The 72,089-nt window shown below is 34.3% G+C and overlaps 2 protein-coding genes across 2 annotated transcripts; both read right to left on the bottom strand.

Moving 5' to 3' along the window:
• Positions 1-30,832: 30,832 nt before the first annotated feature.
• LOC139848939 (uncharacterized) lies at positions 30,833-32,152 on the bottom strand. The gene is made up of 2 exons (XM_071838619.1): positions 31,388-32,152; positions 30,833-31,084 (listed from the first exon to the last, which is right to left on the bottom strand). The coding sequence occupies exons 1-2, from the start codon at positions 32,150-32,152 to the stop codon at positions 30,833-30,835; spliced, it is 1,017 nt and encodes a 338-aa protein (XP_071694720.1).
• A 12,214-nt stretch (positions 32,153-44,366) lies between these two features.
• LOC139848938 (uncharacterized) lies at positions 44,367-45,485 on the bottom strand. Its single transcript, XM_071838618.1, has 2 exons — positions 45,009-45,485; positions 44,367-44,810 (listed from the first exon to the last, which is right to left on the bottom strand). Exons 1-2 carry the CDS (start codon positions 45,483-45,485, stop codon positions 44,367-44,369), a joined length of 921 nt encoding a protein of 306 aa, XP_071694719.1.
• Between the last annotated feature and the right edge of the window lie 26,604 nt (positions 45,486-72,089).

Raw genomic sequence — 72,089 nt, 5'->3', positions numbered from 1 at the left:
AGGTGTTGAAAAAGTAAAGAAGAGGAGTAAGGGAGGTTATGGGCCTACGTGCTTTAGGTGTAGAGGACGAGGTCATTTGGCACGGGATTGTACGAGTGTACCTTTAAGCACGATTAAGTGCTTTATTTGCCAAAAGAAGGGACACTGAAAGTCGGAGTGTTCCAAATCGTTTGTCGATCGGGTTAGGAGGTTAGAGCATGACTACCTGATGATCAGTGAAGAGCAAGGGTCCAACGATGATGTTTCAGGTATTTTCGTCTTTGGTACAAATATTCCTTATTATTGTTTATTGTGTGCCGATGGATTCGTGTATGTATTAGAGACTTAGACTTTGTTTCGAGATCTAATTAGTCTCAAGTGAACGTATTTTTCGAAGGTACTCACAAGTGTGCGGGGTTAGTGAACTCGGTGGAGATTCGGTTTGTTGGTGGTTTTGATGATAGTGCACCGGGGTAGCGCTTGAGTCGTTGACTCGTGGAAATGCGCCCTGGGGACGAATGCATGCCGGTAATACGTAGTATTAATATGGGTGACATTCCTAATGGAAACACCCTATGATGACGTTGTATTTATGGACGAGGGCGTAGGACTTGGTGCAACCAAGCATTTCTTAGCGATGGGGTAAATGATTCTACTAAGCCATGAGAACGGACTTTGGTGTTAGGTTGGGAGCGCGTGTTCGCTTTTGTGTTGAAGTTGATGAGCCATGAGGTTCGTCGGGTGGATGAAACCCTTAAGATCAAGCATTTGGCCTAGATGAATGCTGGTAATGGAGTCTACGGGACGCAACGTTAGGTACCTCTTTCATACCTACTAGCGTGGTATTCGACTCCGATGGTGTTGCGGTTACATTGTTGTGACACCGCTGAATTTTTTTTTTTTAATACGTGGCGGAAGCATAATATTAATTTAACACGATATCCACATTAACTATTGTTAATACAACCTGTGTCACGTGTCATTACAAAATACTTGTTTATACAGAGAAGACATATTTACAAAAAGATTATTGTTTTCATAAAGCAAGACAACATCAGAGTTGACTCCTGTCAAACATAACATCATCATGCCCGTCTTCTCCCAAAAGCACTATCTACAAAAGCTAACAACCTGCAGGGAGGAGATGGAGGGGAATTAGCACGAAGCTAAGTGAGTACGACTAACTACAGGCCATAGTATACATAAGTGTTATACTAATTATGTCACTTAGTCTAACACACAAACATCACCCAAGTGCCGTCTACAGAGACTCTGGCGGCTCGGCCAAACCATTAACCACCAGCTGATCGGACTGGGGCTTACCAGAAGTTCCTCCACCACCGTATGTATATACATAATCCACACGCGACGGACGCGTCATTCACATATATATACACCACGGCTGTCTAGGCCACCACATGAGGAACCCAACCCGCAGGTTGATCTCTCCTACCGAGGCCACCACACAATAGGGGCTCCAGCAGACAAGCATCAACCAACATGCAGTCATCACAATGTACCAACTATCCACAACAATAAGTATATCTAACAAGCATGGCAGTCATAATATAACATGCTACTATATACTATATACTCCAGTTAGTCCCACTCACCGATTACCAGCAAACGAGAAGGTATTCAGCTATCTAATCACTGAACCTTCTCTTTCTCCTTTTCTCCTGAGAAAACATATACACAAGTTAGTTTCTGTCCGTTAACACCAAATAACACAATATAAAAATTTTTGTCAGAAAAACTGTCCGCTAAAATTTTTCTCCTTAACACTTGTGCACTTTCAAAATTTACATCAAAATCATCAAAATACAAACGGGCAGCATAACGGCTAAAACTCAACACTTTGGTAAAATATTCTGCCCTGGACACTCAGTCGGTCGACTGACTCTTACAGTCGGTCGACTGTCGACACAGTCGGTCGACTGTCGACACAACCGGTCGACTGACATTCCCAGTCGGTCGATTCATTTGGTATATCCACAATCGGCCGAAAGTCAATACTCAGTCGGTCGGTTGTCTGTCAATCGGTCGGTTCACTACGTCGGTCGGTCGACTGTCGACTGACAGTCGGCCGACTGTGTTCATCTTCTTCAGAAACTGAACATAGGCTACGGACTTCAAGCTAAATTCACCAAAACTCGATCTAGAGCTCGTTTTCAACATCAAAACTTACCACAACTCAATTACTACATGTTATAGACTATAAACCCACAACAATTTGACCAGAACAACACTTAAATCACTTGTTTTGACACAAATTCAAGCTTTTGAACAAATACACTTAAAAACACCATTTTAACACCAAATTGATCATGAAAGCTCATGATTCATACCTTAAAAGAATCAGTAGAGTGTAAAGAACGTGATTCCAAGACCAATTCGAGCTCAAGATCAACAATGGGGAATTAGGGTTTTGGTAGTTGGAGAAGATGAAGAACGGGGTGGTTTGGGAAAATTCTGGAAAATGCAAGAAAGGGATAGACACAAGTCTATTATTTGGGATTAAATCCCATACTGTGTGACACACGGGTGTTTATCAGTTATCTGATATCTTTCGTACATCATTTGGTAACCCAAACGAAGTCCAAATTAAATAAACAAACCTGTTCTGTGACCCTTGTCACAAACTGGTCCTAACCACATTATTATTTAATAATAAATATTAAATAAAAATAAAAGCACATAGTAACACAATACTAACTTAAGGGCACATTAGTAATCTTACAACTAGGCCCGATTGAAGATGTTACAATTGTACTTAGGGTACCGGGGAGAAACCCTTATGTACATGAGTGACTAGATGAAATTTGACAAGCTAGAGCAATCGAAGAATTGCAAGTTTTAAGTTTGTGTAATCGTGGTAAACTCTTCGTTCGAAGTGTTTAAGTATAGGTTAAAATCCTTAGTATGAACAAGGTTGGGTGACGTGCATATTAAGAAATGTAAGACGGGTGAACCTCGTCCCTCTTGTAGGAGTTAGGATAATGCGACTTAGCGCATTAGTTGTTGATTTAGTTGTCACTCTTTCGTGAGAGTGAGCATGTGTTTATCGTCGGGATTTATTGTTGAAGACGAATTCGTAAGAATTCGAGGACTATGATCAATGAGGATATTGGTTGTGTATGTTGATAAGTGGTCATTCCACGGGATGCTAGTATTCGACGACGTGTTACGGAACAGAGTTCTAAGTGGGGGAGTTGTACTCTCGCACGAAGGTGTTCTAGTGTGATGATATTTGGACGATGCTCGTATGGATTTGAAGCTAGTGTTGAGACCTACGTTGGTCGATTTTGGTAAAAGTACGGTTTGGAATAAATTGTACTTGTGGTTTTTGGATTTAAATTATCACCGAGGTGGTAATGTGGTAAGTCTCATTGTGAGATAATGGACGTGTTCGATGAGCGAAGTAAGATCCCTCGGTTAAGGGATGTGCATGCCAGATTCTCTTCTAGGGAATTATTGTTGTGTCTATGCGCAAAATGGGTGGTTCTTGGCTCGATTGTGGTAGCCGTTTGGTTACCTTTGGGAATAGAGTAATGGGACTTTGAGGAAGGGTATGATGCCTCATTGTCGTATACTTTGGGTGGTAGTTACACAATAGCCATTTTGTGTACTACGAGGTGATTACGTGTGTGTTTATTTGGGGTTATCTCTAGGTTGACTGCATTTGACTAGTGATAGGTGATGAGTGATATCCGGAAGGAATAGCTCTTCGATTAACCACTCTTGGTTGTGATTGATGGTGAGCGGTTTTCGGAAAGAACCGTTACTTGTAGGATTATGATGTAAATTGCCCTTTTGAATTGTGCACATAGCCGTTTTGTGCACATGGTGGTGAGTAATAGCCGATTTTTTTTATTTATTTACTCACAAATTGGTAATAGTGTTGCAATAGCCTTTTTTGCACACTAAGGATATATCACGATAGCCATTTTTCGTGTACTCGAGGGTGTGACAATAGCCATTTTTGTACACCTTAAGTTTTGTGTGAAATAACCCTCATGCGTTTAGTATTGAGAACTATCGGTTGTTTTATACGCCAATGGTGGGTTCGGTGGTGATTAGTGATGCGTTAGCCGTGTTTCGCTCACATGATTTTGAAAGTATGACAATAGCCATTTTGTACACCTTGGGTTTAGCGTCGTCATAGTCGATTTGGACGTTAGCGGTTTTAGGTCGCTTGCTTACGATGTTACGATGGTTGCATACTAGCCGTGGTTGCGCACTACTAAGGATGTTAGGTAATAAGTGTTATCCGTAAGGATTCGATTTTGTCCAGTCTTCATCGTTTGGGTTGTTGACTTTAGTTTAAGACTTGGTTGTTTTTAGCATTGTATTTGGTAAGGGTACGCTAAGGGATTGATATCTCGGTGCGAGATCGGTTGAGTTTTTCCCGATGTAAGGGATTGAGCAAGTTCTTGTGCTCGGATTTGGGGATTTTAATAAATCACGGGTGACGATTTGGTTATTAATGGTGACTCTTAGAGCAGGATTGCCTAGAGGAGTTGGAAGAGTACGTGGCGGTCTCGCCTATTCTGAGTGATCGTTATAGACTTCGGATGTTGTGTGTATTGCACATTTCGGAATGCGTGCAAATGTGTATTTAGTTTTTGGAATAATCTTCGGGTTAATGTGTAATGTGGTGGAAATCGGATCGTAACGTTTGTTGAGGACCATAGAGTGCGGTTCCGGGTGGTTAAGTGACGAGGATCACGAGGTTCGAATATCTTATAGCGAGTCCTTGGAAGGACTATTGAGTATGACCAACGCCAGAAGGGTAATGTGCGTTGTGGAAAGTCGAAATTCTGCGGGGTGTTATTATCTCGACGGTGAAAGTAAGGGGTTAAAACCCTAAATGGGGGAGTTAAGTACCGGAGAATGTGGGAAAAGTTCCTATTTAATAGACGTGATGAGCGAACGGGTGTCGCTTATTTAGGAAAGGAAAGTTTTGGTGGTCTTCGAAAAAGTCCCAAGTTGGACTTTGGAATGAATTGCGAAGGTAGTTAGCGACGTGAGTCGGAATGGCGAGGTTCCCGATAGAGGTATACGAGAGATTCTCGGAAAGTGTCGGGATGATTCCCGAATATTCCACGATTGAAAGGCGTAAGGACGATGATTGTCGGTGAATTGTGCTACTTTTAGGACGATTGTGGGGTGTATGGTACGAGTTTGGATACTCGGCGTAGGAGCAAACGGTTGTGGTTATTTTGTCTCGTGGGTTGATTACCCGATATCGTTGAAATGATGGAATGATGGAATGATATGGCTTTTGGAAAAATATTATGAAGTTTTCACGGTATACTTCCGTGTGAGTAGTGGAAATTTTGATCGAATGGAAGCGTGAACTACGGATGTTGTAATATGATGCGTTAGTGTTCGAAGTGAGAACCCGGACGGGTGATTGCTACATGTGTAATTCCGCATTGGAGACGGAAATGTTTAAGGCAGAAGTGCTTAACTTCTAGTATTTGGTGCGGATCACGAGGACGTGATCCAATCTAAGTGGGGGGAGAGTTGTAAGACCCGATTATTTATTGTACATGGAGTATATATGATGTACATAAGGTGTGTGAACTGTGGTATAAAAGAAAAGCTTGGAAACTGATCAGACCTGTGTGCGCGCCGCGCACGGTCTCGTGTGCGCGCCGCGCACTTGACCTGGCGACAGATTTCTGCTTTTTTCTAATTTGAGTTAAATGAAGGGTATTTTGGTCTTTTCACTTGAGGCCGGATGTGTGGCCATATTATCAGGTTAGGATCCAATTTTGGATCATATTTCAAGTCCACAAACTCTCTCATTTCATTCCTAGAGAGAGAGAGAGATTTCTAGTGAGAGATTTGGTGATTTGGGGAAGAAGGAGCTTGAATTGATCAAAAGCTCGAGTGTTAAAGTTGTTCATTTCGCTCCTAGCTACTTTTTGGTAGTATTGGTAAGTTCAAACTCCGAATTTCAATTGTTAGATTTGATATTCAAGTTAGGGTTTGAGTTTGATTTAATTGTAAAACCCACTAGTTGATAAATGGGTAAATAAGCTAGTAAATGGTGTTGATGACCATTGTTGGTGGGTTTTGGGTTTGATTAGTTGATAATCATGTTCGGGTGTTAAAATCACTAGTTAACTTAGGTTATAAGTGATTAGAGGTGTAAACTTGCAAATGGGTGTTTTGACTTGAGATTAGGTCAAAATTGGGTTTTGTGTCAAATGAAGCAAGTAATGTGTTTTGATGATGATACTTTGAGTAAAATGTGGTGTTAGAACATAATCACTAGTTGATTGCGATTATGGGTGTTTTGGGCGAGATTTGACTTAGTCAAATTGGAAGTAAGTGCTAATGGGTCGAAATGGCACTAAGTGTTAAATTGGGTTGGTTTGTAAATCCACCCTAATTGTATTGTTGTTGTGGGATTTATGGAATAGGTACTTTCCATTGACGATTGCGGATTTTGGTATTTCATTGTTCAAGGCACCAAGGTGAGTGGAATAATTATATATGTATGTATATGATTTATTTACTTGTGGGGTATGGATTAAAGTTCGATGTTGGCGATACCATAACCTAGAGTATATTGTTGGTTCGTTTTGATGAGGGATTAAGTTCGATGTTGACGATACCTCATGTATGGATTTAAAGTTCGATGTTGACGAAGCCATACCACTATTGTAGTGAAATTCGATGAGGGTTTAAGTTCGATGTTGATGATACCTCATATGTGGGTTTAAGTTCGATGTTGACGATACCACATTTATTGGGACGAATGGGAATTAAGTTCGATGTTGACGATACCATTCGTTGGGCTAGCCTTGGGATTCGAATACTAATGGATGTTGTGAACATCAATGCTTATGTATTGTGTTGTAACATATTGTATTGTTTCGTTATATGATATTGTTATACTAGCTTATGTTATCGAGGATTTAGCGTTATACATTATAAAGGTATGCTAATTATGTTGCTAGTATGTATGCAAATTTGTTGTAAGTGTTTGCAAGTAAGTAAGTTATATAAGTATATGTATAATTATTGCATTCACTAAGCTTTAGCTTACCCTCTCGTTGTTTATCTTTTTATAGGCTCGGGCGTTGACAAGGGTAAGGGCGTACGGTTGGATTAGAGATTCCCGCTTGTTTGATAGGGGACGCTTTTGGATGTGATAGCTTTTGGAGTTTGACCGAGATTTGGGTAGTTTAACCCCAAACACCATGCTCTTAGTGTCGTTTGGAATTTAAACTAATGTGGTCGAAACTCGTGTTTTGTATGAAACTCGTAAAACGGCCGATGTGGGCCCCGTTTTGTAAAACTCATTTTATTATTGAATCGTGTGAGTTTTAACTATTATGACATGTTGTGAAAAGCATTTCGTCTAAATATGTCGGGAAGTGGGAGATCTTTATTTGAAAAATTGCAAAACCGGACAGAACTGAAAAACCGAATTGTGCACGCCGCGCACCCTGAGGTGGTGCGCGTGGCGCACTCCACTGTTATAAAAAAAAAAAAAAAAAACTTTGTTTCCCGTATTCGGTTGGTTATTGGTTTGGGTTGTTACACTTCTTCATCTTCGAACGTTCCTGGACATAGTAGGCACAACTCTGTGAATCGTCGTTCATATGTGGTAATGTCGCGCCCTTGTGTTTGTAACTCTCTAAGCTATACCATGAGCTTATTAACTTCGTTTCTAGGACAGTACTGCTCGTTCATCAATTGCTTGAATGCCGACCACGGTAGTGCGTAAGCAGCATTTTGTCCTACATGTTCAAGATAGGTGTTCTACCACGTTAACGCAGTACCTGTGAAGGTATGCGTAGCGTAATTAACTTTGTCCTCTTCAGTACACTTACTTATAGAAAACACCGATTAGACTTTCTCGGTCCACCGTTTCAATCCAATTGGTCCTTTCAGTTCCATCAAATTCCAAAGGTTTGCAAGTAATAAATTCTTTGTAAGAGCATCCTACACGATTTCTTGTGGAATTAGTTCCACTGCTAGATCCAGAGTTATTGTTATTTTGCATCGCAGCCTGTACTACGGCTATGTTTGCTGCAAGGAAAACACGGAAGTCTTCCTCGCTCATGTTCAAATTCTGACGCGTCGCCGGTGCCATTTCCTTCAAAAATAGCCAAAAGAATTGAGTTAATCATTTAGAATTTAAGAGTAGTCAATAGTATCTCGTAGGATTATATGAACTTATTTATAAAAGCTTTTTCTTCATATTAGTATTTTATAGTTTTAATTCGGGTAGTACCTACCCGTTAAGTTCATATTTACTAGCTACTATACAACTCAACTACTACGCTTCTATATGAAAAACTTATTACAATAATATTTCACGTTCAAACCTTTATACAATATTTTACAAACTTACAATACCACTATTATACATATAGGATGAAATATAGTACATAATATCTTTGCTATTCAGCAGCTATAAAGGCAATTCTAGTTAATATGCAAGTTGTTCAGCAAAAGAAATAAAGATACGTAATTCATAAGTCCATAAACAAGTCATGCATTCAGGTTTTACTAAGACGACTTCCCATCCTTGGTCTTGTGAAAAATAACCGTTATGACCATTGGCTAGGCAGCATGTTGTAATGTCGTCAAAAGGACGAGGGTTTCGTAATGTCCTACAGCCTCGCAATAATCTAAAAACCTTATTTCTCACCCCAACTACTGAATCCGTCACTTGTGGGAAGGTTTTATTTAAAAGTTGTAACCCGATATTCTTTTTCTCACTTTGGTAAGAAGCAAACATCACTAACCCGTAAGTATAACATGCTTCTATATGTTGCATGTTAGAAGCTCTTTCTAACTCACGAAATCCTATGTTGGGATATGTTGAGTCAAAATATGTTCTTAACCCGTAGCGTAAAATTGCATTTGGGTTCCCCGCATTTAACGCTTTAAAGAAAACACGGCATAACTTACAGTCTCCCCAATGTGATATACCCCACATATCAAAGGAAAGCCTTTTATAAACTAAGGCATTTCTGGAAAGTCTTTCAAATGTTTGACAAGTTAATTTCGCCAAAACTAAATGTGCTGATGAATTCCGACCTACTCTAGACAAGATTTCCTCAATCATATCCTCTGGTAGGTCTTCTAAAATATTCGGTTGTCTACCCTTAACGTCCATTTTGTGTTTTTATACTATAAAATAGACAAGGATTAGATTCGTAAAAGATAATTAACAAACAATACAAGCAATTTTTACATAGAACATAAAATTACAAGCACATTACAATACATATAATACACATCATGATTACAACCCTCTAATCTGAATCACTGGTTTCTTCTTCTTCGGACTTGGTTCGTTTTTCTAATTTTCTAGGGATATATGGTGCTCCTCTAATACGAGCCATCGTTTTTCACAATGGTTTAGAAAAACCTGGTGGTTTAGAGGTTCCCGGGTTATTGTTACAATTTAGGAAATGCGGACGTTGCCGATACATATAAAGTTCATCGGGGTTGGAATCAGGTTTCTCTATTTTTATACATTTTCCATTATTATTTTCTTTTGCCATATAAAATTGGGTCGAGGTAATTTCTATAACATCATCGAAATCCTCATCGGGATCCGATTCATCGGAAAATTGGTAATCTTCTCAATATTTTGCTTCCTCGGCGGAAACACCATTGACCATTTTTAACTTTGGTCCGTTGGTTGATGATTTTCTTTTATTTAATCGATTTACTGTAGGTATCAATATTTCTTCCTCCAGAACCTCTTCTTCTTCCAGTTCCTCCTCTTCCGATTCCTCTTCTTCCGGTTCCTCTTCTTCCGGTTCCTCTTCTTTCGGTTCCTCTTCTTCTGGTTCCTCTTCTTCCGAATCCTCTTCGGGAATTTGTGAATCTTCCCAAATTATATTCGACTCTTCATTATTATTAGGTGAGTCGATGGGATTTGTACTAGTGGTAGACATCTATTACACAATATCAAACACATTAAGGGGTTAATATATCACATAATATTTACATGTTAATAATATATAATTTCCAACAGAAGTGTTAAGCAATCGTTTTTAAAGAAAACACGGTCGAAGTCCAGACTCACTAATGTATCCTAACAAACTCGATAAGACACACTAATGCAAATTTCTGGTTCTCTAAGACCAACGCTCGGATACCAACTGAAATGTCCCGTTCATATTGATTATAAACGTTCCATATTAATTGATTTCGTCGCGAGGTTTTGACCTCTATATGAGACGTTTTTCAAAGACTGCATTCATTTTTAAAACAACCATAATCTTTATTTTATCGATAAATGTTTAAAAAGCATTACGTAGATTATCAAATAATGATATTCTAAAATATACCATTTACACACGACCATTACATAATGGTTTACAATAAGAATATATTACATCAAAAATAAGTTTCTTGAATGCAGTTTTTACACAATATCATACAAGCATGGACTCCAAATCTTGTCCTTATTTTAGTATGCAACAGCGGAAGCTCTTAATAATCACCTGAGAATAAATATGCTTAAAACGTCAACAAAAATGTTGGTGAGTTATAGGTTTAATGTATATAGTATCAAATTATAATAATAGACCACAAGATTTCATATTTCAATATACATCCCATACATAGAGATAAAATTCATTCATATGGTGAACACCTGGTAACCGACATTAACAAGATGCATATAGAATATCCCCATCATTCCGGGACACCCATCGGACATGATAATTTCAAAGTACTAAAGCATTCCAAATTCCAGAATGGGGCTTGTTGGGCCCGATAGATCTATCTTTAGGATTCACGTCAATTTTGGGGTCTGTTCCCAAATTCTTAGGCTACCAAGCTAAAAAGGGACATATTCGGCTTCGATCATTCACCCATATAATGTAGTTTCATTTACTTGTGTCTCTTTCGTAAAATATTTATAAAATTGCATGTATTCTCATCCCAAAATATTATATTTTAAAAGTGGGACTATAACTCACTTTCACAGATTTTTACTTCAACGGGAAGTAAGACTTGGCCACTGGTCGATTCACGAACCTATAACAAAAATGTACATATATATCAAAGTATGTTCAAAATATATTTACAACATTTTTAATACGTTTTGCTGTTTTAAGTTTATTAAGTCAGCAGTCCTCGTTAGTAACCTACAACTGAAAGGACCCGTTCATATACGTTATAAACGATTCACAATAGTTGATTACATTGCGAGGTATTTGACCTCTATATGATACATTTTACAAACATTGCATTCGTTTTTAAAAGACAAACTTTCTTTACATCGAAATTGACAGGCATGCATACCATTTCATAATATCCACTATCCAACTATAAATTGATTTAATAATAATCTTTGATGAACTTAATGACTCGAATGCAACGTTCTTCGAAATATGCTATGAAAGACTCCAAGTAATATCTTTAAAATGAGCAAATGCACAGCGGAAGATTTCTTTAACACCTGAGAATAAACATGCTTTAAAGTGTCAACCAAAAGGTTGGTGAGTTCATTAGTTTATCATAATCATTTATTTCCATCATTTTAAAAGACCACAAGAATTTCATTTCCAGTTCTCATAAATATACGTCCCATGCATAGAGACAAAAATAATCATTCATATGGTGAACACCTGGTAATCGACATTAACTAGATACATATAAGAATATCCCCTATCATTCCGGGATCCTCCTTCGGACATGATATAAATTTCGAAGTACTAAAGCATCCGGTACTTTGGATGGGGTTTGTTAGGCCCAATAGATCTATCTGTAGGATTCGCGTCAATTAGGGTGTCTGTTCCCTAATTCTTAGATTACCAGACTTTAATAAAAAGGGGCATATTCGATTTCGATAATTCAACCATAGAATGTAGTTTCAATTACTTGTGTCTATTTCGTTAAACATTTATAAAAGCGCTTGTATTCTCAGTCCCAAAAATATAAAGGGTAAAAAGGCAAATGAAGCTCACCATACTCTATTTCGTAGTAAAAATACATATAACGTCATTGAGCAAGTGCAAGGTTGGCCTCGGATTCACGAACCTAAATTAATTATATATATTTATGTGTTGGTCAATATTTGTCTAACAAATTAGGTCAAGTCATAGTGTACCACAATCCTAATGCTCGAGACTAGTATGCAAAAGTGAACAAAAGTAAATTTGACTCAAAATAATTTCCTAAAATCTATACATGATTAATATATAGTTTAAATATCATCATTTTATATTTTTAAATATTTTTAAAAGATTTATTAGAGTAACTAATATAATTTATTTATTAATAAATAAAATTTTATATTAAATTTATATAATAAAATATACTTTTATATATATTAAGTAATAAAATTTATAGGGTTCATTTAATATCATAAAGATAATATGATATGTATTATTAAAGTAAGTTATTACACGTAGTAAAATATGTTTGTATTACATATTTATTTGATTAAATAATATCTATAATGATAGTAAGTAAAAGTTGTATTATTTTGTAATAATAATTATTATTATAAAAATATCAATATTTATAATTACTAAGATGACATTATGATAAAACGATAATTCTAATTATGATAACTTTAATATTTACGATAATTTTTAATATTATCTTTAAAATAATAATTCTATTTAAAATAATAATAATAATGATATTTTATAGTAACAATGACATTTCTATTAAAATAACAATTTTTGTTAAAATGATAGTTTTAATACTAACGATACTTTTAATAATAATAGTAATGATAAAAATAATAAGAACGATAATTTTATCTAAATCAATATCTTATAATATTTTAATTTCATCTTGATACTCCTACTCATTATTTCCTAATCATTTCGTTTAATAGCTTTTAATCGTCTTTTATATCGTGTTCATAATAATGATAATAATAGTAATCAAAATAATTAGGTGTTACTAATATTAGTTTTAATTACAATAATACTAATAATGATAATTACTATGACATTATTAACGATAATGATAATATAATAATAATAATAACAATAACTATTTTTAAATAATGATATATATATTAATAATGATAATAATAATAATGATAATAATAATAATAATAATAATAATAATAATAATTAGATAATAATAATAATAATACTAATTATAACTTTAATGATAATAACGATAGTAATAATAATAAAAATAACAATTTTAATGATAAATCCTTTTATTGATAAAGATAAAGATAATAATAATAATAATAATAATAATAATAATAATAATAATAATAATAATAATAATAATAATAATAATAATAATAATAATAATAAGATAAAACTAGAACGACGATAATAACGACGATAATAATAATCATTTTTAATAATAATACAAAAATTTGATGGACTATAACTTCAAATCCGTTCATCGAAATCATTCGATATGTAAATGAAAAGTTCTTAATTTTTCGCTAGTTTTCCAACGACATGCATATTTTATACCTTATCTCAGTCGCATATATAACTAATTCAGGATTTAACATAACCTAACTAAAGGCAATATTAAAAGTACAAACATGCATAATCCTATATACTCGAGCACTAGTCAGGGATACACTATTAGTATGTAAAAGTTAAATTATGAGTACTCACGTATCAATATTGAGATTCAATATTGCAGGAAAGGTACGTAGACGCACCGAAGATGATAAACACTAGTTTGACTCACGAGCAATACTCCTGAACCATACCCATAACCTTCATAGCTATAACCCATAATTTCCTTAGCTCTATCCCGCTCGAAAAACAATTTCGAAATAACTCGGACATCACTCCGTCGCAATATTTTATGTATACTAATAATATCTTGAAACAATACGGAGTAAATATATATATGTAAATCGATTGAGAGAGTTTAGAGAAAAATATTTTCAAGTTTCTATGAAATAATGAAACCTATTGAATTCTATTTATAATAGATTTTTGAATTATTAAAGTGAATTATTAAAGTATGAATTATTAAAGTGAATTATTAAAGTATGAATTATTAAACTGAATTATTAAAGTATTAATTATTAAAGTGAATTATTAAAGTATGAATTATTAAAGTGAATTATTAAAGTTAAAGTAAAGTAAAAATAAAGTAAAGGTAAAGTTTAAGTATAGTAAAAGTATAAAACTATGTACGTATAATACGCGTATAAATATATATAATATTAATTTAAATCGTTATATATATTTAATATAAATATCGTTATCTTTATCATACTGGTTAAGTAATGAGTTGTCAAAAGTGGTTCTAGATATTTATAAAAGTTATATATGTTTTAATAATAATGTTCTTTTTAAACTGAAAAACATTTTTGTACGTTTGAAACTAAATCAAATAAATATGATAATTTTGTTTTCCAAAACTAAATATATTTAAGAATCATTTTGTTTAAAGGTTAAAATAATGGAAATCGTTATATAATAAAACGTTTTAGAAAAGTAGAATCATATATATTCATAATAGATTTCAAGTTTTTAAATTACAGTCTGTTGGTGAAGCATGCGATAAAGTTCAAAGGTTAAATAAATGTATGAAATTATTTTAATAAAAAATGTCGAGTTACTTAACTTGTCGATATCCAACATCTAAGTTATTTACACTCCACGTTCTTACTTATAAATCACTTTACTATTTTCCGAATGTTGTCAAAAAGAATAGATTTCTTAAATCACAGTGGACCTCATAACATAGACCCGTAATCATATCACAATGTATCTGATAAATCAATCATTTGATATTATCTTCTAATTCCATCGATAAACATATTGAAACAAATACGTTCATGTAAAGTATTATACGTTTAATACTTTATTAATATTCTCAAGTAATAATATATATATATACATATATATACATATTTATTTATATATAACGGTTCGTGAATCGTCAGAATTTGGTCGAGGTTATAATGAATGTATGAACACAATTTAAAATTCTTGAGATTTAACTTAATAAACTTTTCTTATCGTGTCGGAATAATATAAAGATAAAGTTTAAATTTGGTTGAAAATTTTCGGGTTGTCACAGTACCTACCCGTTAAAGAAATTTCGTCCCGAAATTTGAATGGGATGGTCATGGCTGACAATAAGTATGTTTTTATGACGTATACGAGTTGGAATTTAGAGTTTTATTATCATCAAGTAATATAGATAAAGCAATTTGATTTTTGTGAAGAGTACGAGTGAAGTTATCACAAAAGAATGAAATGAGTAAATGCACGTTCTTTTTAACCATTGACATAGTCACGGTTGATTTCCGAAATTCAAGGAATTTAGAGAAAATCTTCGTAATAAGATTTGGTTCTTCGGTAATTAAGGAAGTTAGGATCCGCTTTGATTAAATGCGATAATCTATTTTGATTTCTCTGTCGGATATTTTACTATATATCCACCCCCTTCGTTTCCTTATTTCCATAACTCACACCTTTTATTCTTTCTCCCTCAATTCATACTTTATAGCACTCGCTAATATGCTCCATCCAGTTCTGATTCTTGATATACTCCTAACTTTCATATCTGTCATTCTTCTTTTTCATCTACCGCCAGAAGAATCTATTTACTTCTACTATACTCTTGGTTTTATTGTGTTTTTAGTTCTCCCGTGTCTTTATATTGCTATATGCATCGATATATATATGGTTTGTGATTTCTGGGTTGTTGTTGGGTTTTATATCTTCCCTTATACTTCAAAGTCCCTGCTTCTGTCTTCTATAATCATTGTCATCCACAGTTAATACTCCCTCCTATTTGCTGTGATTTATACTCCGATTTCTATTTTGGAGCTTTGTCCTTTCGTTTCTTCTTTTTGCGATTAAGCATCGCTTGTAATGGTCCATAATTCGTAGATATAAATTTCAGAATGAACATTGTTAATGTTCTAAGAAGGAAATGGTAATGGCACGGTCTTGATTTGTTAAATTACCAGAATATCCTGGAAAAGACCGAATCATCAAGAAATATTTTCTTAATATTTTAGAGGTTAAATAGAATACAAGAGTCGTGTAACATGGCACAAGATGATGTTATGATCTGTGAATCATCACGTTCCATTTAAAAACTCAGCATGACTTACTGTAATATAATCACGTTGATCAAGTGTCATTATATTATACTAACTCATGCTTCAGTTCCCAACACTACTTCAATAGTATACATATTTTAAATTCGAATTTTTCAGAATTTAGAAACTAAAATAGTTTCTTTTATGATGTAACACAGATAGCGCAAAGAGATAAATGATTTCGAATAACAATAGTTATGAAGATATCTTCAGAAACATTGAAGATATTTATAATGAAAGATATGATGATATCTTAGAATATCTAAGATCAGAAAATTATGAAGAATATTATTCACAAGAGTTTAGAATCAGGAGTAAGGTATTTGATAATAATTTCAGCAGACACTGAATCATTTGGATTCTTTGAAGGCAGGTTTAGTCTTTGTGATTTGTCCATAGCCTCCTTCATGGTTTGCTTAATCCGTTTTCCAGTTCCAAACCTTCTCTTTTTCTGAGCTTTTCCAACACACTATCCTTTATTATCAAACTTTTGACTGTTAAGGTCGTTTACAGTTTTTGCTGCTTCATCAGCATTTTCCAAACTTCGGAGAACTAGTTCGCAGTTTAGGGTGTTTTTCAGAAACTTCACATTCAAAGTATATAAGTCTAGGAGATAGACGTTATATATACACCTATAACTGTTGGCGGAGACATGCTGCAAGATTTCAAAATACTGATTGCTGATTTCCAGTAATTGGCATGACAATTCTTGTTACAAGATGCGGATGAGTAAATGATGGGGTTTCGATAAATATAATGACTCGGAAAGTCAAAGATCAGTGAAGTTGTTGGTAAGTTCATTTCTAATGTGGTGAGACATAAAAGGTTCTCCGGTCACGATGACAAAAGGGCAACGTCTATATCAAGATTATAATAAGACTGTTTCAACTAAAAAGTCGAAGTTGACTTGTTGGAGCTGTGACAAAACTGACTAATTTGAAAAGGAATCGCAAAGTTATTTTTGCTAATAAATGCCAAAGGGTCTGACATGAATACGTGTTAAATTATGACTCTGGTTTCGAGAGCTTTTCAGATGCAAGACTGTGGTTAATATGTGGTTGGATCATCATCTCAATTTTTCATTATTTGAAGTGTCTTCAGGAATTTCGAAGGGTTTTGAACACAGATTGTAATCGTTAATATACATATGATGTTCTAACACAGTTTTGAAGTCAAAGTATAGCTTGTGAAAGATGTAACGATCTAAGAGTGATGATTTTGGTCATATCTCGAGTTGAATTCTGAGATTTCAAAATCAAAATATGTAATTAAATTTTGAATGAGTATGGTTGTTTTGATTTCTATAAAAGAATGTATATTGTTGTGAAAGTAGGGAGTATAATGGATGATTTGCTGAATCAGATTCGAAGAATGTAACATATTAATTGTGAATTTATATATCTCTCGGGTATTACCTACCCATTAAAAAAAAATTCACAATTAATATTTTGTACAAAAGAATTTTATTACAGTCTTTATGAAAATATATATATGTATATTTTCTTTAGATGTAACATAGATTTAATGAGTTAATGTTAAATTAAACTCATTTGATTTACGGTTGAAACTACAATTGAATAATCCCTAAAGGCTTTAAAAAATTACATAACTTTTACGGAGTATTTCTTTAATGATATTGAAATTATTAATCAATACTTCGTTATTTGTTGATGTATGATGTTCGGTTAGTGGAATTCTTGTGAATTTTGCAAAGTACGAATGATGTTATTTGAAAAGTTTCGAGTACATCGATGATGAAAGTGTAAAATCAAACATATATTTGAATAATATACTTGATTTATTATGAGATGGAATTTATTGAATTAAAATAGAGATTGTAGTTAACGATGGTTAAGTTGCGGGCGAAGGACGTACATTATTACATATTTGTAATATGAATTAACCGAGTAGTTAAGATTCACACACAATAGCTTAGCATGGAAAGATTTATTTTTATTTCAAAATATATATATATAAAATATACATATAATTTCTTCAGAGGGAATGAGTTAACTCTTCGTAACTCGTTGATGCAATATACGCGTTATTGATTCGTAGTGATGTCCATAGTGATTCTTGAACTGACGGAGTTTGTGATGTTATAGGTGTTCTTGATTCTTATGTTGACTGTACTGACGATGCTAATGACGCTGACGATACTGTTGATGCTGTTGGTAAAACAAGTTTAGCTTATTAATCACACACCATTTTTGTCAGGGTTTCTACTCTTCCTTCTATCATTTTGGTTTGCTTAACTGATTTATGGTTAAGGCTAGATTAGATAATCTCTAAAACTTTAGAGATTACATAATCGCTGCGGAATGTTTCTCCAATGAAGTTATGAATTAATACTTCGCCAGTTATTGTTGTTGGTACTCCTTGGTATCCATGGTGCGTATGACGTTGATGCTCGTAGGACAGATTGTGAAGTTGAGGTTTACGACGTGGTTGTGGTTGGAGGTGGTAATGGTACTGTTGGCGTTGATGATGGTGGTACTGGTTATGCTGCTGGTGCTGCTGCTGGTGTTTGTAATCTCTGCACCATATTCTCCAAAGCCACTACCCGAGCGCGAAGCTCGTTGACTTCTTCTATTACACCGGGGTGGTTGTCGGTTCGGACGAGCGGATAAATAAAATCTAGAATTTGATGTAATATATAATCATGACGAGATACTCTGGAAATGAGCAAGAAAATGGTGTTTCGGACAGGTTCGCTGGTAAGTGCTTCAGGTTCTTCGTCAAGAGGGCAATGTGGTGGATGGAAGGGATCACCTTCTTCTTGTCTCCAATGATTAAGGAGGCTACGAACCCATCCCCAATTCATCCAGAATAGGTGATGACTGATTGGTTGATCTATTCTGGTCACACTGCTTTCGGAGCTTGAATGGGATTCCATTTCGGAATCTGAGTGACTTGAACTGATGACGAATTCCATTTCGTACGATTGGATAAAGGATTTTTTTTTCCGATATGAAATGATTTTGGCTAACGGATGGTATTCTAATTACATAAAATATATATATATATATATATATATATATATATATATATATATATATATATATATATAGATCAAAAGATTTCGTAGATTACGGAGGACTTTGCGGGATATGTCAGGCAAAGTTTAAAGTAACAGATACGACAAGATATGATTTAGCAGATATGCTAAGATAAGAATTTTTGTCTATACACTATTCATGCAATCAATGCAGCAAGACGTGTCTTAGACTAAAAATGATAAGCAGGTAATTTCCTGAGGATGATAAGTAGTTAATTTTCGACACAAAATGATAAGCAAAACTTTTGACATGCAAACACGATCGAAGTCCAGACTCACTAATGCATCCTATCGACTTATCAGTTAGACACACTAATGCAGACCTGGTTCGCTAAGACCACCGCTCTAATACCAACTGAAAGGACCCGTTCATATACATTATAAACGATTCACAATAGTTGATTACATTGCGAGGTATTTGACCTCTATATGATACATTTTACAAACATTGCATTCGTTTTTAAAAGACAAACTTTCTTTACATCGAAAATTGACAGGCATGCATACCATTTCATAATATCCACTATCCAACTATAAATTGATTTAATAATAATCTTTGATGAACTCAATGACTCGAATGCAACGTTCTTCGAAATATGCTATGAAAGACTCCAAGTAATATCTTTAAAATGAGCAAATGCACAGCTGAAGATTTCTTTAACACCTGAGAATAAACATGCTTTAAAGTGTCAACCAAAAGGTTGGTGAGTTCATTAGTTTATCATAATCATTTATTTCCATCATTTTAATAGACCACAAGAATTTCATTTCCAGTTCTCATAAATATACGTCCCATGCATAGAGACAAAAAAAATCATTCATATGGTGAACACCTGGTAATCGACATTAACTAGATACATATAAGAATATCCCCTATCATTCCGGGATCCTCCTTCGGACATGATATAAATTTCGAAGTACTAAAGCATCCGGTACTTTGGATGGGGTTTGTTAGGCCCAATAGATCTATCTTTAGGATTCGTGTCAATTAGGGTGTCTGTTCCCTAATTCTTAGATTACCAGACTTTAATAAAAAGGGGCATATTCGATTTCGATAATTCAACCGTAGAATGTAGTTTCAATTACTTGTGTCTATTTCGTTAAACATTTATAAAAGCGCATGTATTCTCAGTCCCAAAAATATAAAGGGTAAAAAGGCAAATGAAACTCACCATACTGTATTTCGTAGTAAAAATACATATAACATCATTGAGCAAGTGCAAGGTTGGCCTCGGATTCACGAACCTAAATTAATTATATATATTTATGTGTTGGTCAATATTTGTCTAACAAATTAGGTCAAGTCATATTGTACCACAATCCTAATGCTCGAGACTAGTATGCAAAAGTGAACAAAAGTAAATTTGACTCAAAATAATTTCCAAAAATCTATACATGATTAATATATAGTTTAAATATCGTCATTTTATATTTTTAAATATTTTTAAAAGATTTATTAGAGTAACTAATATAATTTATTTATTAATAAATAAAATTTTATATTAAATTTATATAATAAAATATACTTTTATATATATTAAGTAATAAAATTTATAGGGTTCATTTAATATCATAAAGATAATATGATATGTATTATTAAAGTAAGTTATTACACGTAGTAAAATATGTTTGTATTACATATTTATTTGATTAAATAATATCTATAATGATAGTAAGTAAAAGTTGTATTATTTTGTAATAATAATTATTATTATAAAAATATCAATATTTATAATTACTAAGATGACATTATGATAAAACGATAATTCTAATTATGATAACTTTAATATTTACGATAATTTTTAATATTATCTTTAAAATAATAATTCTATTTAAAATAATAATAATAATGATATTTTATAGTAACAATGACATTTCTATTAAAATAACAATTTTTGTTAAAATGATAGTTTTAATACTAACGATACTTTTAATAATAATAGTAATGATAAAAATAATAAGAACGATAATTTTATCTAAATCAATATCTTATAATATTTTAATTTCATCATGATACTCTTACTCATTATTTCCTAATCATTTTGTTTAATAGCTTTTAATCGTCTTTTATATCGTGTTCATAATAATGATAATAATAGTAATCAAAATAATTAGGTGTTACTAATATTAGTTTTAATTACAATAATACTAATAATGATAATTACTATGACATTATTAACGATAATGATAATATAATAATAATAATAACAATAACTATTTTTAAATAATGATATATATATATTAATAATGATAATAATAATAATGATAATAATAATAATAATAATAATAATAATAATAATAATAATTATTAGATAATAATAATAATAACACTAATTATAACTTTAATGATAATAACGATAGTAATAATAATAAAAATAACAATTTTTAATGATAAATCCTTTTATTGATAAAGATAAAGATGATAATAATAATAATAATAATAATAATAATAATAATAATAATAATAATAATAATAATAATAATAATAATAATAATAATAATAATAATAATAATAATAATAATAATAATAATAATAATAATAATAATAATAAGATAAAACTAGAACGACGATAATAACGATGATAATAATAATCATTTTTAATAATAATACAAAAATTCGATGGACTATAACTTCAAATCCGTTCATCGAAATCATTCGATATGTAAATGAAAAGTTCTTAATTTTTCGCTAGCTTTCCAACGACATGCATATCTTATACCTTATCTCAGTCGCATAAATAACTAATTCAGGATTTAACATAACCTAACTAAAGGCAATATTAAAAGTACAAACATGCATAATCCTATATACTCGAGCACTAGTCAGGGATACACTATTAGTATGTAAAAGTTAAATTATGAGTACTCACGTATCAATATTGAGATTCAATATTGCAGGAAAGGTACGTAGACGCAACGGAGATGATAAACACTAGTTTGACTCACGAGCAATACTCCCGAACCATACCCATAACCTTCATAGCTATAACCCATAATTTCCTTAGCTCTATCCCGCTCGAAAAACAATTTCGAAATCACTCGGACATCACTCCGTCGCAATATTTTATGTATACTAATAATATCTTGAAACAATACGGAGTAAATATATATATGTAAATCGATTGAGAGAGTTTAGAGAAAAATATTTTCAAGTTTCTATGAAATAATGAAACCTATTGAATTCTATTTATAATAGATTTTTGAATTATTAAAGTGAATTATTAAAGTATGAATTATTAAAGTGAATTATTAAAGTATGAATTATTAAAGTGAATTATTAAAGTATGAATTATTAAAGTGAATTATTAAAGTTAAAGTAAAGTAAAAATAAAGTAAAGATAAAGTTTAAGTATAGTAAAAGTATAAAACTATGTACGTATAATACGCATATAAATATATATAATATTAATTTAAATCGTTATATATATTTAATATAAATATCGTTATCTTTATCATACTGGTTAAGTAATGAGTTGTCAAAAGTGGTTCTAGATATTTATAAAAGTTATATATGTTTTAATAATAATGTTCTTTTTAAACTGAAAACATTTTTGTACGTTTGAAACTAAATCAAATAAATATGATAATTTTGTTTTCCAAAACTAAATATATTTAAGAATCATTTTGTTTAAAGGTTAAAATAATGGAAATCGTTATATCATAAAACGTTTTAGAAAAGTAGAATCATATATATTCATAATAGATTTCAAGTTTTTAAATTACAGTCTGTTGGTGAAGCATGCGATAAAGTTCAAAGGTTAAATAAATGTATGAAATTATTTTAATAAAAAATGTCGAGTTACTTAACTTGTTGATATCCAACATCTAAGTTATTTACACTCCACGTTCTTACTTATAAATCACTTTACCATTTTCCGAATGTTGTCAAAAAGAATAGATTTCTTAAATCACAGTGGACCTCATAACATAGACCCGTAATCATATCACAATGTATCTGATAAATCAATCATTTGATATTATCTTCTAATTCCATCGATAAACATATTGAAACAAATACGTTCATGTAAAGTATTATACGTTTAATACTTTATTAATATTCTCAAGTAATAATATATATATATATACATATATATACATATTTATTTATATATAACGGTTCGTGAATCGTCGGAATTTGGTCGAGGTTATAATGAATGCATGAACACAATTTAAAATTCTTGAGATTTAACTTAACAAACTTTGCTTATCGTGTCGGAATAATATAAAGATAAAGTTTAAATTTGGTTGAAAATTTCCGGGTTGTCACAACAACTAGTTGTCCACAGTTAGATGTACAGAAAATAAAGCAATATATATTATCTCGAATCAATCCATGACCCAGTGTATACACGTCTCAGGCTAGATCATAACTCAAAGTATATATATTTGTAGAATCAACCTCACCCATGTATAGCTAACTCCAACATTACTGCATATAGAGTGTCTATGGTTGTTCCAAATAGTATATATACATGGGTCGATATGATATGTCAAAACATTTGCATACGTGTCTATGGTATCCCAAGATTACATAATATATTAGAATAAATGTATAATACAATATGAGTTAGCTAGGATATGATTAATATAGATTTGTTACCAATTTTCACGTAGTTACAACAAGCAAAAATATCCAATCTTGTTTTACCCATAACTTCTTCGTTTTAAATCCGTTTTGAGTGATTCAAGTTGCTATGGTTTCATATTGAACTTAAGTTTATGAATCTAAATAGAAAAAGTATAAGTTTATAGTCATAAATATAGATTACAAGTCATTTTTGTAAAGGTAGTCATTTCAGTCGAAAGAACGACGTCTAGATGACCATTTTGGAAAACATACTTCCACTTTGAGTTTAACCATGATTTTTGGATATAGTTTCATGTTCATAAGAAAAATCATTTTCCCAGAAGAACAACTTTTAAATCAAAGTTTATCATAGTTTTTAATTAACTAACCCAAAACAGCCCGCGGTGTTACTACGACGGCGTATATCCGGTTTTACGGTGTTTTTCGTGTTTTCAGGTTGTAAATCATTAAGTTAGCATATCATATAGATATAGAACATGTGTCTAGTTGATTTTAAAAGTCAAGTTAGAAGGATTAACTTTTGTTCGCGAACAAGTTTAGAATTAACTAAACTATGTTCTAGTTATTACAAGTTTAAACATTCGAATAAGGTAGTTTTATATATATGAATCGAATTATGTTATAAACATCATTACTATCTCAGGTTTTGTGGATAAACCTACTGGAAATGAGAAAAATAGATCTAGCTTCAAAGGATCCTTGGATGGCTTGAAAGTTCTTGAAGTAAAATCATGACACAAAAACAAGTTCAAGTAAGATTATTTCTATAACTATAACTATAACTTGAAAGTTCTTTGATTCAATTTCTATAACTATAACTATCTTAATAATCTTACTTGAACTTGTTTTTGTGTCATGATTCTATTTCAAGAACTTCCAAGTCATCAAAGATCCTTTGAAGCTCAAGTTATTTTTTTTATCATTTCCAGTAGGTTTACCTACTAAACTTGAGATAGTAATGATGTTCATAACATCATTCAATTCATATATATAAAACTACCTTATTCGAAGGTTTAAACTTGTAATCACTAGAACATAGTTTAGTTAATTCTAAACTTGTTCGCAAACAAAAGTTAATCCTTCTAACTTGACTTTTAAAATCAACTAAACACATGTTCTATATCTATATGATATGCTAACTTAATGATTTAAAACCTGAAAACACGAAAAACACCGTAAAACCGGATATACGCCGTCGTAGTAACACCGCGGGCTGTTTTGGGTTAATTAATTAAAAACTATGATAAACTTTGATTTAAAAGTTGTTATTCTGTGAAAATTATTTTTCTTATGAACATAAAACTATATCCAAAAATCATGGTTAAACTCAAAGTGGAAGTATGTTTTCCAAAATGGTCATCTAGATGTCGTTCTTTCGACTGAAATGACTACCTTTACAAAAACGACTTGTAACCTATATTTCCGACTATAAACTTATACTTTTTCTGTTTAGATTCATAAACTTAAGTTCAATATCAAACCATAGCAACTTGAATCACTCAAAACGGATTTAAAATGAAGAAGTTATGGGTAAAACAAGATTGGATATTTTTGCTTGTTGTAACTACGTGAAAATTGGTAACAAATCTATATTAATCATATCCTAGCTAACTCATATTGTATTATAAATGTATTCTAATATATTATGTAATCTTGGGATACCATAGACACGTATGCAAATGTTTTGACATATCATATCGACCCATGTATATATACTATTTGGAACAACCATAGACACTCTATATGCAGTAATGTTGGAGTTAGCTATACAGGGTTGAGGTTGATTCTAAAAAAATATATACGTTGAGTTTTGATCTAGCCTGAGACGTATATACACTGGGTCGTGGATTGATTCAAGATAATATATATCGATTTATTTCTGTACATCTAACTAGGGACAACTAGTTGTAGGTTACTAACGAGGACATCTGACTTAATAAACTTAAAACAGTAAAACGTATTAAAAATGTTGTAAATATATTTTGAACATACTTTGATATATATGTACATATTTGTTATAGGTTCGTGAATCGACCAGTGGTCAAGCCTTACTTCCCGACGAAGTAAAAATCTGTGAAAGTGAGTTATAGTCCCACTTTTAAAATCTAATATTTTGGGATGAGAATACATGCAGTTTTATAAATGTTTTACGAAATAGACACAAGTAAATAAAACTACATTATATGGGTGAATGATCGAAGCCGAATATGCCCCTTTTTTCTTGGTAACCTAAGAATTAGTAAACCGATCTACTAATTAACGCGAATCCTAAAGATAGATCTATTGGGCCTAACGAATCCCATCCATGGTTGCGGATGCTTTAGTACTTCGATGTTGTTTTATCATGTCCGATGAATTTCCCGGAATGATAGGGGATATTCTTATATGCATCTTGTTAATGTCGGTAACCAGGTGTTCACCATATGAATGATTTTTATCTCTATGTATGGGATGTATATTGAAATATGAAATCTTGTGGTCTATTATTACAATTTGATAAATATATAGGTTAAACCTATAACTCACCAACATTTTTGTTGATGTTTAAAGCATGTTTATTCCCAGGTGATTATTAGGAGCTTCCGCTGTTGCATGCTAATATACGGACAAGATTTGGTGTCAGCATGCTTGTATAATATTGTTTAAAACTGCATTCGAGATTTATTTTGTTGTAACATATTAATATTGTAAACCAATATGTATTGGTAGTGTGTAAGTGTGATATTTTTAGATTATCATTTCTGGATAATCTAGGTGGTGTCTTTTTAATCTTGTCGATAAAATAAAGGTTATGGTTTGTTTTAAAAATGAATGCAGTCTTTGAAAAACGTCTCATATAGAGGTCAAAACCTCGCAATGAAATCAATTAATATGGAACGTTTATAATCGATATGAACGGGACATTTCATAAGCCTTGATAATTGGGTGCTCGTGATAACAAATTTTAGAATGGTTTACTATTATTTCAACGTTATAAATCTTGTTGTTCATTTGTACTTACTCACTTACTTACTTAAACCTATGATTTCACCAACGTTTTCGTTGACAGATTTCTATGTTTTTCTCAGGTCCTTGAATAATAGGTGTTACATGCTTCCGCGCATTATTCTTTTGATACTTTCTTGGATGTCGAGTATACATGCATACATGGAGCATCTTTTGACTTACTTTTAAATCGTGTCGCATAGGTTTCATTTGTACGTTAAACGTTGTAATGTAACTAGTCGTTGAACTACTTTTGTAAACTTGAAACATCTTTACATTTGAAATAAATGCGACATATTTTTGGTCAAACGTCATTTTAAAGACTTATGACCACGTAACGGGACCTAAGTAGACGGCGCCGTCAATGAAGATTTTCTCCGGTCGCTACAGATGGTATCAGAGCGTTGGTGGTAAGGATTTAGAGTTCATTGGTGAACAAGCATATTTTCACGAGGTCAAGGTGAACCTACGCTTGAGTGTATAATGGGGTTTAAGGACTAACAACATTCGAACCTCCGACGCATAGTCGTGGATAACCCATATCGGTATCGTTTCGATTCCGACAGGGTGGCTGGTCGAGAGTCCACCAACAACCTAGCATATGAGGTTGAGTGGCCCAAAGACGTGAAGGTTTTATAGTTCGAGACATACCTGAAAGTCTTTAAGATCTTAAGAAGCTTTATTCGTACGATGGAGATTTGTATGCTGTGGTTCACGTATGATTAAACGAATGAATGTGTGTATTAGGGTTTATGAGCTATGTATTTATAGGCTCGTGAATTAGGGTTTCGGTAGAATCTCTTTCCTAATTAAATGTGATCTTGTCCCAACTAACTTTCGTTATTTAAGGAAAAGAATCCGAATTGATTATACCGTACATTCTTCTAGAATGTACTGGACCCTTATGCAAGTATACGAAACTCGCATCAGATGGTATAGGCACATAGAGTGCGGCTATACCCGTGTCATATCTCTGACATGACAGTTTTGTGTGCAGTTTAGGGCTTTGAATGCGCATCCGCATTGTCCTGCGGATATGCGTATCATTAAGTCCCCCCAGTTCGAAGTTATATACAATGAAAATTAGTGTATGACGTCGAACTAGTAAGAAAAATGTACACCTAATGAACCACAACAACACCTTTAATCCAAATTAGCATGCTTAATGATGTTGCTCAAATATCCTAGTTGGATTCCAAATATAACCGGATAGTGTACAAGGTTATTTTAATATTTATGCGTAACCGGATACTGTATAAGCATTAAATGCAATGTATGCGTGTAGTCACCAACCTATCTTTTCGGCTGCATTTCCTGCACTCGAGGTGACAACTGTCACTGTTTTCTGAAAAGGCAATGATTGTAATTATGCAACCGCCTGTTGATGCTAACGTGCACCGGACATCTTATCAAAGCGTTTTAGCTTAAGATTAATACACGTGTACGGCTACTATTATACACTTGTTACTTTTTGACTCCCGTATTTTCTCTATAAATAGCCTTTTGGCTTTTTCGTATCTCACAATCTTTTCCCTTTTAAATCATTCAACCCTCTTCATCTTCTCTGCAAAGACATGTTCTTGACCAAAAAAGGTATATTTCATACTCTTATATTTTGCATTACGCTATGTAACCCTAGTTACTTACTTTATGTATCATTCATGTGTTGTTCTGATTCTGACATTATAGATGAAGTTGCAACCTTATGCACCCAATCTGGCCACCGATTCCGGTAACCATTCCAGTTCACCGGCCAGTCATTCAGACACACTACCTTCACTATACCAAACTCCCGGTACTAGAGGGCTAGGTAACCATAAAAGGTTACATGACGAAGGTATTAACTTCATCTGACGGCCTTTTAGTTGAATATTGAAGTTTTGTTTTTTATACGCCATATTTATTGTTTTTGCAGGTCCAAGTGGTACAGTTCATAATTCCAAACGTGTATGCCCGAATTCAGAAGATTTGTCTCTACTGATTCCAAATGCCAATGAACTCATGAAGGTTCCTGTTTCAGTATTCGCCCAACAATTTTCTTTTCTACAATCCTGCGCCCTTCAGCAATTGATTCAAAAGTTTTCCACACTCTCACCTACCGAGGACCTGTACATGGACACGCAAGCAACGCTGTTTAACTTTGCCAAGGACCTCAATCATTTACAACTCAAATCTGCTGCGCTCGCTCATCCACCACCGCCGTCATCCATAGAGACTTCCTTGCAGCAAGAAAACGCAAAACTAACTGCTCAGCTTACGGTTGCGGTAATCGCGCACAAGCAGGCAGAAGAGCGAATCAATGTTATTATGTATAAAAGGCAACAGGAGGAGGATCGGCATGTTGCTGAGAAAAGGTTTCTGGAGTCGGAGATTACATCACTGTCTGCAAAGCTCAAAGAGTCAGAGAACCATGTCATCTTTTTAAACGAAAGCTTTAGTGACTGGACTGCGTCACAGGAGTTATGGGTCGCGAAACATGACACTTTAAAGGTGGAGTATGACATTCTCTGCAAGGGTTTACCTAACCTTGTCCAGCATGCTCTCGACTGCAAAGCCGTCGAGCAGCAATTTGGTACAGCCATGGTTGCTGCATGTGCGTATAAGCGAACCCTGTTCTGGAATGTTATTCGCCAGGAACTGTATGTGCCCCCCGTGATTCCCCTCAATATTGCTGAGTTGCTCGTTGATGGAGCCAAGGAAAAATGTGAGGAATCTTGTTCCCAACTTCAACAAATCTCGATCCCCCGTCTTCAGTTTCTCATTAACGATCCTACCATCTCCGCGCAGGAGATAATTACTGATAAACTCAATTGAGGTTTCGCATCCCTATATTATATTTTTCTTTTATGTTGACAGAGGAGTATGCGTCTGATCGCTGTGTGCGAGGATGGCATACTCTCCTTAGTGTAGGGCAGACGTTCCAGCCAATGCCACCCCCTTTTTTATTTTTATATTAGCTTATATTAGCATATATTAGGTCAAATTTTTGTATATGTCCCGCTTTTATGCTAAGCGGTTGACTTTATATTCTCCAACTGTAATATGTTAGCTTTTGATTGAATATAATTTCAACAAATTTTTTGGTTAAGGTGCATTTATTGTGTTTTTACGAAATCACTATGTCGGTTATAATGATTTGTTACAATATTATGCATTCAATAACTCTTATGTAGAATAAATGCCATGACTTCATGACGGGAGCGACCCTTCAATCGTTTCATGATCTTTTTATTCTTGCGCCAACAATCCAATGTTATACGCAACAGTAAGCAAACCAATGCTTATAAGTTTATACTCAAGACTTTTATAAAAAATTTTATAAGTACGTACGCGTATACAATCCAATGTAAATTACCCGTACTATAGACAAACCAATGTCTATACTCAAGAGTCTTCCGGCCACGCCAATGTTCGGGTTATTTAAACAAGTAACCAAACTTGTATTTTATAGTCTAGACTGTGCAAGTCTCCGTCTTGCGCGGTGTACGAGCGTTTGAAACAAACCAGTGTTTTACTACTGTCGCCATTAAAAATAGTACTAGTAACCAAACTAAACTATGCCACTTGAAACTCGGAGTGTGTCCCTGTGCAGCTTAAGGTGCATGCAATCAACAAATGTAAAAAATGCACAAGTTATTGGCTTAAATTGCATAATTCAATTTATTGCAAACATATATTTTGACCAGCACTTAGCTGTCATGTTTACAATGGAAAATAAAAATTCACACGATAAAAACTTTAAATAGTTGTTTGGGGTGATCAGTCCCTCTGCAGTTTTTCATATGTAGCACCGTTTCAGTGTCTGCGCATGCCAGGTGCGCTTTATTGCTTTTCCATCCAAACTTGCTAGATGATACGCCCCTGTATCACTTACGCCAATAACTTTGTAAGGTCCTTCCCATTTAGGTCCAACCTTACCCGTATCCTCTGCCCTGCTTGCTTCGTTTTTTCGCCATACCAAGTCGTCCAATTGGAAAGATAATGGTTGTACGCGCTTATTATAGTAGCTTTCAATTCTTTGTTTGTTGATTGCTTCTTTTATGGCCGCCATTTCTCTGCGTTCTTCAACTAAGTTTATATTTTCACGCAGTTCTTCGATGTATCTACTTTCATCGAAGGAAGCTATGCGCATAGTTGGCACATTTATTTCGGCGGGTATTATGGCCTAGGACCCGTACACCAAACTAAAAGGTGTTTCATTAGTTGCGCCCTTTGGAGTTGTGCGATGTGCCCACAAAACGTTAGGCAGTTCGTCTATCCAACCCCTTCGACACAATCCCAGCCTTGCTTTGATTCCTAAAACGATATCCCGATTCGTAACCTCACACTGACCATTCGCCTGAGGGTGTGCGACTGATGTAAATGTTTGTTTTATATTCAATTCTTGGCACCAGTCACTAAATGGATTACCTTCGAACTGCGTAGCATTGTCGCTTACTATTTCATTTGGTATTCCAAACCAACAGACGATGTTTTCCCACACAAAATTTCGAATTTACTTGCCCGAAATTGTTTTAAGTGGTTTGGCCTCTACCCATTTCGTGAAATAATCAATGGCCACTACCAGAAATTTTACACCCCCTGGTCCTGCGGGGAATGGCCCCACTATGTCGATTGCCCATTTGCAGAACGGCTATGGAGACGCGACCGGTATCATAGGATGTTGCGGAGCCTTGCTTACCGGTTCACGAAGTTGACACGATTGACACTTGCGTATTACCTCTGCAGCATCTCTGTACATTGACTGCCAGTAATATCCAAGCCGCATTATTTTGGACGCAACTGTTTTGTGTCCCGAATGCAGAGCGCACATTCCCTCGTGTACTTCCCGTATGATTGACTCCGCTTGAGTTGGATTAAGAAACCGCAAATGAGGTCCCAGAAAAGACTTTCTATATAGAATTCCCTTGTTTAACAGATACAATGGTGCTTTCATCTTAATCTTTATTGCTTCACTTGAATCTATCGGCAATGTACCTTTGGTTAGAAATTCTATTATTGGTGTCATCCAACTCTGCTCCTCTTCTTCAACTGCAGCCGAAACACTGTCTTCTTCAATAGATTTTACTTTAACTTCCTCAATCCAAATTTCTTTCTTAAAATGACTGAATGTTAATGTGGCTAACTTACTTAGCGCATCCGCCTTTTTATTCAGCGTCCTCGAAACCTGAGTTATCTGGAATAAATCGAGGTCAACTTCTAGCTCTTGCAAGAGCTTTAAGTATTTTTGCATTGATTCATCGTGTGCTTCGAATATTCCGTTAAATTGGTTTGCAACTAACTGCAAATCAACATATACTGACAGTTCTTTAATCTCCAAATATTTTGCTACCTGCATCCCATATAACAATGCTTCATATTCAGCTTCATTATTTATGACAGGGAAGCTGAATCGCAGTACGAAGGTATATTCCTCTCCTTCTAGACTTTTTAGGACTATTCCTGCCCCTGCACCTTCTGGGCCACAAGCCCCATCTGTGTGCATTTCCCACAGCTGTTCGGGTGGAGGTGGTATTTCTTTTGATTCATGCGAGACTTCGATATCTCCGGCTGTTTCAGCCAGATAATCTGCTAGGACTTGCCCTTTTACTGCACTTCGTGGTGAGAAGCTTATTTCATGCTCTCCCAATTCAATAGCCCATTTGGCCATGCGACCAGAATTTTCTGGTTTATATAGCACCTGCTCAACAAGTATCAGCGAATGTAAACTTGCTAGGATTTATCAAGAAATTTTATATTTGTTTGATGACAAATTGTTGTTTGTCGTACCTGCTTTATCGGCTGATCTGTTAGGACCATTATTGGGTGCGCTTGGAAATATCTTCGTTAGCGTCTAGCCGTATGCACGAGTGCATAAACCAGTTTTTCGATTGCAGGATAGTTTAATTCGCTTCCTGTCAAAGCTTTGCTAACAAAATATACACGCATTTGTACCTGTTCGCACAGCATAATTATATAATTTCAAATGCCTATTGATTGAAAATTAGTTTTTTTTAAATTTTTAGTGCGTACCTGTCCTCTGTCTGCTATTAATACTGAACTTATTGCTTCCTTCGATGCTGCTAAGTATAGTATCAACGTTTCTCCCGCAATCGGCGCAGTCATTGTTGGCAGCTCTTTCAGCAACTTTTTCATTTTTTGAAATGCCACTTCTGCTTCCTCCGTCCACTTGAAATCCGTTTTCTTTAAGCAATTCTTCAATGTCCCGAAAAAGGGGAGTGATCGCTCTGCGGATTTTTATAAGAACCTCGTTAATACCACCAACTTACCCGTTAAAATTTGTACTTCTTTTTTATTTCTTGGTGACGGCATATTCTCGATTGCCTCTATTTTCTTTGGGTTTACACGTATCCCGCGCTTAGTTATTATATGACCAAGAAACTTTCATTCTTCCTCTCCAAGGGTTGAGCTTCATATTAATCTTTCTTAACGACGCGAACGTTTCTAATATGTCTTCCAACAGACCTTGTTCTGTTGTGCTTTTTATAACTAAGTCGTCAACGTATGCTTCCAAATTTCTCCCAATCTGACCTTTGAAAGCTTCGTCTATTACCCATTGCTATGTTGCTCCGGCATATTTTAAACCAAATGGAATCTTGGTATAGCAGTATATGCCCTGGCTTGTGTAGAAAGCAGTCTTATCCTCATCGTTCGCTGCCATCTGTATTTGATGGTATCTTTTATACGCATCCAAAAAACATTTGTATCGGAAGCCAGCTAACGATTCAACTTTCCAGTCTATTTCTGGTAGAGGATAATTGTCCTTGGGGCAAGCTTTATTGATATCCGTGAAGTCAACACACATGCGCCATGACCCATCGGGCTTTTTTACCTGCACTGGGTTTGCTACCCACGTTTGGTACCTTACTTCTCGCAAGATGTTTCCTTTGACCAACTTATCGACTTCTGCCTTCAACCATTCGCTTCTTTCAGGAGCCATGCCACGTTTCTTGTGCTCAGCAATTTTCCTTGGTACGCCCGTCATGTCCGCCTCTTTCCATGCGAAGACATCCGTATTAGAAGCTAATATATTACGAAGCTTAAACTTTGTCTCATCATACAATCCTCCGCCAATTTTAATTTTCTGTTTTGGATGTCGCGGGTTTGCGGCTTCGAATTTGCTCTGCCTCACTCGGCTGTTGTTCTGCTTGTTCTACGGTCGCATTGCTTGCATCTTGCTTTTTTGACCTTCTCGTTTCAATTCCTAACGGTGTTGGGAACTTGATAAGGCCGTGTACCGTGGAAGGGATGGCTGCCAATTTTTGCAAAGTCATGCGCCCTAAAAGCGCGTTGTATTTCGAGTAAGACCTTACGACTGCAAATTCTACTATCGTGCTTCTCACTTTACGACTGCAAATTCTACTATCGTGCTTCTCACTAACTCCTTATTATCATCGTCCACCAGCTCCAGCTCTAATTCGATAATCCCGATTGGCCATGCGGACTCCCCAGAAAATCCTGATAACGCAGTGTTAGGAGCCACTAGCTTGGCTCGCACAGCCCCTGGCAGCAGGCGGAAACAGTGCTCGTACATTATATCAACACAGCAACCGGTGTCTATGTACAGTCGCTTGATGATGTACCTGCAGCTCTTAACACGTCCCTTAATTGTGATGGGCGCATCCGAGGATTCCTGCGCTATGGCCGGGAACATGATGGGAGTGTTTTTCTAACTTGCGCCTCTGATTTGTCCGTCCGCTGGTTACCATGTGTAACGACCCGTCAAAATCGCTATTGACGCAGTACGTTATTCACTGGTTTCATTGCTAGGTATTGACCTCTATATGATACGTTTTGTAAACATTGCATTCTTTTGAAGACACACATAAATGAATATCTAAATCCAAGGTTTTCGACATCTGATGATTTTTACATATAGACAATCACCGTAAATAATAGTTTACAAAAATACATCCATTGACAATGCAGTCAAAATAAGATACATGGTGATGATTTTGTGAATGCAAAGTTTTCTCTAATAAAGCATGTATGACTCCATGCACATAGCTTATATAACGTATAAGCAAACAGCGGAAGACTTCTAGGGACCTGAGAATAAACATGCTAAAAGTGTCAACACAAAGGTTGGTGAGTTCATAGTTTTAATATTGTGCATAATCTGTATATAAAGGTGGATCACAAGATTTCAGTTGTTTCATCCAGAAACGTTTATCAAAATATTCTACGAAATTGAGCACCCTGGTAACTAAGCTTTAACGTTATAATAAATACCCCTGTTTTAACATACATGCAACCAACATGTACAATACACGCAATCCAATGTGTACTAACCTCAAATAGTATACGTCTGTTTTATAGTTTAGGCTAGGGTTTCTATACCTGGAACAGACGGGGATGTCAAGCCCTATGGATCCATATACAACTATTCGCGCCCACCAGTTCTTATAACCGGCAGTTACTAGTTACCAAAGCTAAGGGATTTTCGGTTCAAACTCAGTGTAGAATTTAGTATGTACTTGTATCCATTGCGTTTAAAATAAAGTGCATTTATTCTCAGCCCAAAAATATAGATTGCAAAAGCAATTAAAAAGGGAGCATATGAAACTCACCTGACAACTTCAGAAATAAATCACAGAGATGTGACCGAAAATCGGAATGCAAGTAACCGTAGACCTCAACCTAGAGAACATATGTTGGTCAATAAGTGTCTAATAAGCTAGGCCGGTCCATAGGGTAAGTATAGTCCTATTGCTCAAGTCCGACTCATAAATTTAGCAAAATTTAGCAAAAGTCAACAAAAGTCAACGCAAGTCAAAGTAAGTCAAACGCAAGTCAAACACAGTCAACATGGTTAACACAAGTCAACAACCGCATAAAATTACACAAGTTGGTCAAATAGTCAAACATAGGTCAAACTTAAGTTATTCATTTTTACTTAGAAAAATTTATATTATTTACATATATGTATTTTTTAGTATTTTATAGCTGATTCTGGGTCCCACCAAATTCGATATAATACCTTAGGTCATGACCATTGGAAGGTGTGTCATCCCACCTTTCTATAGACAGTTTATTTGACAAAAACGGAGTTACAGTTTTAAAGTTATGACCTAGCGAAAACAGTCTCCCGAAACATAAAATGTTGTTAAAATGGTGTCAAAATCAGCAATGACTGTCCATATTGTCGCTTGTTTTAAACCTGTTTAGACTCAACAAAATCATACATACAATATATCGTTTTAAAGCTTGTCATAAATACTTTCAATACCAATTAATAGTTTTTATCCACACTTAACTGATTTCAAGTTACAAGTCCGCAAAGTAGACCCAAGAGTCGTTTTTGACACTTTACCAAAACTAAAAGTCAGCCCCAACATCCTGTTTTCATGCTCGTTTTAAACCAGTTTAGACTCGACAAAATCATACATATCTTATATCATTTTGAAGCTTCTCATATCTACTTTCTGACTCAATTTATAGTTTTCACCATAACTTAATCATTTACAACTTACAAGCCTACAAAGTGAGCCCGAGAGTCATTTTGACACTTTCACTAAAATAGTAATAATTCTAAACCATAATACTTGAGCATGTAAAAATCATGTCACAAGTCCAAAATGATATTATAGACGTGTTACATACCTTTGTTTCTCAAAATTTTGCATATGGGTCAAAGTAGACGCGTATAACCTAAATGGGTCATAAATACCCATTTTGACCAAAACATGTCAAAACTCATTTTTAAAACATTACAATCTTCAAACTTACTTAAATTGATATATCGAACGTGTCCAAGTTTCCTGTTACTCATTTCGATACTTTTTGGCTTAAATGGGTCAAGTGTCCAAACGGACGGTTTAAATTACATGGTTTATACTTATACAAAATTATCACTTTAGAACACCTCACACTATATGAAATAGTTAATATAAGTGTGTTAAATTCGTACAAAAAGTCTCAAGTCTCTAGCATTGGTCATTATTTTTATAACCCGAAACATTTGCAAAAACACACGTTTAAAATCGTATTTACAGCAGCAACTTCTGTGATTTTTAGAAAAATCATCGCAACTCCAAATCAGTCACCGCCAATTGAAGATGCGGCGTTTTTAAGTGAAAAACCTGCATACTTTTTCCCATGACCTGTTCTGTCCCGAAACAGCCCCAGCAACCACAAACGCACACGTTGGTCAAATCAGTTTTTAACAGCACTATAATAAAAATGTACAAAACTTTGAACGAGTGTATAGAGTTCAAGAAAAATCAAAATGACCCAATTCTTGAGTCTAAATTCAATAGCTTTTCGATATCTACAATCCTATCAGCCCAGGTTTTTAATTACTCTTCGCTAATCGTGTCAAAACGTACTTTTTTAGCCAATCCCGAAGGGTACCTTATTTTAATCCTAACTTTCGACCCGTTCGCCCAATTTACGCAATATTCAAATGAAAATTTAACTAATTTTCGAGAGTAATTCATCTAATAACTTATCAGAAGCTCAAGAATTAAAACAATTACTTCATATTAGACCAAATCTAATGCATGCGAAACCATTTTAAGTCAATACGGGTAACCAATATTCGAGCAAACATAACATGAGCAATACGTATCCATTTTACATGATATCCTAGCCTAACTTGAGTGATTTTTAATTATCTAACAGATGGTAAACAAATCACATTCCAAATCATAAAGTTTTTTGCCCAGAAAATTCAGATTTAAGAATAAACAAGTTAAAACTTCAAATAAGCATAACGAGAGCAATTCTTAACGAAATTCGATGATTCTTAAGCCTAAAATGTGTAATTTTTAATAACCTATCAGTTGGTTAAATTATCTAAGAAAATCATGTAGTCGATCTTTGTAAAATAACGTTTTGGTGCTGCTGTAACAGCTCTCACAGCAAACATGAAACATAATAATGCAATTAACATAACGCAAGCATCCCATACCCGATTCGAGTGATTCTTAAGCCTAAAATGTGTAGTTTTTAATAACCTATCATTTGGTTATCAGTTCACAAACTCAATCACAAAGCATACATCTCAAAAATTTCGGATTTCATGCAATAACATATTGAAACTACAATTAATCATGTCGGAAGCATCACAAAACAAAATCAAACGATTCTTGAGCCTAAAGTTATTAATTTTTTGAGAGGAATTCATCTTGATACATATAATTTACAGAAAATACGTCTTTCATATCAGTAGCATGAAATATAAAAACGTGATTTCATTAAAACTACTCAAATGATCAATTAAACACAAATTCATTTGTAAACATTCAAGGACTTGAGCACAGACACTATATTTCCACTAATATGTAATAAAAAATGAAAACCCAAAAATTAGAGTTTTTAAAACTTACTCTAATCAAGAAATTGTTGGTATGTATGTGTAGATCTCTTAGAGAGGAATCCGAATATGTAAACAATTTTATGATCAAGCAATTTCTTGAAGGTATTCTTAAGGATGAAAGATTGATGATGATGATGAATAGTAATGGGTGTTCTTAAGAAGAGAATAAGATAGATACGCATGTGTGTGTGTTTGGTGAAATGAATCTAGATCAGAAATATAAGTAGAAAAGGGAAGTCACGGGTTTAAACTGTAGTAGTCACAGGTAGTTATAAGATATCACGGGTGTAATAATTTGGTAAACACGGGTATTATATCTATTTGCAATTATAATTATAGATGTCACGATTATTAACTGTATAGTCACGGGTTCTATTAAATTCTTATCTGTTATCTAAAACCCAATGTATTTTACCTTAATATGATTTACTTAATTGATTTATTTTGTATTAAAAAAATACATTTATATATTGTTCAAAACCTTTTAGAATCTTGACGTTATACTTAGTTGATGTGTTTCATAAAATACTTATTTATTATATTTTTAAATTAGATACTGAAAACATGAATGTTTAAACTAATTTTCTCGGGTTTAGTTTAAGAATATCCTAATTAATAAAAATGATTTTTAAAACTCAATTATTATATAACATAATAATTATTAAAATTAATAATCATACGTTTTGTTGTCTTAAAATATATTTCTTTCGTTTCCACTAACCGTAGTGTTTTCAAAAAAAAAAAATCTAACCAATATTAATAATAGTATATTTAAAATAAAAATACATACAAAATTGTAAATTTTAAGTAATGGTTGTTAAGTTTTCAACGAAAAGCTAACGAAAAAAGTCGGGTTATTACATTACCTACCCCTTAAAGAAAATTTCGTCCCGAAATTTTGGTTGGTGTGATTAAACGACGTTTAGGAAACAAGTGAGGATAGAAATGTTCGTCTTGACGTAGAAAGATCGAGTATCTTGTAGTTAAGTATGAAAGTTAGGTAAAACGAGATCATAGTCCTTTGATACGAATACCTTTGAATAAACTGCTCGGAGTGCAAGTGTGATATGACAAAGATTTGAAGGAAATTACGTGTGATTCAAACGATGTAACCTATAGAGTCTCATTATATTCAGGTGCCAGCAGAGAAAATAAAGGAGTCATGTAACATGGTACGTGGTGAAGATAAGGTTGATCAAGCATTACCACCATCACGTTCCATTAGAACTTCCGCATGACTTACCGTAATATAACCACGTTGATTAGGCGTCATTATATTACACTAACTCATGCTTCCATTCCAACATTACTCTAAAATATTTATGGATATAAAACAAGTGTCGTTTTCCAGAATTTATAAATCAAAATGATTTCAAAAAGGGGTGTACTAAAAATAGTACGAGAATATAATATTTATTTTAATTAATAATATTGAAAGGGTAATGACGTAAGAATGTCTTTGGAACTATTGAGAATCTTCCTGAGTCGGATAAGACTTCTTTCGATTTACAATTCAAGATATCAGGAGCTTCTGAATCGAAGCACATAAGCACATAATATAACACAAATGATATCTATAAAAATTTATAAGTAATAACTCACGTAGGAATGTCGAGAATTTCGAAAGTCCTGAATGACGCTTCCTGGTTTTTCAATAACCGGGGTGTTGAAAATGAACTCGCTTGAGAAGGAGAAGGCTTGTAATCAAAAGGAGAAATACTTTATCACCGATAGTAATAATAATATTATATTAATGTCAGAATATGCACATAATCACATATAAGTGTAATGACACGGTTGTAGACTAGACCACTAATGTATCCAAACAGTTCAGGTCAGACACACTAATGCACCTAATTCCCTACAACCAACACTCTGATACCACCTGTAACGACCCGTCAAAATCGCTATTGACGCAGTACGTTATTCACTGGTTTCATTGCTAGGTATTGACCTCTATATGATACGTTTTGTAAACATTGCATTCTTTTGAAAAGACACACGTAAATGAATATCTAAATCCAAGGTTTTCGACATCTGATGATTTCTACATATAGACAATCACCGTAAATAATAGTTTACAATAATACATCCATTGACAATGCAGTCAAAATAAGATACATGGTGATGATTTTGTGAATGCAAAGTTTTCTCTAATAAAGCATGTATGACTCCACGCACATAGCTTGTATAACGTATAAGCAAACAGCGGAAGACTTCTAGGGACCTGAGAATAAACATGCTAAAAGTGTCAACACAAAGGTTGGTGAGTTCATAGTTTTAATATTACGCATAATCTGTATATAAAGGTGGATCCCAAGATTTCAGTTGTTTCATCCAGAAACGTTTATCAAAATATTCCACGAAATTGAGCGCCCTGGTAACTAAGCTTTAACGTTATAATAGGTACCCCTGTTTTAACATACATGCAACCAACATGTACAATACACGCAATCCAACGTGTACTAACCTCAAATAGCATACGTCTGTTTTATAGTTCAGGCTAGGGTTTCTATACCTGGAACAGACGGGAATTTCAAGCCCTATGGATCCATATACAACTATTTGCGCCCACCAGTTCTTATAACCAGCAGTTACTAGTTACCAAAGCTAATGGATTTTCGGTTCAAACTCAGTGTAGAATTTAGTATATACTTGTATCCATTGCGTTTAAAATAAAGTGCATTTATTCTCAGCCCAAAAATATAGATTGCAAAAGCAATTAAAAAGGGAGCATATGAAACTCACCTGACAACTTCAGAAATAAATCACAGAGATGTGACCGAAAATCGGAATGCAAGTAACCGTAGACCTCAACCTAGAGAACATATGTTGGTCAATAGGTGTCTAATAAGCTAGGTCGGTCCATAGGGTAAGTATAGTCCTATTGCTCAAATCCGACTCATAAATTTAGCAAAATTTAGCAAAAGTCAACAAAAGTCAACGCAAGTCAAAGTAAGTCAAATGTAAGCCAAACGTAAGTCAAACACAGTCAACATGGTTAACACAAGTCAACAACCGCATAAAATTACACAAGTTGGTCAAATAGTCAAACATAGGTCAAACTTAAGTTATTCATTTTTACTTAGAAAAATTTATATTATTTACATATATGTATTTTTTAGTATTTTGCAGCTGATTCCGGGTCCCACCAAATTCGATATAATACCTTAAGTCGTGACCATTGGAAAGTGTGTCATCCCACAATTCTATAGACAGTTTATTTGACAAAAATGGAGTTACAGTTTTAAAGTTATGACCTCGCGAAAACAGTCTCCCGAAACATAAAATGCTGTTAAAATGCTGTTGTGTCAAAATCAGCAACAACTGTCCATTTTGTCGCTTGTTTTAAACCTGTTTAGACTCAACAAAATCATACATATAATATATCGTTTTAAAGCTTGTCGTAAATAATTTCAATACCAATTAATAGTTTTTATCCATACTTAACTGATTTCAACTTACGAGTCCGCAAAGTAGACCCAAGAGTCATTTTTGACACTTTACCAAAACTAAAAGTCAGCCCCAACATCCTGTTTTCATGCTCGTTTTAAACCAGTTTAGACTCGACAAAATCATACATATCTTATATCATTTTGAAGCTTCTCATATCTACTTTCTGACTCAATTCATAGTTTTCACCATAACTTAATCATTTACAATTTACGAGCCTACAAAGTGAGCCCGAGTGTCATTTTGACACTTTCACTAAAATAGTACTAATTCTAAACCATAATACTTGAGCATGTAAAAGTCATGTCACAAGTCCAAAATGATATTATAGACGTGTTACATACCTTTGTTTCTCAAAATTTTGCATATGGGTCAAAGTAGACTCGTATGACCTAAATGGGTCATAAATACCCATTTTGACCAAAACATGTCAAAACTCATTTTTAAAATATTAGAATCTTCAAACTTACTTAAATTGATATATCGGACGTGCCCAAGTTGTCCGTTACTCATTTCGATACTTTTTGGCTTAAATGGGTCAAGTGTCCAAACGGACGGTATAAATTACATGGTTTAGATTTATACAAAATTATCACTTTAGAACACCCCACACTATATGAAATAGTTAATATAAGTGTATTAAGTTCGTACAAAAAGTCTCAAGTCTCTAGCATTGGTCATTATTTTTATAACCCGAAACATTTGCAAAAACACACGTTTAAAATCGTATTTACAGCAGAAACTTCTGTGATTTTTAGAAAAATCATCGCAACTCCAAATCAGTCACCGCCAATTGGAGATGCGGCGTTTTTAAGTGAAGAACCTTCACAATTTTTCCCATGACCTGTTCTATCCCGAAACAGCCCCAGCAACCGCAAACGCACACGTTGGTCAAATCAGTTTTTAACAGCACTATAATAAAAATGTACAAAACTTTGAACGAGTGTATAGAGTTCAAGAAAAATCAAAATGACCCGATTATTGAGTCTAAATTCAATAGCTTTTCGATATCTACAATCCTATCAGCCCAGGTTTTTAATTACTCTTCGTTAATCATGTCAAAACGTACTTTTTCAGCCAATCCCGAAGGGTACCTTATTTTAATCCTAACTTTCGACCCGTTCGCCCAATTTACGCAATTTCCAAATGAAAATTTAACTAATTTTTGAGAGTAATTCATCTAATAACTTATCAAAAGCTCAAGCATTAAAACAATTACTTCATGTTAGACCAAATCTAATGCATGCGAAACCATTTTAAGCCAATACGGGTAATCAATATTCGAGCAAACATAATATGAGCAATATGTATCCATTTTACATGATATCCTAGCCTAACTTGAGTGATTTTTCACTATCTAACAGATGGTAAACAAATCACATTCCAAATCATAAAGTTTTTTGCCCAGAAAATTCGGATTTAAGCATAAACAAGTCAAAACTTCAAATAAGCATAACGAGAGCAATTCTTAACGAAATTCGATGATTCTTAAGCCTAAAATGTGTAATTTTTAATAACCTATCAGTTGGTCAAATTATCTAATAAAACCATGTAGTCAATTTTTGTAAAATAACGTTTTGGTGCTGCTGTAGCAGCTCTCACAGCAAACATGAAACATAATAATGCAATTAACATAACGCAAGCATCCCATACCCGATTCGAGTGATTCTTAAGCCTAAATGTGTAGTTTTTAATAATCTATCATTTGGTTATCAGTTCACAAACTCAATCACAAAGCATACATCTCAAAAATTTCAGATTTCATGCAATAACATATTGAAACTACAATTAATCATGTCGGAAGCATCACATAACGAAATCAAACGATTCTTGAGCCTAAAGTTATTAATTTTTCGAGAGGATTTCATCTTGATACATATAATTTACAGAAAATATGTCTTTCATATCAGTAGCATGAAATATAAAAACGTGATTTCATTAAAACTACTCAAATGATCAATTAAACACAAATTCATTTGTAAACATTCAAGGACTTGAGCACTAGACACTATATTTCCCCTAATATGTAATAAAAAATGAAAACCAAAAAATTAGAGTTTTTAAAACTTACTCTAATCAAGAAATTGTTGGTATGGATGTGTAGAGCTCTTAGAGAGGAATCCGAATATGTAAACAATTTTATGATCAAGCGATTTCTTGAGGGTGTTCTTAAGGATGAAAGATTGATGATGATGATGAATAGTGATAGGTGTTCTTAAGAAGAGAATAAGATAGATACGTATGTGTGTGTGTTTGGTGAAATGAATCTAGATCAGAAATATAAGTAGAAAAGGGAAGTCATGGGTTTAAACTGTAGTAGTCACAGGTAGTTATAAGATATCACGGGTGTAATAATTTGGTAAACACGGGTATTATATCTATTTGTAATTATAATTATAGATGTCACGATTATTAACTGTATAGTCACGGGTTCTATTAAATTCTTATCTGTTATCTAAAACCCAATGTATTTTACCTTAATATGATTTACTTAATTGATTTATTTTGTATTAAAAAAATACATTTATATATTGTTCAAAACCTTTTAGAATCTTGACGTTATACTTAGTTGATGTGTTTCATAAAATATTTATTTATTATATTTTTAAATTAGATACTGAAAACATGAATGTTTAAACTAATTTTCTCGGGTTTAGTTTAAGAATATCCTAATTAATAAAAATGATTTTTAAAACTCAATTATTATATAACATAATAATTATTAAAATTAATAATCATACGTTTTGTTGTCTTAAAATATATTTCTCTCGTTTCCACTAACCGTACTGTTTTCAAAAAAAAAAATCTAACCAATATTAATAATAGTATATTTAAAAAAAATACATACAAAATTGTAAATTTTAAGTAATGGTTGTTAAGTTTTCAACGAAAAGCTAACGGAAAAAGTCGGGTTATTACACCATGTTTATGGTTTTATCCGTTTCCTTTGCCACGGATATTCTTTTTCTCCCTTTGGCTTATCGGCTTGTGCTTTTACACTTTTCTTCAAGTGTTGCAATCTTCCTCTTTTGAGTTCAGCAACTACCCTTTCAATTAAGTGCCGACATTCATTGGTCTCATGACCGTAATCATCGTGAAAATCACAAAATTTTCTTTTGTCTCTGTTTCCATACTTTGACAAAGGTACTGGGGGGTCGAAGCTTTTGCACACAGCCTCTGTAGCCAAAATTTCTTTTGGTGTTTTTGTGAGGTCTTTTATTAACGCAACATTTTCAGTGTGGCTGCTTTTGAACCTCTGACTTCCTCCCCCTTTATTGTTGTTTAATTTGCGATACTTATCATTATGATAGTTACCACTCCTAGGTTGGCCATTACCACCATAACGTTTGCCAGACTCTAACCCTCTTCCCTGCACTCGATAATAATCATCGTCGATGTCCAGATTTGAAGAGGTACTTCCGCAATTCTTCTTTATATCTTCTTGTGCCCGTATGTAATCATGCGTTTCTTTTACGGCTTCCGCGAAAGTTTCTGGCACTCTTCTCCGTAACCGTTACCATAAAGACAGGTGTCTGTCGGTGTCTATACAATGTATAAAGCCGGATACCTTCTGACTTTCTGGCAAGCCTTGTATTTTAGCCACCTCCTTGGTATATCTGTCTATTATTTCTCCCAAGCTCTCTTTCGACTTCTGCTTTATGTCGTGACATTCGACATGTGTTCTTTTGCGTGCGCGCAAATTGTGAAAGTTTAATAAAAATCTTGAGCGCAAATCCACAAAACCTGTAATGCTTTGGGCTGGCAAATTATTGAACCATTCCATTGCTACTCCTTGCAGCACTATTGGTAGCATATGGCATGCTACTGCATCACCCCAGCTGTGTATTCTTGCTGTTCCTTCAAATTTTTGTAAAATGTCATCCGGATCTGATAACCCATCATAACTTCCGAGTGTTAGAGGCAACACCGGTACAACTGTGAAGGGATGTCTGGCGATGTGTGGCACAAACTTTTCTGTTGTGGGAGCTACCTCAAGGCTTTGCTTAGCTTTTTGCCCTTGCATCACCGCGAACCAATTGCTCATAAATTCTTGTACCCGCGCTGGCTCATTGAAAGCGGGTGCCAAGTGTGGTGGCGCGACTTGCAGTAATTGAGATATGAAGCTATTTGACTGAGCTGCGGCATAGTGCGCCCCACTATATTGATTGCTTGCAATAGTATGGACTGGTTGCGAAGACGCACACGCCGTTGACCCTTGTTGTGGTGTCAGCATGATGTTTGAACCATCTGGATTTCTCAGACCCATCTTCCTGATTCTTTCCTGAGCTTTCTCGGTAGTGACCCGGTGTTTCAGGTTCAACCGAGGTGATAATTGGTATTGTACCCACACATGTAGTTTTAACTTTAAAGCCTGGTGGAACCGTTTCACTTGGAGAACCGCAGCTCATAATTTTTGGTGACAGATCCTCGAATGGTTTAAAGCTAGTTCCTGTTTCCAGTAAACTTCCATCGGGAGTGTGCCACCATCCCTTAGATGATTCATTCAGGACAGTTTCTGATGTAACCGGCCCTGTTCCAACACTTGGTGTTGATGGAGACTTTGATGCGCCCTTGGTTGGTGCTGTTGGCGTCGATGGTGTATTCGTAACAGTCGCCGTAGGTGTTTGAAACCCTGGACTTACTGGAGAGTCCGATCGCCCTTGATTTTTTGCTCTCTTACTTCCTCCACCCATTTTTGCTGACAATTAAAAACCTGAAAGTGGCCGATTAGTTAAACAAAAAAGTGTTATGGAAAAAAGTTACGTACAATAAATCATATACAACATAAATTCCAATCTTCTTTGTTTCATATAACCGGTCCCACGGATGGCGCCAAATGATCAAGCATATTTTCACGAGGTCAAGGTGAACCTACGCTTGAGTGCATAATGGGGTTTAAGGACTAACAACATTCGGACCTCCGACGCGTAGTCGTGGATAACCCATATCGGTATCATTTCGATTCCGACAGGGTGTCCGGTCGAGAGTCCACTAACAACCTAGCATACAAGGTTGAGTGGCCCAAAGACTTGAAGGTTTTATAGTTCGAGACATACCTGAAATTCTTTAAGATCGTAAGAGCTTTATTCGTACGATGGAGATTTGTATGCTGTGGTTTACGTATGAGTAAACGAATGAATGTGTGTATTAGGGTTTATGAGCAATGTATTTATAGACTCATGATTTAGGGTTTCGATAGAATCTCTTCCCTAATTAAATGTGATCTTGTCCCAACTAACTTTCGTTATTTAAGGAAAAGAATCCGAATTGATTATACCGTACATTCTTCTAGAATGTACTGGACCCTTATGCAAGTATACGAAACTCGCATCAGATGGTATAGGTGCATAGAGTGTGGCTATACCCATGTCATATCACTGACATGACAGTTTTGTGTGCGGTTTAGGGCTTCGGATGCGCATCCGCATTGTCCTGCGGATATGTGTATCATTAATTGGTGTCAACCCCGAGTCATAGGGTACATTAGTGAGTCTAGACTACAACCGGCATATAGACTTGAAGTAGGAATTACTTGACTACTTGTGCATTTATACTCGAACTCTTCTATTCGTATCTAACTCTTATTTCATCTTGATCTCACGTAGTTTAATTTGATTGACACGCCACCTTGACTTTGTGAGGTAATGTCGAATGCACATATGAATTAGGGTAATATAATTTCTGGGAATATATTACGGTGACTCATATGGACGTTCCGACATTATAACATAAAGAATTTAGGGCGAGCCATGGAAAATTTTCTATCTTTATTTCATATCACGATTAGTATTATCGAGAATACTAATCAACGATATTCTTGTGTCTTGAAGGAACAATGCCTCCTCGCCGAGTCCCACGCAATGAAACTCCCGAACAAGCTCTTCAACGAATGATAGCCACCGCCGTAGATGCGGCCATGGCCGTTCACTCATCCAACAACAACAACAATAACAACAACAACAACAACAATGGAGCTGGTAACTCAAACGAGGGATGCTCCTACAAAGCTTTCATGGGGTGTAAACCTCACACTTTCGATGGGACCGGAGGACCGGTTGCTCTCACTCGATGGTTTGAGCAAACGGAAGCCGTTTTTAGCATAAGTAGTTGCCGGGACCAAGACAAAGTCAAATACTCCACCCACACTTTTGCCGGTATCGCTCTCAAGTGGTGTAACACGTATGTACAATCGGTGGGTACCGATGAAGCCCACGCTCTCTCTTAGCCCGATTTAAAAGAAAAGATGATCACTGAATACTTTCCCCGTGAAAAGACTCGAAGGCTCGAGAGAGAGCTAAGAGGTTTGAAAGCGCTCGGAAATGACCTCAATGCCTATAATCAACGGTTTGCCGAGCTAGCTCTAATGTGTCCAAACCTAGTAAATCTCGAGCCTCTACGAGTTGAACTGTACATGGTGGCCTTCCTAAGAGCATCAAACATGGGGTAATGTCATCCAAACCCGTCAACCTACAAGAAGCTTTAAAGATGGCCCGCCAATTGATTGAAACGGTGGATGAAATCGTAGCACCGGCACCTAAGGTCGAGGATAAATCGGGTGACAACAAAAGAAAGTGGGAAGCCCCCTAATCAAGCAACAACAACAACAACTTCACCAAGAAGCCTTTCACCTCCGACGGCAAGAAGGGTTATGCCGGAAACCTACCTCTTTGCAACAAATGCCACAAGCATCACTTTGGTGAATGTGGCAAGCTAATTTGCCACCGGTACCAAGGAAGTGGCCATAAGGCCAACGATTGTAAAAGTGCAGCCCCCGACGCTCGAAAGGGGCCCAATGCACCAAAGACGGTCACTTGTTACGAATGTGGCCAAATGGGTCATTATAGAAATGCATGCCCAAAGAAGAAAGATAACCCCAATACGCGCGGCCGAGCTTTCAACATTAACACCTAGGAAGCCTGAGATGACAATGAACTAGTCACGGATACGTTTCTTCTCAACAATTCTTATGTCTCTTGCTTATTCGATTCGGGTGCCAATAAGAGTTTTGTATCCAAGACTCTGACTCATTCTTTTAGCACTCCACCACTCCCACTAGATACAACTTATACCATTGAAGTGGCCAATGGGAAACTATTGAGGGCCGACAAATTTTATCGGGGGTGTACGTTAAACTTAATGGGTAAAGAGTTTGAAATTGACTTGATACCTATAAAACTAGGGAGCTTTGATGTAATCATTGGTATGGATTGGTTAGCCAAAACAAAATCTCACATCCTTTGCGATCTTAAAGCGATTCAAATTCCTATCAAGAATGGTGAACCCTTGATTGTCTATGGCGAAAAGAGTTGCACCGGACTCAACCTCGTCTCGTGCCTTAAAGTTGAAAAATACCTTAGTAAAGGTTGTTTCACGATTCTAGCCCATGTTAAGAAATTCGAGATCGATGAGAAGCATATCGATGATGTGCCAATTGTTAGTGACTTTTTCGATGTTTTTCCCGACGAATTATCGGGCCTTCCACCTCATCGACCGGTAGAATTCCAAATCGATCTTATTCCGGGAGCCACACTGTGACAACCCGGAAATTTTTGACCAAATTTAAACTTTATCTTTAAATGATTTAACGTTTCCAACACGATAAGCAAAGTCTATGAAGTTGAATCTCAAAATTTTAGAACTGTTTCATTACATTTGACTGCTCTCGATGATTCATGAACAATTATATATATATATATATATATATATATATATATATATATATATATATATATATATATATATATATACAAGTAAAAACGACTTTGCTACAGTAAAACACTATTTGCTACAGTGAAACCGTATTTTGCTGCAGTGCTACACTATTTGCTACAGTGAACACTATTTGCTACAGAAAAATACTATTTGATACAGTGAAACACTATTTGATGTCGACGAACTAGCAAACAAAAACGGATAAGGCGGCCATGCGATCGCATGGCAAAAACACTGAAAACTCATGCGATCGCATGAGGTACTGTAGCAGGCCACATACTATAAAATCTCTGTTCATTCCTTCGAATTATTATTTTTTATATTATTATTATTATTATTATTATTATTATTATTATTATTATTATTATTATTATTATTATTAAGATTAATATTATTATTATTAATCTTATTATAATATTATTATTAGTAGTATATATACCTAAAATACTACGACGAGGTTATGAGCGTGTCACATTCAGAATGGGTTTTTGAGCGGGATAGAGCTAAGGAAATTATGGGTTATTGCCAAGGAGGTTATGGGTAATGTTCGGGGGTATATTTGTGAATCAAATCTAGTGTTTATCATCTCCGTTACGTCTACGTACTTTCCTACAATATTGAATCTCAATATTTATAAGTAAGCACTCATATTTTATCTTTTATATATTAATTGTGTATCCATGTCTAGTGCTCGAGTATATATATATTTATATATGCTTGTATGCTAAATTTCGTCGTTAAACAGTTATAATGAATCACGAATTAAATACATATATTACTGGTAAAAAGTATATGATATACATGTTTTTGGAAAGCTGGCGAACAATCAATAACTTTTCATTTAGATATCGAATAATTTCGATGAACGGATTAAAAGATATGATCAACTGAATTATGATTGACGTTAATTGAAATTGCTTTTGAATCTGCAATTAAGATTTAAACAACTTGTTTACGAAATTTATAAAATGGATTTTTTAAATATTACCAGCCGAGTAAATGAATTCTTATATAAAGCACGTCTCGTATTGTTGAACTATTATCAAAATTGACTTTTTGAAACGACTTTGGATAACTTTTATATGTCGATCTCGAGCATTAGGATTGTGATACACTATGACCAGACCTAGCTTGATAGACATTTATTGACCAACATATGTTCTCTAGGTTGAGATCTACGGTTATTTGGTATTCCGAGTTTCGGTCGCATTTCGGTGAACGACTTTATGTGCTGCTAAGGTGAGTTTCATTTGCTCCCTTTTTAATTGCTTTTGCAATCTATATTTTTGGGCTGAGAATACATGCACTTTATTTTAAAAACAATGGACACAAGTACATACTAAATTCTATACTGAGTTTGAACCGAAAATCCCTTAGCTTTGGTAACTAGTAACTGCCAGTTATAAGAACTGGTGGGCGCGAGTAGTAGTATATGGATCCATAGGGCTTGATATCCCCGTCCGAGCTAGAGCACTACCCTTTTAACGGACGTAAGCTATTTGAGAAGCGTACACGTTGGTTTGCGTGTATTATTAAGATGATTATACAAAGGGTACAAATTATATATACGTTAAGTTTAGTTACCAGGGTGCTCAATTTCGTAGAATATTTTGATAAACGTTTCTGGATGAAACAACTGTGATCTTGTGATCGACCTTTATATACAGATTATACGAAACATTAAAACTATGAACTCACCAACCTTTGTGTTGACACTTGTTAGCATGTTTATTCTCAGGTTCCCTAGAAGTCTTCCGCTGTTTGATTATATGTTACACAAGCTATGTGCATGGAGTCTTACATGGCATATTTTTTTAAGGAAACGTTGCATTCACCAAATCATCACCATGTATCTTATTTTGACTGCATTGTCAACGAAAGTACTATTGTAAACTATTATTTATGGTGATTGTCTATATGTAGAAATCATCAGATGTCGAAAACCTTTGATTTAAATATTCATTTACGGTGTGCCTTTTCAAAAGAATGCAATGTTTACAAAATGTATCATATAGAGGTCAAATACCTCGCAATGAAATCGATGAATGACGTGTTCGTCCATATGGATTTGGAGCGATTGTCACAGTTGGTATCAGAGCGTTGGTCCTAGCGAACCAGGTCTTGCATGAATGTGTCTAAATGATAGTTGTTAGAATGCATTAGTAAGTCTGGACTTCGACCGTGTCTGCATGTTAAAAGTTTTGCTTATCATTTCTTGTCGGAAATTACATGTTTATCATTCTTAAGTCTAGACACGTTTTCCTGCATTTATTGCATAAATAGTGTATAGACAAAAATTCATATCTTAGCGTATCTGTTACTGTAAACTTTTCCTGACATCTTCCGAAAATTCCTCCGTGATTTATGGAATTTTGGTATTATATATACATATGTAAATTATGTATTGAAGAGTACCAATCTAAATTCTATAATCTATTTCATATCAAAAATTATCTCTCTAATTATACAAGATGGATCCCGTATCTAGTTCAAATTCCTTAAACTCCGACAGCTATTCCGATATGGATATTCACCTGAATTCCGAAGACAGTGTAACCGGAATGGATCAACCAATCAGTCATCATCTATTCTGGATGAATTGGGGATGGGTTCGTAGCCTACTTAATTATTGAAGACAAGAAGAAGGCGATCCCTTCCATCCACCACATTTCCCTCTTGGCGAAGAACCTGAAGCACTTACCGGCGAGCCTGTTCGTAATACCATTTTCTCTTTCATCTCCAGAATATCTCGTCATGATCATATACTCTCTCAAATTTTGGATCTTATTCATCCGCTCGTCCGAACCGCCAATCATCCCGGTGTAGTAGAAGAAGTCAACGAGCTTCGCGCTCGGGTAGTGTCTTTGGAGAATATGGTGCAAAGGTTACAAGCACCAGCAGAATCACCGGCATCAACAGTACCACTGACAACAACACCAACAGTACCATTACCACCACCAACAACATCCGCACCGCAAGCCTCAACATCACAATATGTACCTTGAACATCAACGTCATACGCATCGTAGTTACCAAGAAATACCAGCAACAATAACCGATGAAGTATTAACTCATTTCCCCTGAAGAAATTTTATGTATATTTAATATATGTGAATTTTGAAATCAAAATAAATCTTTTCGTACTAAGATATTACGTGTGAATCTTAACTGGCAGGTACTAATCGGTTAGTTCATATTACTAATATGCAATGATGTACATCCTTCCTTAACAACTTAACCATTGTTAACTACAATCTCTGTTTCAACTTAATGAATTCCATTTCATAATAAACCAAGTGTATTATTCAATTACATAATTGATTTTACATTTTCATTTTCGATGTACTCAAAACTTTTCAGAAAACATCATCTGTGCCTTGTAAGGTTCACAAAAATTTCACGAGCACCAACATCCTTCACTGAGGAATATCAATAAGAATAAATAATGAAGTGTTGATTTCATTAGTGAAATGCTCCGCAAAGACTATGTAATCTTTAATGTTTTAGAGATTAATCATTTTTAAGTCAAGTCGAAAATCAAATGAGCTTAATATGATATTAACTCATTAAATCCGTATTACATCTGAAGAAATATACATACATATATTTTCATAAAGACTGTAATAAAAATTCTTTTGTACAAAATATTACTTTTGAAATCTTTAACGGGTAGGTAATTCCCGGGAAATATATAAGTTCACAATTAATATGTTATATTGTACATTCTTCAATTTTGATTCAAAAATCATTAACTATACTCACTATCTTCACAATGATACACAATCATTTCATACAAATTCAATCACATATTCTGATATCGACGTATCAGAATCCAAGCCATAACTCTGAACCGGTGACATCATTCTTAGATCTCTACATATTTTAAAGCTATACTTTAACTTTAAAACTGTGAAAGATCCTTTAGCATTGTTATTACCGAAAATAATCTTGCAATCCCTGTTCAAAGTATCCAGTTTTACCACACTTCCAACCAGTCAACTTCTACTTTTCAGATTAGCCTTATTATAACCTTGATATATACGTTTTTGTTACTGGGGAACGTTTTATGTTCCACCACATTAGCAGTAAATTTACCAACAACTTCATTGATACTTGACCTTTCGAAAAATCCTTATACTCATTGAAACCCTATCATGTACTCATCTACATCTTCTAACGATAATTTCCATACCAACTACCAGGAATTAGCAATCAGTATTTCGAATTTCACAGCAATTCTACGCCAACAGTTATATATAAACATATAATGTCTATCTCCTAGACTTATTTACTCTGAATGTGAAGTTTCTAAAAAACATCCCAAAGTATGAACTAGTTCTCTGAAATTGGAACAATGCTGATGAAGCAGCAAAAACTATAAACGACCTTAACAGTCAAAAGTTTGATGATAAAGAATAGTATGGTGGTAAAGCTGAGAAAAAGAGAAGGTTTGAAACTGGAAAACGGATTGAGCAAACCATGAAGGAGGATGTGGACAAATCACAAGGACGAAATCTACCTTCAAAGAATCCAAATAATTCAGTGTCTGCTAAAACCATTAGTAAGAACCTTACTTCTTATTCTAAACCTTCACAGACAGATTTTTCGCATCATCCTCTGATATTAGAAATTCTAAGATATCATCGTATCTTCCATTATAAATATACTCCATATTTCTGAAGATATTTTCATAACTATTCTTATCTGAAATCATTTATCTCTTCACGCTATCTTTGTTACATCATAAAAGAAACTATTTTAGTTTCTTAAATCTGAAAAATTCGAAAAATGGATGCTTTGAAGTAATGTTGGGAACTGAAGCATGAATTAGTATAATATAATGACACTTGATCAACGTGATTATATTACAGTAAGTCATGCTGAGTTTCTAATGGAACGTGATAAAGGTTCACAGATCCCACCCTCATCATGAACCATGTTACATAACTCTTTCATTCTATATAATCTCTAAATATATCAAGAAAATATATTTCTTGATGATTCGGTCTTTTTCGAATATTCTAGTAATTTGACAAATCAAGATCATGCCATTACAATTCCCTTCTTAGAACATTAACTATGTTCATTTCAAAATCCATACCTACGAATTCTGGACCATTATTCGCTTGACTTGAAGGCGGGAAGAGAGAACGAAAGCATGAAACTTCGAAATATAACGGAGAATATAAAGCCCGATAAAAACACATAAATTACAAACCATGAATATCAATAAGTATTGCAATGTAAAGACACGGGAGAACTAAAAACACTATAAAGCCAAGAGTATAGTAAAAGTGAATAGATTCCTCCAGCGGCAGATGAAAAAGAAGAATGATAGATATGAAAGTTAGGAGTATATCAAGAATCAGAACTGGATGAAGCATTTTCACAATTTATTAAGAAGTATTAAATAAGGAAGAAGATTATAGGAGTGGTGAAAATAAATAAAACAGAAGAGGTCAATTTATAGTGAAATATCATACATAGCAATCGAGGCAGATTACGCATTTAATCAAAGAAAATCTTAATTTCCGCAAATTCCGAAGAATCAAATCTTATTTAGATTATGAAGATTTTCTATTCTTTAAATTCCGAAAATCAATCGTTACTACGTCAAGAGATAAGACACATCTATATTCTCCATTTCACTCTTTTATGATAACTTCCCTCATATGCTTCGAGAAATCGGATTGTTTTATCCATATAATTCAACGGTGATAAAATTCTATTTATCAACTCATATCTGTCATAAAAACATTTTTATTGTCAGCCATGACGACCTCACTCAAATTTCGGGACGAAATTTCTTTAACGGGTAGGTACTGTGACAACCCGGAAATTTTTGACCAAATTTAAACTTTATCTTTAAATGATTTAACGTTTCCGACACGATAAGAAAAGTCTATGAAGTTGAATCTCAAAATTTTAGAACTGTTTCATTACATTTGACTGCTCTCGATGATTCATGAACAATTATATGTATGTATATATATATATATATATATATATATATATATATATATGTACAAGTAAAAACGACTTTGCTACAGTAAAACACTATTTGCTACAGTAAAACACTATTTGCTACAGTGAACCCGTATTTTGCTACAGTGAAACCGTATTTTGCTACAGTGCTACACTATTTGCTACAGTGAACACTATTTGCTACAGAAAAACACTATTTGCTACAGTGAAACACTATTTGATGTCGACGAACTAGCAAACAAAAACGGATAAGGCGGCCATGCGATCGCATGGCAAAAACACTGAAAACTCATGCGATCGCATGAGGTACTGTAGCAGGCCACATACTATAAAATCTCGGTTCATTCCTTCGAATTATTATTTTTTATATTATTATTATTATTATTATTATTATTATTATTATTATTATTATTATTATTAAGATTAATATTATTATTATTAATCTTATTATAATATTATTATTAGTAGTATATATACCTAAAATACTACGACGAGGTTATGAGCATGTCACCTTCAAAATGGGTTTTTGAGCTGGATAGAGCTAAGAAAATTATGGGTTATTGCCAAGGAGGTTATGGGTAATGTTCGGGGGTATATTTGTGAATCAAATCTAGTGTTTATCATCTCCGTTACATCTACGTACTTTCCTACAATATTGAATCTCAATATTTATAAGTAAGCACTCATACTTTATCTTTTATGTATTAATTGTGTATCCATGTCTAGTGCTCGAGTATATATATATTTATATATGCTTGTATGCTAAATTTCATCGTTAAACAGTTATAATGAATCACGAATTAAATACATATATTACTGGTAAAAAGTATATGATATACATGTTTTTGGAAAGCTGGCGAAAAATCAATAACTTTTCATTTAGATATCGAATAATTTCGATGAACGGATTAAAAGATATGATCAACTGAATTATGGTTGACGTTAATTGAAATTGCTTTTGAATCTGCAATTAAGATTTAAACAACTTGTTTACGAAATTTATAAAATGGATTTTTTAAATATTACCAGCCGAGTAAATGAATTCTTATATAAAGCACGTCTCGTATTGTTGAACTATTATCAAAATTGACTTTTTGAAACGACTTTGGATAACTTTTGTATGTCGATCTCGAGCATTAGGATTGTGATACACTATGACCAGACCTAGCTTGATAGACATTTATTGACCAACATATGTTCTCTAGGTTGAGATCTACGGTTATTTGGTATTCCGAGTTTCGGTCGCATTTCGGTGAACGACTTTATGTGCTGCTAAGGTGAGTTTCATTTGCTCCCTTTTTAATTGCTTTTGCAATCTATATTTTTGGGCTGAGAATACATGCACTTTATTTTAAAAACAATGGACACAAGTACATACTAAATTCTATACTGAGTTTGAACCGAAAATCCCTTAGCTTTGGTAACTAGTAACTGCCAGTTATAAGAACTGGTGGGCGCGAGTAGTAGTATATGGATCCATAGGGCTTGATATCCCCGTCCGAGCTAGAGCACTACCCTTTTAACGGACGTAAGCTATTTGAGAAGCGTACACGTTGGTTTGCGTGTATTATTAAGATGATTATACAAAGGGTACAAATTATATATACGTTAAGTTTAGTTACCAGGGTGCTCAATTTCGTAGAATATTTTGATAAACGTTTCTGGATGAAACAACTGTGATCTTGTGATCGACCTTTATATACAAATTATACGAAACATTAAAACTATGAACTCACCAACCTTTGTGTTGACACTTGTTAGCATGTTTATTCTCAGGTTCCCTAGAAGTCTTCCGCTGTTTGATTATATGTTACACAAGCTATGTGCATGGAGTCTTACATGGCATATTTTTTTAAGGAAACGTTGCATTCACCAAATCATCACCATGTATCTTATTTTGACTGCATTGTCAACGAAAGTACTATTGTAAACTATTATTTATGGTGATTGTCTATATGTAGAAATCATCAGATGTCGAAAACCTTTGATTTAAATATTCATTTACGGTGTGCCTTTTCAAAAGAATGCAATGTTTACAAAATGTATCATATAGAGGTCAAATACCTCGCAATGAAATCGATGAATGACGTGTTCGTCCATATGGATTTGGAGCGATTGTCACAGTTGGTATCAGAGCGTTGGTCCTAGCGAACCAGGTCTTGCATGAATGTGTCTAAATGATAGTTGTTAGAATGCATTAGTAAGTCTGGACTTCGACCGTGTCTGCATGTTAAAAGTTTTGCTTATCATTTCTTGTCGGAAATTACATGTTTATCATTCTTAAGTCTAGACACGTTTTCCTGCATTTATTGCATAAATAGTGTATAGACAAAAATTCATATCTTAGCGTATCTGTTACTGTAAACTTTTCCTGACATCTTCCGAAAATTCCTCCGTGATTTATGGAATTTTGGTATTATATATACATATGTAAATTATGTATTGAAGAGTACCAATCTAAATTCTATAATCTATTTCATATCAAAAATTATCTCTCTAATTATACAAGATGGATCCCGTATCTAGTTCAAATTCCTTAAACTCCGACAGCTATTCCGATGTGGATATTCACCTGAATTCCGAAGACAGTGTAACCGGAATGGATCAACCAATCAGTCATCATCTATTCTGGATGAATTGGGGATGGGTTCGTAGCCTACTTAATTATTGAAGACAAGAAGAAGGCGATCCCTTCCATCCACCACATTTCCCTCTTGGCGAAGAACCTGAAGCACTTACCGGCGAGCCTGTTCGTAATACCATTTTCTCTCTCATCTCCAGAATATCTCGTCATGATCATATACTCTCTCAAATTTTGGATCTTATTCATCCGCTCGTCCGAACCGCCAATCATCCCGGTGTAGTAGAAGAAGTCAACGAGCTTCGCGCTCGGGTAGTGTCTTTGGAGAATATGGTGCAAAGGTTACAAGCACCAGCAGAATCACCGGCATCAACAGTATCACTGACAACAACACCAACAGTACCATTACCACCACTAACAACATCCGCACCGCAAGCCTCAACATCACAATATGTACCTTGAACATCAACGTCATACGCATCGTAGTTACCAAGAAATACCAGCAACAATAACCGATGAAGTATTAACTCATTTCCCCTGAAGAAATTTTATGTATATTTAATATATGTGAATTTTGAAATCAAAATAAATCTTTTCGTACTAAGATATTACGTGTGAATCTTAACTGGCAGGTACTAATCGGTTAGTTCATATTACTAATATGCAATGATGTACATCCTTCCTTAACAACTTAACCATTGTTAACTACAATCTCTGTTTCAACTTAATGAATTCCATTTCATAATAAACCAAGTGTATTATTCAATTACATAATTGATTTTACATTTTCATTTTCGATGTACTCAAAACTTTTCAGAAAACATCATCTGTGCCTTGTAAGGTTCACAAAAATTTCACGAGCACCAACATCCTTCACTTAGGAATATCAATAAGAATAAATAATGAAGTGTTGATTTCATTAGTGAAATGCTCCGCAAAGACTATGTAATCTTTAATGTTTTAGAGATTAATCATTTTTAAGTCAAGTCGAAAATCAAATGAGCTTAATATGATATTAACTCATTAAATCCGTATTACATCTGAAGAAATATACATACATATATTTTCATAAAGACTGTAATAAAAATTCTTTTGTACAAAATATTACTTGTGAAATCTTTAACGGGTAGGTAATTCCCGGGAAATATATAAGTTCACAATTAATATGTTATATTGTACATTCTTCAATTTTGATTCAAAAATCATTAACTATACTCACTATCTTCACAATGATACACAATCATTTCATACAAATTCAATCACATATTCTGATATCGACGTATCAGAATCCAAGCCATAACTCTGAACCGGTGACATCATTCTTAGATCTCTACATATTTTAAAGCTATACTTTAACTTTAAAACTGTGAAAGATCCTTTAGCATTGTTATTACCGAAAATAATCTTGCAATCCCTATTCAAAGTATCCAGTTTTACCACACTTCCAACCAGTCAACTTCTACTTTTCAGATTAGCCTTATTATAACCTTGATATATACGTTTTTGTTACTGGGGAACGTTTTATGTTCCACCACATTAGCAGTAAATTTACCAACAACTTCATTGATACTTGACCTTTCGAAAAATCCTTATACTCATTGAAACCCTATCATGTACTCATCTACATCTTCTAACGATAATTTCCATACCAACTACCAGGAATTAGCAATCAGTATTTCGAATTTCACAGCAATTCTATGCCAACAGTTATATATAAACATATAATGTCTATCTCCTAGACTTATTTACTCTGAATGTGAAGTTTCTGAAAAACATCCCAAAGTATGAACTAGTTCTCTGAAATTGGAACAATGCTGATGAAGCAGCAAAAACTGTAAACGACCTTAACAATCAAAAGTTTGATGATAAAGAATAGTATGGTGGTAAAGCTGAGAAAAAGAGAAGGTTTGAAACTGGAAAACGGATTGAGCAAACCATGAAGGAGGATGTGGACAAATCACAAGGACGAAATCTACCTTCAAAGAATCCAAATAATTCAGTGTCTGCTAAAACCATTAGTAAGAACCTTACTTCTTATTCTAAACCTTCACAGACAGATTTTTCGCATCATCCTCTGATATTAGAAATTCTAAGATATCATCGTATCTTCCATTATAAATATACTCCATATTTCTGAAGATATTTTCATAACTATTCTTATCTGAAATCATTTATCTCTTCACGCTATCTTTGTTACATCATAAAAGAAACTATTTTAGTTTCTTAAATCTGAAAAATTCGAAAAATGGATGCTTTGAAGTAATGTTGGGAACTGAAGCATGAATTAGTATAATATAATGACACTTGATCAACGTGATTATATTACAGTAAGTCATGCTGAGTTTCTAATGGAACGTGATAAAGGTTCACAGATCCCACCCTCATCATGAACCATGTTACATAACTCTTTCATTCTATATAATCTCTAAATATATCAAGAAAATATATTTCTTGATGATTCGGTCTTTTCCGAATATTCTAGTAATTTGACAAATCAAGATCATGCCATTACAATTCCCTTCTTAGAACATTAACTATGTTCATTTCAAAATCCATACCTACGAATTCTGGACCATTATTCGCTTGACTTGAAGGCGGGAAGAGAGAACGAAAGCATGAAACTTCGAAATATAACGGAGAATATAAAGCCCGATAAAAACACATAAATTACAAACCATGAATATCAATAAGTATTGCAACGTAAAGACACGGGAGAACTAAAAACACTATAAAGCCAAGAGTATAGTAAAAGTGAATAGATTCCTCCAGCGGCAGATGAAAAAGAAGAATGATAGATATGAAAGTTAGGAGTATATCAAGAATCAGAACTGGATGAAGCATTTTCACAATTTATTAAGAAGTATTAAATAAGGAAGAAGATTATAGGAGTGGTGAAAATAAATAAAACGGAAGAGGTCAATTTATAGTGAAATATCATACATAGCAATCGAGGCAGATTACGCATTTAATCAAAGAAAATCTTAATTTCCGCAAATTCCGAAGAATCAAATCTTATTTAGATTATGAAGATTTTCTATTCTTTAAATTCCGAAAATCAATCGTTACTACGTCAAGAGATAAGACACATCTATATTCTCCATTTCACTCTTTTACGATAACTTCCCTCATATGCTTCGAGAAATCGGATTGTTTTATCCATATAATTCAACGGTGATAAAATTCTATTTATCAACTCATATCTGTCATAAAAACATTTTTATTGTCAGCCATGACGACCTCACTCAAATTTCGGGACGAAATTTCTTTAACGGGTAGGTACTGTGACAACCCGGAAATTTTTGACCAAATTTAAACTTTATCTTTAAATGATTTAACGTTTCCGACACGATAAGAAAAGTCTATGAAGTTGAATCTCAAAATTTTAGAACTGTTTCATTACATTTGACTGCTCTCGATGATTCATGAACAATTATATGTATGTATATATATATATATATATATATATATATATATATATATATATGTACAAGTAAAAACGACTTTGCTACAGTAAAACACTATTTGCTACAGTAAAACACTATTTGCTACAGTGAACCCGTATTTTGCTACAGTGAAACCGTATTTTGCTACAGTGCTACACTATTTGCTACAGTGAACACTATTTGCTACAGAAAAACACTATTTGCTACAGTGAAACACTATTTGATGTCGACGAACTAGCAAACAAAAACGGATAAGGCGGCCATGCGATCGCATGGCAAAAACACTGAAAACTCATGCGATCGCATGAGGTACTGTAGCAGGCCACATACTATAAAATCTCGGTTCATTCCTTCGAATTATTATTTTTTATATTATTATTATTATTATTATTATTATTATTATTATTATTATTATTATTATTAAGATTAATATTATTATTATTAATCTTATTATAATATTATTATTAGTAGTATATATACCTAAAATACTACGACGAGGTTATGAGCATGTCACCTTCAAAATGGGTTTTTGAGCTGGATAGAGCTAAGAAAATTATGGGTTATTGCCAAGGAGGTTATGGGTAATGTTCGGGGGTATATTTGTGAATCAAATCTAGTGTTTATCATCTCCGTTACGTCTACGTACTTTCCTACAATATTGAATCTCAATATTTATAAGTAAGCACTCATACTTTATCTTTTATGTATTAATTGTGTATCCATGTCTAGTGCTCGAGTATATATATATTTATATATGCTTGTATGCTAAATTTCATCGTTAAACAGTTATAATGAATCACGAATTAAATACATATATTACTGGTAAAAAGTATATGATATACATGTTTTTGGAAAGCTGGCGAAAAATCAATAACTTTTCATTTAGATATCGAATAATTTCGATGAACGGATTAAAAGATATGATCAACTGAATTATGGTTGACGTTAATTGAAATTGCTTTTGAATCTGCAATTAAGATTTAAACAACTTGTTTACGAAATTTATAAAATGGATTTTTTAAATATTACCAGCCGAGTAAATGAATTCTTATATAAAGCACGTCTCGTATTGTTGAACTATTATCAAAATTGACTTTTTGAAACGACTTTGGATAACTTTTGTATGTCGATCTCGAGCATTAGGATTGTGATACACTATGACCAGACCTAGCTTGATAGACATTTATTGACCAACATATGTTCTCTAGGTTGAGATCTACGGTTATTTGGTATTCCGAGTTTCGGTCGCATTTCGGTGAACGACTTTATGTGCTGCTAAGGTGAGTTTCATTTGCTCCCTTTTTAATTGCTTTTGCAATCTATATTTTTGGGCTGAGAATACATGCACTTTATTTTAAAAACAATGGACACAAGTATATACTAAATTCTATACTGAGTTTGAACCGAAAATCCCTTAGCTTTGGTAACTAGTAACTGCCAGTTATAAGAACTGGTGGGCGCGAGTAGTAGTATATGGATCCATAGGGCTTGATATCCCCGTCCGAGCTAGAGCACTACCCTTTTAACGGACTTAAGCTATTTGAGAAGCGTACACGTTGGTTTGCGTGTATTATTAAGATGATTATACAAAGGGTACAAATTATATATACGTTAAGTTTAGTTACCAGGGTGCTCAATTTCGTAGAATATTTTGATAAACGTTTCTGGATGAAACAACTGAAATCTTGTGATCCACCTTTATATACAGATTATACGAAACATTAAAACTATGAACTCACCAACCTTTGTGTTGACACTTGTTAGCATGTTTATTCTCAGGTTCCCTAGAAGTCTTCCGCTGTTTGATTATATGTTACACAAGCTATGTGCATGGAGTCTTACATGGCATATTTTTTTAAGGAAACGTTGCATTCACCAAATCATCACCATGTATCTTATTTTGACTGCATTGTCAACGGAAGTACTATTGTAAACAATTATTTATGGTGATTGTCTATATGTAGAAATCATCAGATGTCGAAAACCTTTGATTTAAATATTCATTTACGGTGTGCCTTTTCAAAAGAATGCAATGTTTACAAAACATATCATATAGAGGTCAAATACCTCGCAATGAAATCGATGAATGACGTGTTCGTCCATAGGATTTGGAGAGATCATCACACGCACCCGTAGCACGTGCACCGTATAGACCTGCTCCATCCGAAATGCAAGAATTGCAAAGTCAAATCCAAGAACAACTTGACCGTGGTTTTATCCAACCTAGCCATTCACCATGGGGTGCTCCGATTTTATTCGTTAAGAAGAAAGATGGATCCCTACGAATGTGCATCGACTATCGTGAACTAAACAAATTGACGGTTAAGAACCGATATACTCTTCCGCGCATCGACGACCTCTTTGATCAACTACAAGGGTCTTGTGTATATTCAACTAAGGGTTAAGGGGGAAGATGTCTCCAAAACCGCTTTTCGAACTCGCTATGGTAGCTACGAATTCCTTGTCATGTCATTTGGTCTAACTAACGCACCGGCGGTGTTCATGGATCTTATGAACCGCGTGTGCAAACCGTATCTCTACAAGTTCGTTATTGTATTTATCGATGATATCTTGGTCTATTCTGAAAGCGAAGAAGAGCACGAACAACACCTTCGACTTGTGCTCGAACTCTTGAGACAAGAACGACTCTATGCCAGATTCTCCAAGTGTGAATTTTGGTTGAAGGAAGTTCAATTTCTCGGTCATGTCGTAAGCGACCAAGGCATTAAGGTCGACCCCGCAAAACCGAAGCCATTAGCAAATGGAAAACCCCTACTACTCCTACTCACATTCGACAATTCTTGGGTCTCGCCGGATACTATCGTAGATTCATCAAGGATTTCTCTTTGGTTGCTCGTCCTCTAACCGCATTAAATCACAAGGGAAATAAATTCATTTGGGCAACCGAACAAGAGTCCGCATTTCAAATCTTGAAGACAAAGCTAACCACCGCTCCTATCTTGTCACTTCCCGAAGGCAATGATGATTTTGTTGTATATTGCGATGCCTCGAAATATGGTTTTAGGTGTGTATTGATGCAACGAAAGAAAGTCATTGCTTATGCCTCTCGACAACTAAAAATTCATGAACAGAACTACACGACACATGATCTCAAACTCGGAGCTGTCGTCTTTGCACTCAAAATGTGGAGACATTATCTTTATGGGACCAAAAGTACCATCTTCACCGATCACAAAAGCCTTCAACACATCTTCGATCAAAAACAACTAAACATAAGACAACGACGGTGGATTGAAACTTTAAACGATTATGATTTTGAGCTTCGTTACCATCCCGGGAAGGCAAATGTAGTAGCCGATGCCTTAAGTCGAAAAGAAAGAGAGATGCCTCTTCGTGTCCGAGCCTTAAACATCACCATCCACACCAATCTCAATAATCAAATTCGTGTAGCCCAAGACGAGGCTCTCAAGGATGAAAACATCTCTCTCGAACGCTTAAACGTCATCACCTCTCGATTCGAAGTTAAGGAGACCGGACTCCGATATTTCGCCGGAAAAATTTGGGTGCCTAGTTATGGGGACTTGCGAAGCCTTATTCTAGACAAAGCCCATAAGTCAAGGTATTCGATTCACCCCGGTGCCAGTAAGATGTACCATGACCTTAAGGAACAATATTGGTGGACGAACATTAAAGGGACGTCGCTACTTATGTTGGAAAATGCCTAACTTGCTCCAAAGTCAAAGGCGAACACCAAAGATCGTCCGGACTACTTCAACAACCCGAAATTCCACAATGGAAGTGGGAGAGAATAACGATGAATTTTATCACAAAACTACCAAGAACGGCGAGCGGTTATGATACTATTTGGGTTATTGTAGATCGTCTCACCAAATCCGCCCACTTCCTAGCCATGAAGGAAACCGACAAAATGGAGAAACTTGCACAACTTTACATTAAAGAGATCGTAGCCCATCACGGTGTACCGTTATCGATTATTTCCGACCGAGATGGCAGTTTTGTTTCTAGGTTTTGGCGTACTTTACACGAAGCGTTGGGAACGCGATTAGACATGAGCACCGCATACCATCCGCAAACCGACGGACAAATCGAACGCACAATTCAAACCTTGGAAGACATGCTACGAGCTTGCATTATCGATTTCGGAAAAGCTTGGGACAAGCACTTGCCTCTCGCCGAATTCTCCTACAACAATAGTTATCACGCGAGTATTAACGCCGCACCATTCGAAGCATTATATGGCCGCAAATGTCATTCACCTCTTTGTTGGGCCGAAGTAGGCGACACACAAATCACCGGACCCGAACTCATTCATGAAACAACCGAGAAGATCGTTCAAATCCGAGATAGGCTTAGGATGGCCCGTAGTCGTCAAAAGAGTTATACCGACATTAGACGCAACGACCTCGAATTCCAAGCCGGTGACCGCGTAATGTTAAAAGTTGCACCTTGGAAAGGTGTAATCTATTTTGGGAAACGCGGGAAGTTAAATCCGCGGTATATTGGTCCTTTCAGAATCTTGGAGCGTGTTGGAACCGTTGCTTATCGTTTAGGTCTTCCGCCTCAACTGAGCTCCGTTCATCCTACTTTCCATGTATCAAATTTGAAAAAGTGTCTCGCCGAACCCGAACTCGTCATCCCTCTCGAGGAGCTTACTATTGATGACAAACTTCATTTTGTGGAAGAACCGGTTGAAATTGTGGATCACTCCGTCAAAACACTAAAACAGAGCCGAATTCCGATTGTCAAAGTCTGTTGGAACGCCAAAAGAGGACCCGAGTTTACTTGGGAAAGACAAGATCAAATGCAAAGGAGATACCCTCATCTATTCGCGGATTTAGAAACGCAAGATCTCGAGGAAGAAACAACGACTACTACGCCTACGTAAATTTCGGGACGAAATTTCTTTTAAGGAGTAGGTAATGTAACATCCCGCTTTTTTTCGTTTACCTTCCATTTAATTATTTTAAAGTCTGTTATATAATTATAACATCTTCCGTTAATACGCGTTTTTAAAATATTTCATTTAGGTAATTCACGCACCCGCTTTTAAACTTGAGGGACTAAAGTTGTCAAGTGGGCAAAGTCTTGACTAGGTCAACTAGTCAACCATGTCTTCTCCTCCATTCATTCTCCTCTTTTCTCTCTTTTGATACTTCAACTTTTCTCTCAACCTTCAAACAAAGAATCATCATCTAAATCCGATCTAGCAAGTTTTTTACAAAACAAATTACATATTTGGAATCCTTGCATCTTCCTCTTCAATTTCATACCGATTTCATCTAGTTTGGGTAACTTTATAAAATCACTAGATTCTTTGTTCTTGATGTTTTTAACTTATAAAAGTGTTAATTAGTGTCTATGGCTCAAATCTAACATAAATATATGATTTATATGCTTGTTCTTGTTATTTTGATATAACTAGCTTAAACTTGAAATGGGTGTGCTTGATCTTGAGATTTGGTTGCCTAAATATTGTTAGATGTTAAAAGTGTATGTATTAAATGTGTTACTAGCATCACTAGCTTCAATTTGGTATATAGGTTGACATGGAATAGCTTCATAAACATAATTGTTAAATTTGTTATTTTGAGTTAGGGTTTGATAGAAGTAAAATGAACTTTTGATGCATTGAATGCTTTACAATATTGTTTGTAAGTGTTTAGTTGTATTGTATGCGTAATTACCTACGAAACGCCGTATCATATGTGTGCATTTAATTCCCGAATCATCAAAGTGCATTTATGAACTTGAAAGCATTTATGGTGAACATTTAATGAACTTTCAATTTGGATTTGATTATTATAAATGATGATTTTTGGTTGATGAAATGTGTTTTGTTGTGTTCCTCGTTAAATTACCTTTCCAACGATGTATAGTATGAGTTTTAAGTGTTTACGGTTTGTGATTTGTGCTTAATTGAGGTTTAGATGAGACTTGAACAATTGAAACTGACTAGGCACCAGTTCACGTTGATTGCAGCGGCGCGGCACTCCTTGGTCGCGGCGCGACATTAGGCGTGGCCAGGGACTGATCAACTTTATTTTTACACCAAAAATTCTAACTATGCTACGCACCTTCGATTGACATGTAACTTGTTCTAACATGCTTATATATGATTAATTAGCTTAGAAAAATAGTTCGGGACCCGACCCGAACGTGTTGACTTTTTCGTTGACTTTGACTTGACCAAAGTTGACTTTTGTTCAGACTTAACCAAATACTTATGCAATCATTCTAACATGCTTTTATATTTGTATCATGCATTAAACTTGATAAGGTGATTCACATGCTATATATAATCGAGTCGTAACGAGCCATAGGACTAATTAAACAACTTTGACCAATCATGTTTACTGTTATTGATGCGACCTACTTGCTTAGGTCAAGACTAGCATCCGTTCTTGCACACGTTTACTGGTGAAGTACTTTTACCTTTGTGCACTCAAGGTGAGATCATAGTCCCAATTTTACTCTTTTTAACTTACAATTGGGATGAGAAAACATAAACGTTTCATTTTACAAAGTGAACACAAGTATGAAAACAAACATTTTACATACGAGTTAGAACAAAATCCTCAATTCGATTATCATTAGTTACACTTGCCGGGTGTAAGCGAGAACTTATGTTGTATGGCCATATGGGTTTGACAAACCCTCATTCGGACAGTTCGCTACCGTTATTCAGATGAAATATATTTTCGAGAAACAGTGTATGTTCTAACACTATTGTGATGGGGTTCGTGGAAAGTTAAGCCTTGATAATTGGGTGCTCGTGATAACAAATTTTAGAATGGTTTACTATTATTTCAACGTTATAAATCTTGTGGTTCATTTGCACTTACTCACTTACTTACTTAAACCTATGATTTCACCAACGTTTTCGTTGACAGATTTTTATGTTTTTCTCGGGTCCTTGAACAATAGGTGTTACATGCTTCCGCTCATTATTCTTTTGATACTTGCTTGGATGTCGAGTATACATGCATACATGGAGCATGTTTTGACTTACTTTTAAATCGTGTCGCATAGGTTTCATTTGTACGTTAAATGTTGTAATGTAACTAGTCGTTGAACTACTTTTGTAAACTTGAAACATATTTACATTTGAAATGAATGCGACATATTTTTGGTCAAACGTCATCTTAAAGACTTATGACCACGTAACGGGACCTAAGTAGACGGCGCCGTCAATGACGATTTTGTCGTGTCACTACATTATTATTGTAAGTATAATCAAGCGTAACATAGGTAATTAGATGTACATAGATCAAAAAGTGATGTGTAAGGATCATCTCCCAATAGTATTAGTATAATCTTCTATCTATCTATACATTATATAAAGCGTGTGTATATATGTTGATGTGTCACCTCCTGATTAAATTCGCCATGTGTTACTTCAATAATTTTTGTTAGATTTTTTAAATAGTTAATCCTATATTTTTTCCAAATCTTTATACATGAAAAGATACATCTATGTATAAATTTTCAGGTTAAAGCCAAAAATAGGCTACAAACTTACACACATGTACTGATGTCGCCTACAAACCCACTTCCTTCCTACTGTCGCCTACAAACATATAAAAAATGTGCTAATATAAACGAAATACTTTTTTTAACCGTTAACCAAAATAGTTGATGACGTGGCTTCTAAGTAGTCATGACATGTCGGTGATACATCGAAATGGAAACTGAAAGTATATGGGCGACATCGTAACACAACTGAAAGTATATGGGCGACATCGGGACATATAAAATGAATGTTAAATAATTAACTTTACCGGTTCAGCAGGTAACCGGTAACGAAATGTTAACATCGGCACATTTTTTATAAGTTTGTAGGCGACAGTAGGACGAAAATGGGTTTGTGGGCGACCTTGGTACATTTGTGTAAGTTTGTAGCCTATTTTTGTACAAAATTAGGTTCGTCGTCCCTGAACTTGTATCCAGTCTTCTCGGGTCATCCTTAAACTTTTTTTTTGCTGGCGTCGTCCCTGTTGTTGTACTTTGTAACTCCGGTCGTCCCTCCGTCTACATTTCGTCCATTTTTTCTGTTAAACTCACTCATGTGCAAGACACATGAGGGTATTTTAGTCTTTCATTATTTTTTATTTAAATAATTTAATTTTTCTTTTCTTTCTTTTATTTTTATCCTTCATCATCATTTTCCCATCTTCAAACCCACTTGCTAGTACATATTGTTTTGTAACCATCCGCACATTCAATTTCACATTAATCACCGTGCAGATTAAATCCTAACATCAAAATGTTGAATCGGTCTATCATGCTCAAAATCAAAACCAAATTAGAAACTCTAACCACATGTAATTCAAATTCAATAATCCCAACAAACTATTTAACTACTGCAATAAGAACCCATTTTCGATTAATACAATGAGAACTCATTTTCACTACTGCACTAATAATAATAATAATAATAATAATAATAATAATAATAATAATAATAATAATAATAATAATAATAATAATAATAATAATAATAATAATAATAATAATAATAATAATAATAATAATAATAATAATAATAATAATAATAATAATAATAATAATAATAATAATAATAATAATAATAATAATAATAATAATAATAATAATAATAATAATAATAATAATAATAATAATACGAACATACCAACAAACTATTAGAATTTGTGGGTGTTCCAATTTTAGAGATTATTAATTATTTTTTTACCTCCTTCGTGAAGTCCAAGACTCCCAGATGTGCATCATTTCAGTAGCAGTAGCAGTATTTCGTGATGGTCAAACGTATAACCATCGATTTGCGCTTCGTTAGTATTAATTCGAGATCTAAAAACCACCACCGTCACCACTGCCACTCCAGACAAGCTCATCGATTTCGTCACCACTGCCACTCCAAGATCTATGTACAGGTAGTAATGGATTGACTTGTTGAATTGTATTTGTTGGAAGTATCAATGGGTTTTTGGGTATTTAAAAAAAATGAAGTATGATTGGGTTATCTGGTATTTTGAAGTTGCAGTACGATTAGGTTTATATATTTGAACTTGCAGTATGAACGGCCTATAATTTGATTGGAGAATAAATTAGGGTTTTTAGAAATTTGGGATGAAGATGAATATAAGGGAAATACTGCAGGTGGTAAAAAAAAAGAAAGGGTTTTGATGTGCAGGTAGTAGATTCTTTTAAAGGATGTCAAACTTACACTCGTCGTCCCTCAATAATTAAAAAACTGAAATACCCTCACGTGAAAGGCACAAAATCAAGGTTACCAGAATCTTTAAACGGCCTGTAGACGGAAGGACGACATGTGTTACAGAATTGAAGTTTAGGGACGACCTCAGCAAAAAAATAAAAAAAAAATAAAAAAAAAGATTAGGGACGACCCTAGAAGGCTGGGAACAAGTTGAGGGACGACGAGCATAATTGTATCCCTATTTTTGGCTTTAACCCAAAATTTTCCTAAATACCCTTTAGAAAAATACGTTTATAGTAATTGTGTTTACTATCACAAATAGCTGAAGTATTGGTAGCGTGAACTATGCAATTTAAAAAACACTCTACTATATCTTATATTTTAAATAAATATTTTAATTATATGGGAGTAATTTGTCACGTAATATAATTTTTTTCTAAAAACATAATTAATAGTATCAAGACATAGCAATTTCATTTAATTTTGGACTACTTGAAATATAATGAGGGTATCTAATTTTGTGGTAATTAAAAATACAAATCTAACAAATCTCTTTTGCGAACTACAACAACCTTCATCTAAGAATTCATTTAACTAATGAACGAATAACTTATTTTATTAAGATAAAACTTAAGTATATGATTTAATTTAACAAAAACTAAATATCAATTTTAAATAAAAAATATGATATCTAAAAAACTCAAAGTATATTAACGGACCCGTATATCAATGGGCGGGCTCAAAAACATATCATTATATGTTCAATTACTGCTGTACTTATTCTGTTGCTATTAGTTTATTTATTGTTGCTGCTATTGGGTTATTTAAAGCTGCTATCTGAAATTTGAGGAGTCTGTTGAGATTTGTAAGATACCAATGTTTTAAGAAAATGTGCGACATTAAATGGGAACGATTGATTGTTTTATTGTAATTGTATTCAATACTAACATTTACTATACTAATGTTTTCAATACAGATGTTATCAATAATAAATGGTTCCTTTCATTGTAATTGTATTATATAATTGATCAGTATCAATACTAACATTATCGAAAACTAATTTATACAACTCTCGCGCAACGTACGGGCTCATAAAACTAGTATAATATATAATATAATGACAAAAGAATTTATGCTAAACGATTTGAAATACTCTAAAACATTCAAACACTGCAAAAAATAAAAAAAATAAGAAATAAAAATAAATTAATATTTCTCTTTAATATATATTAAGAGCATTATCAGATAACAACAACAACAACAACAAACTCAATACCACATGAGTGGTGTAATGTTAATATAATCACTCTACATCATTCGAAGTGTAAATTTTTGAATGTTTATTAAACTTGTTATCGTCATTCAGTGTCAGATTCAATCGAACCCATTTAAATAATTGAACATCCGGTTAAGGGGTGATATGACACCACGATAAATTTGGGCCATCAATTTTAAGATTGCTAGTGTAAAATTTCATATATTATTAACCTCAAAGTGTTGATGTATTGATGATAACCTAACTTTTCATAAGAGAAGTAAGGGTTTCATCCACAAGAGCAGAAAATACTTCTCTTAGGGTTACGCGTCAATATCATAGGCCTTGAAGGTTTCAAACGTCTTGCATTCGGTTCTCACCCGAGGGGTTGTTACCACACGCGATGCCCGTATGGATTCGTCGTGGGTGATTCCTCCTGATAAGCGGTAGTACTGTAATGTCCGTCCCAGAATAATCGGGTGGGTGAGTTTTGACAT

Source organism: Rutidosis leptorrhynchoides, chromosome 5 (assembly GCF_046630445.1).
Source record: "Rutidosis leptorrhynchoides isolate AG116_Rl617_1_P2 chromosome 5, CSIRO_AGI_Rlap_v1, whole genome shotgun sequence".
NCBI classification, from domain to species: Eukaryota; Viridiplantae; Streptophyta; class Magnoliopsida; order Asterales; family Asteraceae; genus Rutidosis; species Rutidosis leptorrhynchoides.
This window is presented reverse-complemented; position numbering and strand designations above follow the sequence as displayed.

Excerpts from the sequence above, each read along its gene's own strand:
- LOC139848939 (XM_071838619.1), bottom strand. The coding sequence starts at position 32,152 with ATGCACACAGATGGGGCTTGTGGCCCAGAAGGTGCAGGGGCAGGAATA. Across the intron at positions 31,085-31,387 it reads TGTACAGAGATGCTGCAGAG|TTCGAAGGTAATCCATTTAG; the intron begins GTAATACGCAAG and ends AATGCTACGCAG.
- LOC139848938 (XM_071838618.1), bottom strand. The coding sequence starts at position 45,485 with ATGAGCAATTGGTTCGCGGTGATGCAAGGGCAAAAAGCTAAGCAAAGC. Across the intron at positions 44,811-45,008 it reads GCTTGCCAGAAAGTCAGAAG|GGAAGAGGGTTAGAGTCTGG; the intron begins GTATCCGGCTTT and ends TATCGAGTGCAG.